We start from the raw sequence: 70,510 nt of genomic DNA, 5'->3' as shown, positions 1-70,510 counted from the left end.
AGTGATTCCATAGTCCTCTAACAGAGTGTACTCTGTTATTGCGACATGTAAGACAAGGACAATAGAATTTACTATTTCCAGAGCTCTCACTATTCTTTGTCGCAAGGGTTATAAATTCTTCAATACCGCTCGCATACTCATCGGTTAGTTTTCCCGATGTTGGATCAAGACGGGATTTATCCATCCATGATCGAAAATAATTATATGGGTTTGGGTTTGAAGAAGACATGTTCTTTCACCCTTGATTTGTATGTTGGGAATGAGAAAGAAGAGGTATTTATAGCAAAACCTGATTTCATTTCCGAGCGTATTCTGACCGATTTCTGACGAAACTTTAAAACGGCTAGAAACGGCTAGTTCAACGGATACAACAACGGCTAGATCTAATAATTCCGTCGGAAATCTGTCGGAAAAGTTGAAAATTTAAAAAGAATCGAATTCCGTCGGATATCCGTCGGAAATTGCCGACGGATTTCCTACGGAATTGTATTTTTTTTTTTTTGAATTTTTAACTTTTTTGAAATCCGTGGAAAATCTGTCGGGAAAGTTGAAAATTTAAAAAGAATCGGATTCCGTCGGATATCCGTCGGAAATTGCCGACGGATTACCCACGGAATTGTATTTTTTTTTTTTGAATTTTCAACTTTTTAGAAATCCGTGGAAAATCCGTCAGGAATTTACCGACGGATTTCCGACAAAACCTTAAAAAACGACCATTTCAATAATCCGTCGGAAATCAGTCGGGAATTACGACTGATTTTGCGTTTAACTTTTTCTCGTCGGTATTTTTTAGTTTTTCGTCGGGATCCCGTCGGTAGTTTCCGACGAAATATATTCCGTCGGAAATTTCGTCAGGAATCGTAGTGTTTTCTTGTAGTGGGAGTCCAATTTGATACAAACATCAAGCAGTCATCTACATGCCACAAACTTCTCTGAAGAACCCATTTACGAGTTGATTCATCAGGTATGTGAAACAAGAAAGAGGATTCTCCTAATTTACGGGTGAAGACCCCAAATCCTAGAGACTACAGCCGGAATTTGTCCATTTGACGGGGCAGAACAACGGTAAAACTGACCAACTATGAATTCCTTTTGATTTTCTAGACCACCAAGAAGAACATGGCTTGGAATACTTACCTTTGGGGTTCTGTCCTTCATATATTTGAACCAATAATTTGTTTTCCCCTAAATATTCTCACTTTCAAGCTCTGAATAATTTTATTCCTGTTTGATTTTTTTTTTCTTTTCTTCTGATCTTTCAATCTTGACGTATGACGTATCAGAATTTTTATGTAATGGGTGTGGCACCAGCTCTGAATTATTGTTGAATGTTTATTTTTTTTTTTCATTTCCGATGCTTTTTGCGATGCTAATGGCGATTATCATATACATATAGATATCGTTAATGATATTGGTTCAAATGTTCAATTGAGAGTTTGGGACTACACTTCCAATTAAAAAACGAAGACCTTAGATCAAATCATTAGCCAATCGACAACATTAGAGATTCACTTTTTCTTTTTTGGTTCAACAACATTAGAGATTCACTACATCTATATTTCTGGAGACCTCTAATCATTTTAATAGTTTAAATAATTTGATATTCTTATGGTTCCAATAGATTTTAGAATTTATAGACAATATATATCTCTCGGGAAAATATCAAACCACAAAAGATATTTTTTTAAAAAAAATTTGTATATATTGTACTTAGGGCTGAAATTATCCGGTATATGAGATCTGATCATTGATCCGCTCTGATCCAAATATTCGAGATGGTTTGATCCAGAACCGGATAGTAAAATCTCATAGTCGTCAAAACCAGATCCAGATTCGGATAGTTAAATTATAAAATCTAGATATCTGTATTTGAATCCCTAACCTCTAATTATATTTAAAATTAAATTTATTGATAATTTTGTAATATAATTGAAATATATATATATATATATATAAATAATGAAAATTAAATTAAAATATTTTTTCTTAAATAATTATATTAAAATATTTTCTCCACACATAGTAATTATTTAGAGGATTTTTGGTCCTCTGCAGAAGCAAGTCTCTTGTAAAACCAGAAAGCATGTGAAAGCTCAGAAAACACAATGGAATGTGTTTTCCGAAAGCTCTGACGCTCAAATCAGAAAACAATGAAAAAGTATTACGAAATGGCTAATCGAAAAGAGAAAAGAGTTCGGAAAACAAGAGAGGGAAAGTGGGCCGAACGTTTTCTTAGTTTTGGAGTGTGAATGCAATATCAATTAGTTTTGGAGTGATTGTGAAAGTATCTAAAAGATGAGGGAGGGTTTTAGATTATTTTTGGTTTCCTTCAGATTTGGTTATATGGCAATTGAATTGGGAAGACAACAGTTTATATAAAGTAGAATTGATTACTAATCTCGGTCAGATTCAAAGTTTCTTGGAGGATTCATAAGAACATAGGCAATGTTTGACACGTTTCATCGTTTTTTTCTGGTTTCTGGAAAAGAAGAACATGTGAATTTACATTACTTAGTGAGTCAATATCATATTTCATTTGTTATCGTTTAATAATTCACACGTCCAGTCTAGACTACCAAATTTGAACACAAAAATGTGACATGACGGATGATTTAATATGTTTAGTACTATGTCGTTTTTAATGGCTAATTTGTGAGCCACCAAATTATAATTATTATATTTCTTTTGTGAAACGTATGAGTTCTAGACTTTCGGTCCATAATTTTGATACCAGAAATTAGCTTTTAGATATTTAAATTTAAAAAGGTTTTGAACCCCTTGACAAACAAAAAAAGGTTTTGAACCTAGAACAAAAGAAAACCAACCCATTTGGTACTACCACTAGTGTATAATTACTACTGTCCATATCTTTAATTATAGTGATTTACTAGTGTCCATGTCTTTTTTTTTGTTTTGATCTACTTCTTTATTTTTCTCACATGCACTACAAATTTGGAAAAGCGGGTTTCTATATATTATTTATTCAAAAAAGAGATATTTTAGAATATCTCATATGGTTTATTGAGTCAGTTTTTTAAGAAGGGGGAAGCTGCACTATAATTAAGAGTCTTCATCAAAGTTAGTCTTTTGGTTTGTCCCACTTTCTCGTGCCTTGCTCTCAAGCTTCGAACCCGTCATACGTTGCACAATTTTGTGCCCTCGCTGACCAGTCGAGCTACAAGAGTTTGGCGCCATTTATTCAGCTTTAAGCTCTTTTATACAAGACACTGTTTTTTGGTCAAGTTGATCTGTTCGATAATTTTTTTTTTTGCTTCTAAGTTAGCCGCAATGTTCAAAGTTTATAGCAAATAATAAGATGACACGACGATTACTAAAGTTGCAAGTATAACATGCTATCTGGAACGGAGCCGGATATCCAAACTTTTCAAAGTATCCGGATCCGGCTCCGGATTTGACGGATAATCAATTTTATTATCCGAATCCGGATCCGAAAACTCTGGATATCCGGAGACCGAATATCCAGTTTGAACCGAAGATTTACGGATATCCGACCGGATATCCGGTTTCGTTGATTTAAAAAAAAACTTCAATTTTTAAAATTATAATAAGATAACATATATAATTAAAATGTATCATTATAGCAAAAATTACAAATACCAAAAATTTAAAAGCATTCAAATAGCATTCAAATAACACAAAGTTTAAAAATTTACATAGCAAAAGAGAAAATAGTAATAAAGAAGTTAATTTATCTTCGTATCCTTGTGTTATCTATTTTCATGGTCTTCTCTTACAATCTGAAATAAAAAATTATCATGCAATATAAATTTCAATCATGTGTAAAAGAGTTAAACCAAAAACAATTTTCAAACATAATTAAAACAAAAAATTAAATGCATATCCAAAGATTTCAAAATTTTCAAAATCTTAATAAACGGATAACGGATATCCGAGTTTAAAATTTTCTATTATCCGGATCCGTATCCGAAATAACCGAATACTTAATTTCACTATCCGGATCCGGATCCAAACTACACGAATATCCGGTTTTTACGGATCGGATAGGATCGGATACCGGATCGGATAGCGGATACCGGATAATAATTCCAGCCCTAATGCTACCAGTAAAAATATATATAATATATTAAATATAGCATGCTACTTTTAAATAATTGATTAAAATATATTTATTTGGTATTCACCGTAATGGGATTTTAACCAAATCTAGTGTTATGCATAATTAATATAAAACCTTAAAACTGATTACCTTGTTGTAATATTAAAACGATGTCTTTCTAAAGGAAGAAAGACGAATAAAATATCTAATTAAAATAAAACTTCATTCGGTAAAATAAATATCTATCTAGTATAGAAACATATCATCAAGGTCGTGCCTATGTGAAAAGAATTGAAACATTGGTCTACGGGCCTATTTTTTTAAAAAAAATTGAAAGATCCAATTTATACTAATTATTAATATTATTAATTATTAAAATTGAAAGATTTAGATTTAGTTTGAAAACAAAAATGCTTTTCTTTAATAAAATTAGCAACTAAATTAATAACACAATACAATACTAAGACAACATACATAGCCATCTAAATAGTTCAGTAAATTGATCTTTTTTTATATATAAAATTACATTTTCAACTCTTCATTTTTTTGTTGAATTTTTGAAAACTTCTTACTCCCTTTTTCTTCTTTATAAACAACCACATAATCAAAAACTTTTTGCCAATTGTTAAGTTTTTTAATTACAATTTTGTTTCATCTAATATTAGAATTAATTTAATTTGTGATTTGTTAGTCTGATTTTTTTTTTGTTTAGGATGATAATTGTTAATACTTATTTTATATGAATTTGAAATGATGATATTATTATTTCTTTTATATGAATTAGATTAGTTTTATATGAATACAACATGAAAATGGTTAATTAGAATTTTTTAACACAAAAAAAAAGATTATGGTCTTTTTTTAAACATCGCCTACGGACTCCGTATATCTGGGCACGGCTCTGCATATCATGATACTATATGATACAGGAAAAAACCCATGCATTATGCATAGATATAAATAAACCATCTTAAAACTTTATTTGATAACTAGATGTCTACATTGAGAAACAATACGCTATGAAAAAAATATATCCTTTCGTAATAGTTAAATGAAAGACAAAATTATCCAATATGCTAATAAAATGTTTTGTTTACTTAGACACAGAAAAATGCCTTATCATTTACTTAACTATATACTGTCATTGGGTGCAATTACTCATAATTCTGCATAGGATTTTGTTAATTGTGATATAAAATGATTCTTTCATTTTTAAAAATTATATCCGACCCAGTCGGTTTGTTATTTTTGATTTTTGGATCTTGAATGATCACATACAATTTTCTATAGTTAATATATCAGAAAAAAAACATTTACATAATAATGTATTTGTTCAATCCATATCCTCGAAATTATTTGATCAGTGTCCATGTCTACTCTTTTATTTGTCACATTATTAGTTAAAAGATTCTGAAAAAGAGATATTTAAGAATATGCTAATAATTTTTAATTTTTAAAAATGAAAGAATCATTATATTTCTCACATTATTAGTTAAAAGATTCTGAAAAAGAGATATTTAAAAATATGCTAATAAAATGTTTTGTTTACTTAGACACAGAAAAATGAAAGATCATTTACTTAACTATATACTGTCATTGGGTGCAATTACTCATAATTCTGCATAGGATTTTGTTAATTGTGATATAAAATGATTCTTTCATTTTTAAAAATTATATCCGACCCAGTCGGTTTGTTATTTTTGATTTTTGGATCTTGAATGATCACATACAATTTTCTATAATTAATGTATCGGAAAGAAACGTTTACATAATAATGTATTTGTTCAATCAATATCCTCGAAATTATTTGATCAGTGTCCATATCTACACTTTTATATCTCACATTATTGGTAAAAGATTCTGAAAAAGAGATATTTAAGAATACTTCAATTGTTTACACAAAGCTTGCTTCTGTTTCCTTAGTCACTCTCTCAGTCTCTCGCCAACTGCCTTGCTCGAGTTCGAACTCATCACACGTTGCACATCAATATGCCATCGTAGACAAGCGAACTACAAGATCAAGACGTTTAGATTGTAACGTATTTTTGTTAAAAAAACCAATTTAAAGATTGTTGTTATTTGTTTGCTGCCTAGCTTTGATTAAAGGGTCCTTGATTAAATTATTGTCCTGTTAAAGATTCGATGTCCTCGCATTAATTTGTTTCCCCCCCCCCCCTAAATATTCTCACTTTCAAGCTCTGAATTAATATCTGTTTGATTTTTTTTTTCCTTCTCTTCTAATCTTTCAATCTTGACGTATCGGAATTTTATGTACTGGGTGGCTCCATCTTCTCTATCCCAAAATATTTTTAAGTGTTTATTTTTGTTTTTCCATTCTGATGCTTTTTGCGATGCTAATGGTGATTATCACATACATATAGATATCATTAATGATATTGGTTCAAATGTTCAATTGAGAGTTTGGGACTACACTGCAAATAAAAAAACGAAGATTTTGGATCAAATCATTAGCCAATCGACATTACAGGACCGGCCTTGAGGGCAGGCGGGCGAGGGAAACGACCGCCACGGGTATCCACTATAAAAAGACATTTTTTTTGCGGAATCTATTATAAATAGACATATTTTTTGTTAAATTTTTTTTTATTAGGGATCAAGCTCTAGTTTCTTTCGAATCCAGGTTTGAACAGTTCTAAAACTATGAACAAATTTTTGGGATAGCTATAGTTCAAAAACTCGTCTACGACAGTTTAATGAACGATTTTGCACGGAAAAATGCAAAAAGATCAATATTTCAAAAATAAACTATATGTTTTATTGGATCTATTTCTTATTTTTACAAACAGTTTATGAAGTTTGATTATTTTATGAAGTTTTTATTTTATTTTTTATTATTTTAATTTTGAAAAAAAAATTATAAAGAATATATTTAAAAAAATTAGACTTCCAAATTGATCGGTCCAACAACTGTCAACAACATCAAATATTCACTACATCTAGATTTCTAGATACCTCTAATAATTTTAAATAGCTTGATATTCTTATGGTTCAAGAGATTTGTAAATTTTGTAGACAATTTATATCTCTCGGGAAAATATCAAACCACAAAAATCACTTTGTTTCTTTTTACTAAATTTGTATGCACTGTAGTAATTCTACACAACTATGTGTTTGGAGAAAAACAATCAAATTTTGTATATTTTGTATTGTTAAAATAATAGTGGAATTGTGTTTTAAAAAGTGTTTTCCACCAGTTTGCAACTTATCAATCGTAGCCATAATTTCATCGATCACTTAAAAAGTTAAATAAATTGCAATTTTCTTAAAGACACAGTATCAAATGGGTTAGTGATGGCCGTGAAATCTATTATATAATAGGAGAATTTTCTCTCCATCTAGGGTGTCCACATCAGCAAATTCAAATTTTAACAGTAAAGCATATTTAAATTAAGTATTTAATACATATATATATTATTAGTATATTTAGTATACATTAAATAAAATAAAACAAATTTTAGTGTAAATAAAATAAGTGGTAGTTAGATATTAATACTTAAAGAAAAGTATAATACTAACTGGATTAGAAATATATATTATTTAAAATGATATATTATTTAAACAGAAAAAGTTAGAAAAAATGACGATAATTAAAAAAAAATGATGAAAAAATAGGAGGAAGAAGAAAGATCAATATATATAAAAAGATGCAAATAAATGCGAAACAATATCAGAATAAAAAGATGAAGAAAAACTGAAAGAAAAAAAAAAGAAGAGAAATAAAAGTTAAGAACCAGAGAAAAATGAGAAAAAAAGAGAATGAAGAACACGAAACTAATGAAAAGAAATACGAAAACAAAGACGTTAAAGATAAGGAAAGAGAACAAAAGATAAAACTAACAAATTATATGAGAATATGAAGATGAAGAGTATAAAAATCCAAAAAAAAAAAGACAAATATGATGAATTAATTGTTTAACAATTTGTAATAATAACTGATTAAAAATAAAAGAGTTGCAGAGAGTATAAATTAAGAAAAAATAAAAATAACAAATTATATGAGAATATGAAGATGAAGAGTATAAAAATCCAAAAAAAAAAAAGACAAATATGATGAATTAATTGTTTAACAATTTGTAATAATAACTGATTAAAAATAAAAGAGTTGCAGAGAGTATAAATTAAGAAAAAATAAAAATAATTTAAATAATTATAATCACACAATAGTAACAGATAAAATATAAAAATACATGAAATAAAATTTATCGAAGTTAATAACATAATTAGGAAAAATATATTGTTATATAGACGTACCAATAAGGATAACTAATAGAACACAGGTATTGTTAACACAATGCAAACTTAAAAATAAAACTATTAAACTAAGGAAAAAAATTATCAACAAACTATTTCTTAAGAAATAACATATAAAACATATAATAACATGAACATAAACTAAAATCCGCGCGAAACGCGGTCTCAACCCTAGTATTTCTAAAAAAACGAGTAACCCGGTCTCCTAATTCAATTCTCAGTTAGGGCATCTCTAACCCTACCCCATTTATTCCTCCAAATACTATTTTGGAGAAATTTTTTTTCCAACCCTATTCCATTTTCACCTACAAAATGGAAGAATGCCATTTTTTCCTCCAAATATGGAGTAACCCAATTTTCAACTCCATTTTGCAAGTGGAATTTTTTATTTACAAGATAATCTTTTACTTTTTATTAATTCTTAAAAGTATATTTTTATTTATAATTTAATCTTTTATATTATATATATTTAATTTAAAATTAAAGATAGATAAATTTAAAATTTGAGAATAGAATTAAAATAGAAAAAGATTAATTGAAACTATAAATAACATAAAATTAAAAATATATAAGAAATACATAAAATTAAAACGTACTTTATTTTATTATTTTAAATGGTATGTAGTATTATTTGTATATTATAATAGTTGAATTTAAAATATTATTATAATTTATAAAAGTTTTAACCGAAAAAAATAAATGGATTCATTTATAATTTTTATAAATAAAATGCATTATTAGTAATTAACAATAAAATAAAAATGAAGAATATATTTAAAATATTTTTTTTAGAATTGAAAATAGAAGAATACATTAGAGAGAAATCAAATTCCAGTTTGCAGTTTCTCTATTTTGGAGATAAAAATGGAGAAATACATTGAAGATGCTCTTAGAAATGAAATACGGAAACATCATTAATTACTTTGGTCCAAAACTCTTCAATTTAGTTAATTATTACTCATAATAAACTACAATATGAAGCACACATAATTTATGTTTTTTTTTATCAGGTACAAGCTTCGAAATAATAGTGATCAGATCCCATGTCAACACTTTATTTCTCATGCTGAGATTTTTTTTTATTAAAAAAAGAGATATTTAAGAATACCTCATATGATTATACTTTATAGCTTCGCTCTTCTGCTTGCTGCTTCCCCAGTCTCTCTCTCTAATAATGCTTAGAACGAGTTTCGAACTGATCACACGTTGCACAGAGATGTGCCATCGCAGACCTGCGAACTACAAGAGTCAAGCGCCTCACCCACAACGTGCATTTTATTTAACCGTGTATGTTTGAATTAGGCCATTTTACACATTTTTGGTAAACTAAGTTTCTTTTTACTTTTTTTTTTCGCGCAACAATGAATCTAAGCTACTCTACTACCAGTTCTTCTTATATACAGAATTAAGGGGGAGTTTTGAGCAAAACGATTTTTGAAAATGTAAAAAAAAAAAACACATCACAGAGCCATTTTCATTGAAGGAGCAACATTTCATTACATTTAAATACTGAATATGAATACTTTGTAAGAAAATACTACACAATTTCCTGAATTTTTTTTTATCGACAAAATTTCCTGACTTCAAATAGCAAATCTATAAAAGATTTCTTCATCAATTTTTACATGTCTTTAATTTCATTTTTCACTAGACTTTACCTATTTTGGTAACTTGTTTGCTGCTTAGCTCTCGTTAAATTATTGTCTAATTAAGATCTTATCCAATATCCACACGTTTGTTTTTCCTTCTTTATTTTCTCACTTTCAAGCTTAGAATATTCCTGTTTGGTTTTTATTCTTTTCGGCGAAACATGATTTTTCGAAATTTCTTCTTCTAATCTTTCAATCTCGACGACGTTTTTTCCTTTTCGAGTGGCTGTGTACTATCTTATACTTCTTCTTCATCTTCTTCAATCATCTGTTTGTTTATCTGTTGATATTCATTTTTCCAGTTATCGCTTTTTCATTTAATAATTTTTCTTCTTGGGTTTCTCAAAATTTGTCGTTAATCGATGAATTTTATGTTTTTCACCATCACCCATCTCCGGAATTCACGAAATTCCACGGCTTTCCCGTGAATTTTCTGGTGGAAATTCATAAATTGCTTCTAAAAGTTCACAAATTGATTGGAGAAAATTAGGGTTAGACTCACGAGCTTCCTCGATTTCACACACAATGAGTCATCGGCGAGATTCCGGCGGAGATGTAGTACACGTGATACCCACGAACAATCCTCCGCCGGAGAATTGGTTCCCGAATCTCGGCGATAGCGCCGTATGGGCAACGGAAGATGACTACAATCGCGTCTGGGCTGTGAATCCCGATAACTCTTCCGGCGATAACGGTCCTCCGAACAAGAAATCGAGAGGCTCCCCGTCGCCTTCGTCCGCCACTACTTCCGCCTCCGCCGCGAGCAACCGGACCAAAGCGATCGGGAAAATGTTCTTCAAGACGAAGCTATGCTGCAAGTTCCGAGTCGGGACTTGTCCGTACATCACGAACTGCAACTTCGCTCACACCGTGGAGGAGCTTCGCCGTCCGCCGCCGAATTGGCAGGAGATCGTGGCGGCTCACGAGGAGGAGAGATCCGGTACGGGAACGCCTACTACGGTTGCTGCGGCTGAGCCTCGGGAAGAGTTTCAGATCCCGTCTTTGGTGTCGTCGACGGCTGAGAGTGGGAGATCTTTTAAAGGAAGACATTGCAAGAAGTTTTACACTGAAGAAGGATGTCCTTATGGAGAAAGCTGTACGTTTCTGCACGATGAGGCTTCGAGGAATAGAGAAAGCGTTGCGATTAGTTTAGGCCCTGGTGGCTACGGTGGTGGTGTTGGTGGTGGAATTGGAGGTGGCGGTGGTTCTGGTGGTGGTAGCAACGTAGTAGTGCTTGGTGGTGGTGGAAATGGAAGTGGAAATGGAAATGGAAGTGGAATTCATGTTGTGAAGCCTTCAAATTGGAAGACAAGGATTTGTAATAAGTGGGAGATTACTGGGTATTGTCCGTTTGGTGCTAAGTGTCATTTTGCTCATGGAGCTGCAGGTAAAGATTTATCCCAGCTTTTCTTCGATTTAGTTTGCTTTTTTCTTTGTTAGACTTGATGAATGGAATTGTTAAGCTTGTGCATAGGTCTCAAGGTCTCTTGTGATTAGCCAAGCTTTCCAGTTGTCCTTTTTTGTAGGTTGGGTTATCTTAGAATGTTATAGCTAGTTTGCTTTTTGTTAGTTAAGATATATAGAAGTAGAAGTTTTAGTCCATGGTGAAAATGGAATTTAGGCGCTATAGGAGACTAACGAATGGATACAACAAAACTATAAAGATAGCACAAAGCATACCGGTTTGATTTGTGTAGGACTTGTATCAGTTGGGGAACTGTTGAAGATGTAATGGACCTGATATTGTAAGTAAAGAGACGAGTTGATGCAAATTGATACTTTAGGCGCAGGGCTGAGCTATACATTGCTTGAAATCTCAAACACTTTGATAGTAAATCCGTCTTACATTTCTGAAAAGGGAAGCTTTGTGTGAATAATCTCTAATGGGAAACAGTCTTAGATTTGTTGAATTTTATGACCTTAGAAAGTTCCGAAGTTGTGTGGCTCTAAAGGTTGAGTCTTTATGATATGCAGAGTTGCATAGATTTGGTGGTGGACTCGTAGAAGAAGAAGGCAAAGACGGAGTATCTCCCAATCCGGACGTAAAGCAAACAGGACCGAGCACGAAAGTACAGTCAGAGACAACAACACTTGTATCTCCGGGAGTTTCTCATCATGCAGACGCTGTTTACAACAGTGGAGTCGCATTGCAACGAGCTTCTAGTGCGGTTACGCAGAAGCCAGGGATCAGAACTCATCAGAAATGGAAAGGACCGGCCAAAATCAGTCGGATATATGGTGATTGGATCGACGACATTGAATAATTTATCCCTTTTTTTCTTCTTACAGATCGGGTAGATAACTGGTTTGAAAATTACAATCTCTTTTTTCCGAGTTTAAACAATCCAGTGATGATGGTACAGTTTGTTTGTAGAGCTTTGTTGTATCTTTGTAATGCTTGTATCTTGTTTTGTTGTTGTTGCTGTTGTAGATTATGACTTGTTTAAAATAAAATTCATCTTTCTTTGATTGTATCCTTTCCATTTTTTTTGGCAATCCCAAAATGTAGTCTTTGTACAAGTTATAATTATGTTTTGAACTTGTAAAACGGCTAAGAGTAGAAAATAGGTGCGTAAATTTAATCACTAAATTATGTATGGTTTTTGAACATATTTGTTTGTAAGTTTTGGTTTACTCAATTTTTTTGGTTCTTTTCATTATTTATCTAGAAGATCGATCACATTGAAAAACACTTGGGTATCAAGAAAACTGTTATGCTCTTGAATGTATAATATTATCTGTTATGCTCTTGAAAGTATAACATTTTTAATACATTCTTTTTAAAAATTTTCGTCTAATGTAACACATTCTTTCACAACTTACTAATCTAGCAAAATAGAATTTTACGAATTATAAAAAAATCATAATGCGTAAGACTATTTTGACTAATCAAAATTTTCTTACGTTGAGTAATTTTATTTGATCAAATTTAGTTGACTTGTTTCTAATCGTAAAATTTTTGTTTTTTATTTAATTAGCCGTAAATAAAAACCTAGCTTTTCTCACCAAAGACTCGCTCAAATCTCTCCTAACACAAACCTTACCTTTCTCCTATTTTCTCTCTTCCCCACTGACAATTACCCTTCCCACACGCAACCATCACAACAAATCCTTTTCTTCCTCCTCAAGCAACCTAATGAAAACCAGTCACACTATTTCTAACCCGACCGTTTTCACTCCACGGTCTTCTTCAAAATGTCTATATCCACGACCGGAACAAACACTTTCAAACCAGTCCACACCCTCGTTTCCACACCGGTCACCATAGTTTTGACCGGTGGTCTTCTCTTCATCGTTTTGACCGGTTTCTTCTCCTTCTTCTTCTGTGGATCTTTCTTCAACAAAATCTTAACCATTTTCAACACCCACCGTAACCGAAACCGTCCAAGTAACCTAAATCAACCATCTATCCCACCCGAAAACGCCGGTCTCGATTCCAAGATCATTCAATCTTTCCCTGAGTTTCCTTATTCGGTTAAAGATCGTGGCACGGATCAATGCTCCATTTGCTTAACCGATTTCATGGACAATGACACAATGAGACTCATTTCTACATGTAACCACTTCTTTCACTCGATTTGCATTGATCTTTGGTTTGAATCACACAAGACATGCCCTGTATGTCGACGTGAGCTTGATGCAGACCAGACCTCGCAAGAAAAACCGCATGCTGTTCTTGAAACCGATCTTGTTAGATCTGAAAGCCATGAAGAGCCTTTGTCTCGTGACACGTTGACGATCATTGTTCACGAGGAGCATCCTAGTGCTACTACTATTGGTAGTTTAGAGCATACAGACGAAATTGAAAGCTATGAAAGACGAATGAGAGAATCAACGCGGTTTTGGAGGTCACATTCTACTGGACACTCTATTGTTGTTAAAAGCGAAAACGAACAAGAAGAAGATGAAGAGAAAGATGAGATTAAGATACGTATTGAGATTTCTGGAGAATGTCAATTTGAAGATCACAAGAGGACTTTACCAAACAAAAAGCTGTATTGTGTTAGAGGAACTTACTCAGTAGGATAGAGCCTGAGAATGTGTATGTGAACTTTTGTTTTGGCAGTCCAATTTTGTAATTCTTTTTTATACCATAGGTTATACAAATTGAAGATGTTGAAGATTGTAGTAATGTCTGTACTCAAATTCTCATTCTTCCATACATTATACTTTATTAGAGATGTTTATGATAGAAAACCACCGTTGATGTGATTTGGTTTTCATGTACCGAATTGTGTGAATCGCAATCCAATTCCGGTTTGATATGGAGTGTCTATTTGATAGTTAACAAAATATTGGGAGAATATTTTATCAATCGAAAATTAAAGGGGTGTGATGGGAAATTGTTTTATTTACAACGGGACACCTATATTTTCCCATTTGTTTCAAAAAGAGAAGTGTACGAGACCAAACTTGAAGAAAAATGGCGACGGCATCGGAAAATGCAAGAGGAATCGGCGGAGGTGATCGAACGGCGAAAGCAATCGTCGCCGATCAGATCTCACAAGCCGTTAATTCTACTGCTAAACTTCTTCATCTGATGCGTCAATCGTCGTCTTCTCAGGTTACACTCTTCGAAACCCTTTTTAATGCGTGATTGCATAGTAAAACGGTGAAGATCGTGCGATTCGTGAGTCGAATTTTTTTTGGATGAATTAAGGTTTAGGTTGGATAATTATAATTGTGGATAAAGTTTTAGTGATTGGTCTTTAGGAGAGATTATAATTATAATTGTAATTCTTGTTCACAACAATTTTGGTGATCAAATGCTGAAATTCGGGAACCTTTGATCCAATCTGCATTCTTCATGTGAAATTTTATGTATTAGCTGTTGAATTCACTTTCACTAGTGAAGTTGGAATGCGATTTCAATAACCAGCTTTGGAATTTGATCAACTTTTTTTGGTCTATGGATTGGGTTATATACTTTGAATCTAGTCTATACCATTTGCCTGAGTTTACTACAGTGTTAATATGATCAGATATAGCTATAGAATTCAGTATTTGTGTAAGATTATATGAAAAAAACAAAAAAAAACACAGACAGTGTTAACAATTCTGTAACAGTTTCGTTGTTGTTCGAAGCATAAGATGCCTTCTACTTCATTAGAGGCTACTTATATCATCCTGTTCATACTAATATGCATCTAAGAAGTTGTATTAGGATAAAATTTGTATTTCCCTGCTTTCCTCTAAAAGAAGAGATGTTTTGTCTCCAATGCAGGCTCAATTGGCAAAGCTCCCAAAGAATCTTTTGGCGAAAGCTTCCTTGACTAAGACAACTGGACAAGTATGTAAATTTCTGGTGTAGCATTTATAACATAAACAATGAATGGTTTCTTATGTGTTTTTCAATTTTTTTTTAAGGCGTTGGCCCAGCTTCCTCAAGTGATTTCATCTCTGGATGCCCATATAGAAAGCGGATTACACAGGTTTGGATCTCCTTTGACTTGCAAGAATTACTCGATCGTATTTTTAGCAGCATTCAGTTTTAGTCAACAGGACATGTATCTTGTTCCATTTATGGATGCATTTGGAGTTGAATTCTGAGAGATAGTTTCAAAACCAATGACTGAGAAATGTGATTAGAGAATTCTAACCCAATTTTCATTTCTCGATACAGCGGCGTTCATCTAAACACAGTAACACAATTACTTGAAAACATGGAAAGCACGCAGCTTCGTGCTCTTCGACAATCTAATATATCCCCTGTGGTATAAACGCAATCTCTTAGTTGCAATAATGGCTTTTTACTTCATTTGTTACTTTGGTCTAGCAAGCGGTTGAGATTATCATATCCGTTCTGTGTTTTTCTTCGGTTTCCTCGATAGGACAATCAATCTCCAGAGCCCAGTTGAACATTTCAGACAAGTTACAAGTTGTGATCACTACAAGATAAGTACATATGTTCAAATCCTTAAACTTCTTCATAAGTTCCAGTCTCTCTAATCAATATTCTCATCTTTCTGGTCCCAAAATTTACATTTACGACTTTAAATATTCTCAATTTGGCGTTCTTGACGTGTCAAAACTCAAAACAAGTTTTTAGGCAATCTCTATGTTGTTTCGTAGTGTTTTAGAAGTCTTTTGTAAGTTGAAACCTTTTTGATTTAGAAGAAGAATCACACTTCACTTTTGATTAATTGACTTGTTCTTTTAAAAATGTGCACTTTTCTATGTTTTCAATGGCCAGTATCTGATGGTGTGACCCAATCTACTTGTATAGCGGCCAAAAGGAACCCAAAAAAAACGAATGGTCTCCTTTTTTTCTTTATAAAGGTTTTTATATTAATGAATTTTCTGTCCAAAATTAAAGATGGCTTTAGGTGAATCCTAAAGTAGCATGAAAATTGCTTAGAAACAAGTGGCACTAAGAATCAGAAAAGTATGAGATTATTTAGAATTTGTATTTGGATTTTTCTCACTAGTCAGCAAGTCCGGTATAGGCTATGCACACCCAACTATAGTGTCTATCTGAATTGCGATATAAGCATTTAATTTGTGTTTGCATCTATATCCAAGAAAGAATGAGAATTTCTTCGATAGGTACCACTTTTGCTGTCGCCGTTTATAGAGTTAAAATAGTGACATTTTTTATATAACTATCTCCTTGTAGTTACCCCCAAAAAACTCTCTCTTTGTAGTAGATGTAAGACATTAATGTTTTATAGCATGCTTAGAAAGATTAATAAACGAAATTTCTGAGTTGGTAGATAAAATAGAATCTTTTGATCGTATCAAATTTGTAGTAAATATATTAAATCTAATTTCTACACTATTTTGTAGTAGATATATATGAAGATGCCATATTTATATCTACAAGAAAGTAAATAAAAAAAATCAAAATTTGTTTTCAAATTATAGAAGTTTTTCAAATATACAACTTGTAATTATTCGATTGGATTAAATTTAGTCAAATATATTTTCAAAAATATATACGGTAAAGAAATAAGACTCAATTGGACATTTAAGAAAAAATAAAAAACAATTTGTCTTTTGACTCCTTTAACGTTAAGTCCCCACCTGACACGTAAGCTTGAAAGCCACCCGCAGAGACCAGTAGGCCTCCACCAAAACGACACCGTTAGTAACATTGAACTTTCCAACAAATATTTATTATTTATTTTGTTTTTGTAATGTCGAGAAAGTGAGGAAAAACTTTCGCCGCACCGCCTGAGATTTGATAAAAAGAGAGACGAGTCCACATTCGAATTTTGGATTCCCGGAGAAGAACAAATTCGCCATTATTATAAGCTGCTTCTCCTTCTTCTTCGTTTTACACTCCCAATCCTGAATACACCTGATTTCAGTTCTCGTGTGTCTCGGAATTCTCTACGGCGAGAATCTGATAGTACGTCACTCAGAGATTCCCCGACGTATATTTTACATATGGCGTCACTGGCTCTGACTTCTCCTCCCGGCGTTAAGATTCCGTCGTACCTAGCCTCGTCGTCTTCGTCTCTCTTCCCTCGCTCCTCGATTTCATTCACGACCACTGAGTCTCGCTCCCGAATCTGCGTTTCCGGTGGCGCGGTGAGCAATTTCTCTCCGTCAATATATGATTCCAATACTTACATTATGTTTCTTGTATTTGTCTTGAAAATTCAAAAGTGTCTGGTTGAATCTATGCTGTGATCTGTGAGACTTTCTGGATTCAGTGGTTGCAATTAGCAGTGCGTTTATGAGCTGACTAATCATCTCTTTCGTGAGAATTTGTGTGTTGAGGGCTTTATGAGCATTGCCAAATCCAATCTTGTGAATTTGATTTCACAATTCCTTGCCATTTGCTTTTATTTGGTGTGTGCTAGATATGCAATTTGCCCAGGGCACTGAATGTTGGAAACGGGAACGCTCGTGTTCCGATTATCAATGAGACGACACTTCCTAAGTTCTTTGATTCTTCCCGGTTAGAGAAATCCGTCAATAGAACCAACACGAAGCTGAAGTTGTTCTCTGGTACTGCAAATCCAGCACTTTCTCAGGTAGGCTTTCTCGAGACAGTCTTTTTAACCAAGTTCTCTTCTGGTGAAAGAGTTCTTGATTCAAGAGTAAAAAATTTCATTTTGAAGGAAATTGCTTGGTATATGGGGTTGGAGCTTGGGAAGGTTAGCATAAAGAGGTTTGCTGATGGAGAGATCTATGTTCAGCTGAAAGAGAGTGTTAGAGGTTGCGACGTCTTTTTGGTGCAGCCTACCTGCACTCCAACGAATGAGAATCTCATGGAGCTTTTGATCATGGTTGATGCTTGCAGAAGAGCATCAGCTAAGAAAGTAACAGCTGTGATTCCCTATTTTGGATACGCAAGAGCTGATAGAAAGGTAAGGCAGCTCTCTCCTTGTGAATCGTTCTCTTAATACTCTTTATCAGGTTTCAAGCGAATTTTAAAAGCTTATGTGTCTATATTGTTCTAGACACAAGGGCGTGAATCCATTGCTGCCAAACTTGTTGCAAACCTTATAACCGAAGCCGGTGCGGATCGTGTTCTTGCATGTGATCTTCATTCAGGACAGTCCATGGGCTATTTTGACATACCCGTGGATCATGTCTATTGCCAGGTACCTCAATTTTCAACGTTTTTGAGAGGTTTCTATCTTCTTTTTTTTTAAAATCTTTAACCAAATAATGCGGTTAAATTGCAGCCTGTGATACTTGATTATCTTGCTAGCAAGTCAATTTCATCAGAGGATTTGGTAGTGGTTTCTCCTGATGTGGGAGGAGTAGCCAGGGCACGTGCATTTGCTAAGAAATTATCTGATGCGCCACTCGCCATTGTCGATAAAAGGCGTCATGGCCACAATGTTGCTGAGGTAAACTTAGCATTTTCTTTCTTTTCACAATACTCAGTTTCTTGCCTTCACGCAAGTACGCATGAGTTAATAATACTCTTCTTCCCCACAGGTCATGAACCTAATCGGTGATGTTAAAGGGAAAGTGGCAGTAATGGTCGATGACATGATTGATACCGCGGGTTAGTAAAAATTCCATTTTCTTTGATCATGTTTGTTACTGACAACAAAAGCAATCCTAACATGTTCTTTCCTACAACAATCTCTAAAAAACCGTTCTCATTTGCAAGCAAAAAAACTCTAATCCATAATCGAGATAGGATTTGCAGAGCAAAACAAAGTTACTAAGAACCAATTTTTTTTTAATGGTAGGAACTATTGTGAAAGGAGCAGCTCTTCTACATGAGGAGGGTGCTCGTGAGGTTTATGCTTGCTGCACACACGCGGTTTTCAGGTAAAACCCATTAAGCTCGATTTCGTCACATTTTCTTGCGTTTTTATGTTATATATGTGAGAATTAAAAACATTATCTGATGAGAGAGAGACTCGAATAAATCAAATGTGACACAGTCCGCCAGCGATAGAGCGGTTATCGAGCGGTTTGCTGCAAGAAGTGATAGTGACGAATACTTTACCGGTGGCGGAGAAGAATTACTTCCCGCAGCTAACTATTTTATCGGTGGCTAACCTTCTGGGTGAGACCATTTGGCGTGTCCATGATGATAGCTCCGTTAGTAGCATTTTCCTTTGATGTTGGTTTTTTGTTAATCGGTTTAAGGCTCGGTTTAGGATCGGTTTACGTTCTCTCTCTCGTTATTCACAGTTTCTATCCTAACCATGTTTTGGCTTCTCTTTTTCACCCAAACTTTGTTACTTATCTGAGTTCGACCTTTTCTTCATTTTTAGTTAGAGAGTTATCACTTATCAGTAATAAAATAAAAATTAATATTTGATTTGTTTAAAATAGTTGTACTTATTGAAAACATTATCATTTCTCATGATTTGTTAATAATATATAAATTCTCAAGATTTGATAACAATTTCCACACTTGAGACACAATGTATATTTGAAATCTTTTTTGGAATTATGGGTAGTAATTCATAAATAGTTGACAAAAAAGAAAATAAAAATATACTTTATATGAAAAAGGGAAAATAAATATTTTAAATAGCAAATGAACAATATTTTTTTCTTAAAAAAACCTAGGAGGTCGCATAAATTAGGGTTTCCTTTAAGCTCGTTTTTTATTTCCCGCATATATATATAGTCTTCACACCGAAACCTAAAACAGATAAGTGTTTTCTCGCCTCTCTTGTCTAATCGTTGTTTTATGGTTCTATATACAAAATTATTTTTGGGTTTTAGTTTGTTCAATTCGTTTTCTTCGGAATCTGTGTAGTAGTTGCTGTGATGAAAAAAACCGTGTCTAGAGATGAATTTAATTTCATCGCTGACGGTAAACACATCCCTCTAAGAAGTTCTGAGCTTCTACATCCTTTTTTTTGTTCTTCGTACACAATCAGAGTTTTTGAAATCTGGAATTTGGGTTTTGTTTTTGGGTCGAGGTGACGATAAAAATTTCACAGTCTGTCAATCCACTGACAACATTGAGTGATGTTATTGTGATATCTCGACAGGTTCTGATCGATCCAAAATCTTTTCCAATGATTTTTTTGATTAATTTATTATTATTTTATTTATGAAATACAAATCCGCTTCTCTTGTTTTCCCATTGGATCTGGGCAGATGATGAATCTCATAAAACAAATGGGTAATTTGCGACTGAAATTACATTGATGTGTTTTTCACCTTGGAGAACTGATGATCCAGATTCTATATCTTTTTTTTCTGTGTCTTCTTGTTTATTCGAGATTTTGTGTCAAAAAAAACCGGTTAACTATACGAGACTGAAATTATATTCACAAAAAATATTTTGCCTTTGAATCAAATGTTGTGTCCCAAGTCCCAACACAGACAAAAACTCTCTGTATATATGATTCCGAAATAAAAAGCAATAGAATCAACAATTTAGCCAAAATCTGACTCTATCTTTAATATCGTCCATACTGGTTTACTCGAATTAAAACCGCATCAATAACCAATTAATCACAAAACCCCTAAACCCTTTATGCCAAAGATGTTGTCAACATGTTTAAACAATAAATCCCGATTTTTTTTTTGAATGCCAACACGCCAAATGTGTGAGTATTCTTCACTTTGATGGAGTTAATGTAAGTTCAGAAGATAACATCCGTGCTTTGTTTTCGATCCATCGAAATGCTGGTAACACAATGGAAGCAAAATTGATTCCACTCTGTACTTGCTGGATTATTTGGAAGTCTAGTAACGAATTTATGTTCAAGAAAACGTAATACTCTCACAGAGCTGCATCTAATGGAGTTTCTTCAAGGGATGGTACGAGTTGAAGGATTGATTCTAATATCACAGATTTAGGTTGGATTGTAAGAGATTTTTCGAGGAAGCATATTTGTTCAGGCAGAAGCATTGAGTTTCTTGTTTGCACTATAAATGATATGGATCAAAGGATGGAGAAATGTGTGGTTTAAATGCGACAATAAAACCGTATCATTAACCAGTTAATCAATAAAGAACTCTGACAATGGTTGGCTATGATAGAGTCAATACAAGACTCGATCGATAGTAATAGTACACAGTGTTGTTAATTGAAATTAACTGTACTTGTTTCAATGCTTTGAAAACCACTTTGGCTTATCTCTGTGGCAATCGTGGTCTGAAAACTCTGATTAGTTCCAAGACACAAATACATCAAGTAATAAACTAAAATATTATAGGAGACGAAGAGAAACTAACATCTCTCTCATATGATTCCGTCATATTTGATGATTTTAACTGATTAAACTGAATAATAAACTTTGGATTTAGAGGAATTAGAATAGAAGAAAAAATGACGCGCCTTGTTTTTCACTGGTTTGGTAAAAAATGGAGTGACTAAATTTACCTTTCCGTTGACGATGAGCATATTTTTTTTTCTTGAGCTTTATGATAACCAGAAAGAACAAAACCGTTATAAACTTGTAAATCTGAAGTCACACACACATCCAAAATAGCTAGGCTCTGTCATAAATATTATGTAAACAACTCAGAATAAAAAATAAACTTGGAGCATTTTACACTTGTAAATAAAATAATCTATCATCTTGACGATCTTCGAGCTTTAGATGATTTTGATGATCTCTAAGGTTTATGCTTCTCTTCGGGAGGGCTTGTAGACGTTGCATCATATGTCGTCTTCACAACATCAAACTTGAGATCCTCTACATGGTCTACAAAGGCGTAAACTTCATTGTTCTTAATGTCTAACATATCTTCAAAGCCTTCAAGTTCAACACTTTGGAAAGTGTTCTTTTTTGGATTGATGAATAAAACACAAAACGGTACACGTATACGTCTCGTCGACACCACAATTTCACCTGTAGCTGTCACTCCAGCGACGTAAACATCATTGCGGTCAACGAATCTATTATCATGCCAAGTGTAAAAATAGTTGTGCCATTTTTGTGTCTCTGCATCCTCTAGAATCCATAGATGCAGCTCAATGGTAGTACTTATACCACCGTAAGCATAATAATTCCAATGAACCCCACCTAATTTACCTCTATAGTTTATCAATTTAGGCTCATGGCCTTTTGACTTAATGAGTTTGTATGTTTCAGACCTAACATCAAAGCAAACTATCGTCGAAGAGTCTTGAGCTAAGTAATACAAAACTCCGTTGATGCATATCGGTTCGGACTTAGGATCATGGGTTAAGGAACAATATCGGGTCTTCCTCCACTCCATATTTTCAGCTTTTAATGTCAGAATTTTATGATTGGACAGTACCTTGAATTGCTTGCCAATAGGATCAAACCCTAGAAAGCTTGTCGACTTATCGTCACTTGTCAGTCTAGGTAAGCTCACACGCTGTGCTGTGCTAGGGCATATCACATTCACTATACTCTTTTCATTGTCAGAGATCCACATATGATGTGTGAAACAGAACAAACCAGAGGCATAGCCACGAAACTCCAGCCGCGACAATTCTTTAGAAGACCTCAAACGAAAACCAGCGGAAACTACAAGAGATGACTTCTCACATGGATTATGAGGTTGAGGCGACGAGAAGAAGAGCCACTCACCGTTATGAGTTTCTTTGATGAGGAATAAGAGACGTGGACGTTTGGAGGATCTGGTCAGGAACAAGTCTTTGAAATATGGACTATGAAACATGGAACTCCATAGCTTCGATACGCAACAAAACCTCGTGATTGACTTTGCAGGCAATCTCGAGGATATCTCCATAATGAGATCGACCGGGATGGAATTAGAATACTTTCCTCTGCTCATGATTGTTTAAGTTGTGCTAATCGGACACAGAGAGATAGAGATATACGAAATCATCCCGAAGACTCTAATATAAATATAGGGTTTTTCCTTTTTAGGTTTTTAATTTTAAACCGAAGTGCTTAAGTTTTTTTTTGTTTCTCTAATATTTTTTAAGACCTAACCTATACAATAATGGAACGCACGTGAACTTGCGTTTACCTCCTCACGAGTCACGAAGCTCAGGAATCTGTTAGTGGATGTATGTTCTCGACTTCTCGTCCCTGTTAATCTCTCCAGAATTCTGTCTTGTCCAATCTAATTAGTATATATATGAATCTTGCTTTATCTGATGTTTTGATTGAGGATGTTCTAGAAATTAGAAACCCAAAAATGCGTTTTTCTTCCCCCAGAATTGAATTGATTCACTTCTGACGATTAAATAACCAAGCCAAACATGCCTTAATCTTCTTAACCGTTTTGTTGTCCAAGACATAATCCCCAAATTGCATTAGTCACTTGTACACATTGTTTTTTTTTTTTGTTGTCAATTAATTGATAACACCTTTGTTGATAACAAAGACAAGAGTTCGTGGCAGTGTAAATGCCCAAAAACTTTTGACATGGCAACCTTTAAATGGAAAAATCAGGGCCTTGTCCGTTGTATGACTACCATCTTCTCCTTACCTAGAATTCGAAAACCATAAGTTATATTCAGATATTGTGTACCTCAACCATGGGATTCATTCCCCCAAGCAACAACCACTCTTTTCAGTCTGCACAACAATAACCAATTAAAGAAGATATTGAGAATGCCAAGAAGATAGTGACTGCATAAGCAAGAACAGATTTGGTGAAAAAAAATCAGTACCTGATGTGCAATCCAATAATGTCTCTATCTCTCATCTCTGCATAAGCTCTTCTGGCTCCGTCTCATCCTTGCTTCTTCGTCTCCAATAGTGATCTACAACTAGCAATAAGTGTAAAACCACAGATCAAGAGAAAGTTAAGAAGCAGAGTCTGCAACAAAACCCATCTCCTTCATCTCCAGCTCACCACTCTCAAAGACAGAATTGGGTTTGATTAAACAGAGTCCAGAACTTGGTTTTATATCTCGTGGAACTGCTCATCATCAGAGCTGTGTCATAAAATCAATATACATGAACCTAAAGAAACAAAATAACTGGAGTACATTGCAAGAAACCCTTTTGGTGCTGAAAGTCTTTCCTCGTTACTGCTATACAGAGCAGACCAAGAATTTCCTTTCCAGCCAAGAAACCTCTTACCAAAGCCATTTTTTGTCTATTAAACGAAGTCTCTTCTGTTAGTACACCGTCGCTAATCATACCTTTTTCCTTTTATTATCTTTAGCAGTCCATATTAAATAAAAAATTGGATGCAGAAAGAAAGAAAAAAGCGTCTCATTTCTCATAGCAGAGAATATTAACATTACGGGGAAACAAATAGTTTTATGATAACCAGAAAGAAGAAATAACAAAATGCTAAGCCAAAGGAATGATAAAGCTTACACAAAATGTAAATAAGAAGTCACGCTTACATCAAATAAAATACCCAACATAAGAAGAAAAAAAATTAAATCTTTAGTTTCTCTTTGATATCTAGAGAGCATACAACTTGTATTAAATATGGCTTTTAACCGACTTGGGGAGCAAGGGATCGCAATCAGATTTCTGACACCTGCGAATTTATCAAATTTGTTAATGCTCTCAAACGTTCCTACTCTTGGACTTACGCTTCTGTTCTGGTGGGTGGGTTTGTGTTCATAATATTAAAGTTAAGAGTCTCCACATGGTCTACAAATGTGCAAATGCTATGTCTATTCATGTCAAACACTTCATGGTTACCTTGGATTTCAACACTGCAGAGAGTACTGTTGCTTCTGGGATTGAAGTAAAACACATCTAACGACGGTTTATATGTATATTTCTCCCACAAAACAATATCCCCTGAAGCTGTCATTCCAGCAACACCAAATCGATTGCACTTACACGGCAAAGTATAGACATATTTGGACCATTCTTGTTTTTCAACATCCTCTAGAACCCACATAAGAAACTCAAAGGTATCACTTTCACCAGAGTGAGTATAATGCCAACTAATCATACCTAATTTACCCTTATAGTTTATCAATTTCTTCACACCCCAATCATAACTAGATGCTGCGTCAATGAACTTGAATTTTTCAGACTTAACATCAAAGCAAACTATCACATGATGCGTTTCCAACGTTTCCCACATCAAAGCAAAGTAATACAAAACACCATCGATGCATATCTGTTGAGACGAGTCATCAGCAGGATGATGGATTAAGGGAGGTTTGATCTTCCTCCAGCCCATTTTTCCAGTTCCTAATGTCAAAATTCTTTGACCATAATTTAAATTTGGATTAGCCATGCACAATACCTTGAATTGCTTGTCAATTGGATCAAACCCTAAAAAGCTTCTTGAGAAGTCCTTCGTTCTCAGTTTAGGTAAGCTCATACACTGTCCTGTGCTAGGGTTACAGATCACATGAACTGTTTCATAGATCCACGTATGACGGCAGAAACAGATCAAACCAGAGGCATAGCCACAAAAGTGCAACCACGAGTTTTCATGACGCTTTAAATGAGAATCAGCCGCAAATACAAGAGACTCCTCCTTCTGATCATATGGATTATGAGGTTGAGGTGACGAGAAACAGAACCAATCACCAGTTACAACTCCTTGGATGGCGAATAAGAGACGTGGACGAGCTGAGGACCCGGTAAGAAACAACTTGTTGAAGTCTGGACGGTGAAGTATGGACCCCCATAGTTTCGATACACAATGAAACCTCCCGATAGACTTTGCAGGCAATCTTGAAAGTATCTCGGGAATGAGATCCACCGGGAAAAAATCTGAACCTTCTTCTCTATTCATGATCGTTGTATTTGCTGATAATAGGACGGAGAGAGAGACTAGAAACTTCGACTTTGATCCATTGACCTAATGGTCTTGTATTTATACATGTATATTATATATTAAAAGTTCCAAGAAAAAAAATTCTAAAGGAAATTTTTAGATTTATAAATATATCAATTCAGGGTCAGCTCTAACTTAAGGCCAAGAAGTATTGTGTTTTAAATTTAAACCATCCAAATATGTATTGGTTGTGCAACGACTTGATATCTCCTATTCATGGGCTTAATTCTCCTCCTAGTGTTATAATTCTTGAATAAACACGTTGAGGAAGCAGCGACTCTTGAACATAACACTAGAGGAAAAAACAGAAATAGGTTGATTCGAATGAGAAGAGAATCGGTGAATGCAGGAACGGTAAATAAACAGGAAACAAAGATATCAAAGGAGATGAAAAAAGCTCAAAGAGAGAAAAGATGCAATACTAGGAGGAGAAAATTAGTTTACATTTGAATATTAAACTTAGCTTCCGTAAATATTACATATGACAACCAGATAAATGAGCGTTCATAAACTATAGCCATAAACTTACATATTGACACATATAAAAAAAATTATTGTTTCTCTTGGTTCAATTTTTCAGAAGACAAGAGTATCTTTGCAAACCAAGATTAAATCAGGTGAAAGAAATTAATATATTCTGGTATTTTTCATAATGAAGTTTCTTTTTGTTTTATCATATATAATCTTGTCATAAACTTTTTCTTTCTTTCTTTCTTTAAGTGTTTACCTTCATAGTGGACGCAAACAAAACGGACAAGCTTTTAAATTTGATCATGCTTTATGTTCTATAAAAAAACTCATTCATTAAGCCGATAAAACTAAGAGAACTTCACTGCTACTTATTTTCTGGAAAAAAAGATAATTTAAAAGCAAGTATTTCAGCAACGATAAGAATACTATTACCTACTCATGATACTTAAGAGTGTGAGTGTTTTTCGAGATTTAAAGGCCAAACACATTCCAAGCACGTATTATTCTCCACGATGAAGATAGTGAGAAGTTCGTAAGCTGGAATTCTCTCTTGTATTCACAAGACCAAAAAGGTCGAACTTATATACACGTACAAAGTGATAAGTGCAAATCTAAGAGAATATACAATATACAAACTAAATGGAAATACTTCTATATTGTTAAGATATTGTCTTGATTGCCAAGTATTCCCTAATAGATAGAGCTCTGGGGCAGACAACCATCTCGGATGACTTAACCCCGAAAGAATAAGCTTCAACTCTGTCTCGTGACCGAAACTGAACTATGAGGGAGTTTGAGAAATTAAGACGCTATTGATTGCTGCAACAAGTATGTAGTATCTCCTCTCTTCACCAATATCAGACATTTCCGCCACTAGATTTATGTGATGTTTAGGCTTACGAGCGTATTACACATTCACTATTCAAGATTCTTAAGGAAGACTCTACAAGAAACAACTCGTTGAAGTCTGGACGGTGAAGTATGGACCCCCATTGCTTCGACACGCAACGAAAACTGGAGATTGACTTTGCAGGCAATCTCGAGGATATCTCCAGAACGATATCAATTGGAATATAATTCATTAGGGAGAGAGAGAAATATGAATACAAATTTTTACAGTACCATCACTAACTCAAAGATCGGTCAATTAGTTGACTAACTAATATATGTATAATAGAGTTTGGGGGGCCTAGGGTTTTATTTAGAACCGCACCAAATGGATGTCTGGTTACTTTGGTTCGATTTCAGTTTAAGGATATAAACCGATCAAAAATGCCTCATAAATCTTTGGTTTGTCGCCATGATTAATCAAGTATCTTTAGAATTTTCAAATTTAGACATTAATGCCTCAACTACAGCATAGTCATGTCATTAGGAGTTGGTTTAACTGATCAAACCATGTAACAAAGCATTGTACGTGAGAAGATAGAGTGAGATTAAACCTTTTGTATGTCCTTTTCTCTCTAATTAATCTCCTTTATAAATGTTTCTGCGGCTTCTCCATGAATCAACCGTGTTATATGTGTAAAACCACAGATCAAAAGAAAGTAGGAAACAGAGTCCAGAACGTGTTCATCATCAGAGTATGTGATAAATCAAGTTTCTGAAGTACATGAAGCTAAAGAAACAAATAGAAAAACAAAAATGGTTGGAGTACACTGCAAGAAACCTTTTTAGTGCTGAAGCGTCTTTCCTCGTTACTGCTACAGAGCAAACCAAGAATCTCCTTTGCAGCCAAGAAACCTCTTACACAAGCCATTTTTATCTATTGATACTAAGGTGTTGATTGGTTTACCCGTTATCACCCGCAAACGCAGCGTTTGCGGTTGGTAGCGGTTAGTGGCATTTTATTACAATCATAGAAATCGCTATAAACCGTTCCGTATCGTTTTATACCGCTGAAATCCAAAAGTTGCTTCTCGCCAGCGTTTACGGTTGCGGGCGGTAGCGGTTAGATAAAAAAAATTAAAAAAAATTAAAATCACGCTAAAAAAAATAGTAGATCACGTTAAAAACAATTATAAAACCAATCTTCTCCTATATATAAAAACCCTAATCTCTCACTTTTTCTATCAAATTCTAGTCTTTAATCATGACTTTTATATCAGTTGAAGTAAATTAAGATACAAGCATAAGTACCATAATACTTTGGTTTAATTTATTTATATTAATTGTTCTGTTTCCACTTTTAAAGTAAGAAATTATAAATATGTATTTTATTAATTACAAAATTAGTTTGTTATAATTCTTTTTTTTTGTTCTTCAGAAAGTTACATGATCAAATGAGATGACATGTGCATTACTTCAACGGATCATTGTGAAAAAACAAACTTAAGATAAATATCCTAGATTTTTAAGAGCACTCCAGAAGGAACGTATTTTAAAAAATACTAATGAGCAATTTGGAGTTGATTTAAGTTTGAGTCGTGCAAAAAATTGATTAGATCAATTGAAGAAATTTTATATCATGCATAAGACAAATCCAGAAGATCCACGTATTGGAGCTAATTTTTTCTAGTTTATTATATTACTAGATACAATTTTGAGTTATGTTCCGAAGAATTAAAATAAAACATATTATTTATAAAATTTATTAGTTTTTAAAATAATTATTTAGTGTTTATTTATAATTCTTATTAATTATTTTAAACTAGTGATTTTGATATTAATCATAATAGTATAGTTTTCTGTTTTTTTATAATTATATATGATGTTTATTTTGGTAATTTTATGTTTAACCGTTAAACAACCGCTGGTTTGCCAGTAAAAAATGTTCCGCAAACAGATCCGCCTTAAAAAGTTTAACCAGTTGTGCAAACCGCTGAATAACGCTCAAAACCGCAATCGTCCGCTTCCGCAAACTCCCGCAATCGCAACCGCAACCGCTGCGTTTAATCCAGTCAAGTCTAAGTCTCGACTTCTAATCTGAGTTTCTTTTACACTGTCGCTAATCAAAGTTTTTCCTTATATTATCATTAGCAGTCCATATAAAATATAAAAAAACTAGGTAATAACCCGCGCCTTGCGCGGAGTGAGATATCTATATTTTTTTAAAAAATATCCAAGTTTAAAATAAAACTATAGAGAATAAAAACTTAAAATTCAGAAACAAATATATTACATTGGTGTGAACTATATTGATATATAGAAATAAAACTATTTTCATAACAATATAGAGATAAAATTGTAATATACAATGTTATATAGTGCATTTTGCTATTAGAATAATTAAATGAACTTTAACAGTGATGAAAAGAAAACTATGTATGAATAAGATTTATGAAAAAATTTAGAGCTTAAGATTCTATGGTTATTGGTTTGTGGATTTTTACATTTTTTAATAGATTTCACTATTATTCGTAAACAGGTTATAACATTTTAAAAATACATGGTTATTGGTTTGATGATTTTTATAATCTAATCAAAATTCATTGTTATTCAAAAAGTTTGTATTTTAATGATTCTATAATTCTATTAAAATATAGTGTTATTGGGATAAAGATTCTGTACAATTTAACTCATAAATCATGATTTTCAAAATACTGCATAAATCCATTGGATTCTCAAAATTTGTTATAGTAAAAATATTTTGTAAATTGTTTGAATCCGCAAAACTCTCTGCAAAATTTAAAAATCAAATAAAACTCTTGAAGATTTGACTAATCTCATTACTTTTAAAATTAACCAAAATCTTTATAAATCCAACTCTCAATAACCCCTTTTAGCATAAATAACAGGAATGGTAAAACTAAATAAAACAAATAACTAACTTTTGAGTCGATTACAACACTCTCGATTGTTAGACTAACAACAACTTGATATTTTTTTGCAAAGTCTTATGATATTCACCTTTATTTTTCAAATATTTTTTAAAAGTTTTAAATCAAAGATCGAGTTGGAAACAAAATAATTATAATTAGGTCAAAATGCTATTTTTTATATAAAAAAATGATGAGTAACATGTTATAGAAAATATTTTTTTTAATATAGAGGCTGATCGTAGGGATTTTAAATTATGTTATATAGATTTTCAAAAACTTGATTAGTAGATAAAAAAATTTAGTGAATTATTTTGTTTTGTTTTTTTCAAAATTCAAATTATCGCATATACATAAAATATAAATTTGGTATATGTTTGATATGATAATTAAATCAGAAATGAAAAGTAAACAAAGAGAATAAAATAATTTAATGATTTAAAATAATTCATATTATATAATTGAATACAAAAATTAATTAATATGATATAATTAAATCTCAAATCTTTTTTATTCTATTTAATTGGATAATAAATATGTTTTGAAGTTACTAATTTTTGTGTGTCTAATTAAGGAAAGAACAATCATTTTTTGAACAATTATTTTTAATGATTAGAAAACAAATAACTAACTTTTGAGTCGATTACAACACTCTCGATTGTTAGACTAACAACAACTTGATATTTTTTTGCAAAGTCTTATGATATTTACCTTTAAATTTCAAATATTTTTTAAAAGTTTTAAATCAAAGATCGAGTTGGAAACAAAATAATTATAATTAGGTCAAAATGCTATTTTTTATATAAAAAAATGATGAGTAACATGTTATAGAAAATATTTTTTTTCATATAGAGGCTGATTGTAGGGATTTTAAATTATGTTATATAGATTTTCAAAAACTTGATTAGTAGATAAAAAATTTAGTGAATTATTTTGTTTTGTTTTTTTCAAAATTCAAATTATCGCATATACATAAAATATAAATTTGGTATATGTTTGATATGATAATTAAATCAGAAATGAAAAAGTAAACAAAGAGAATAAAATACTTTAATGATTTAAAATAATTCATATTATATAATTGAATATAAAAATTAATTATTATGATATAATTAAATCTTAAATCTTGTTTATTCTATTTAATTGGATAATAAATATGTTTTGAAGTTACTAATTTTTGTGTGTCTAATTAAGGAAAGAACAATCATTTTTTGAACAATTATTTTTAATAATTAGTTTAATAAGATATATTTGATTCTCTAACCAAATTAATATGAGTGGCATTGATTGTAATTGTTCTAATAACATAAACTTTTTTTCAAAAAACCTTTGAGAAGCTCTCTAGAGATGACACCTCAGCATGACACAATTGTAAATCACACATGACACAAATGTCCTTTTTAATGTGTCCTTGTAAAATAATAATAGAAGATGGATGCAGGAAGAATTGATGAAGCGTCTCATGCATATATCATAGCAGAGAATATTAACATTATAAATAAAAGAGTTTAATGATAACCACAAAGAAAGAACAAAAAAAAAAAACACTTGTAAATAAGAACGAGTCACACCTACAGCCAAAAAAGCTGACATGAACAAAAAACTTAATATGATAACTTTGATATATACAGAGAGAGAGAGATACTTGTATTGAACAAAGTTTTTAGCCAATTTGTTGGAGCAAGGGGATCGCACTCAGGTTTTTGCACCGCTAAATTAATCATCATCAACAAGATGCAGAGCATCAAACTGGTTAATGCTCTCAAAACGTATACCACGATCTTGTTCCATGTGAGCTCTAGATGATGTTGTCTCCAAAGCCTCTACATGGTCTACAAAGACGTAAACTTCATTGTTCCCAGCGTTAAACTCATCTCCAAAACCTTTGATTTCAACACCTTGGAGAGTGTTCCTTTTGGGATTGTAGTAGATAACATAAAATGGTTGAGATGTATCTTTCATCGACAACACAATTTCACCAGTAGCTGTCACTCCAGCGACGAAATATTCACTGGAGTCAACATAAAATTTATCATCATGCAAAGTGTAGTCATATGTAGAACATTCCAGTTTCTCAGCATCCTCTAGAATCCACACATGCAACTTAATGGTACCCCATCTACCACCAAAACGAATCCCACATAATTTACCCATATAGTTTATCAATTTAGCATAAGGACCCTCTGACTCAATGAATTTGTATGTCTCAGACCTAACATCAAAGCAAACTATCACTGAAGAAGAGTCTTCTTCAATATGAGCTAAGTAATACAAAACCCCATTGATGCATATCGCATCAGAGTAAGGATAATGACTGAAGGAACATTGGATCTTTCTCCAACTCTTATTCATAGTTCTTAGTGTCAGAATTCTATAATCAGCAGTGGATAGTACTTTGAATTCCTTGTCAATCGGATCAAACCCTAAAAAGCTTCTCGACTCTCTGTTAGTTCTCAGTTTAGGTAAGCTAGCACACTGTCCCGTGCTAGGGTTACATATCACATGCACTCTATCTTCCTTCTCTTCTGAGATCCACTTACGATTGCAACAACAGATCAAACCAGATGCATAGCCACAAAAGTGCAGCCATGACATGTCTTTAGAATGCTTCAAGTGAAAATCAGCGGCAACTACAAGAGACGCCTTATTCTCATACAGGTTATGAGGTTGAGGCGACGAGAAAAAGAACCAATCACTGTTTTGAACTTCTTGGATGGCGAATAAGAGACGTGGACGAGACGAAGACATGGTCAGGAACGACTCGGTGAAATCTGGACGGCAAAATATGGACTCCCATAGCTTCGACACGAAACGACACCTCGCGATTGACTTTGTTGGCAATCTCGAGCATATCTCGAGAACAATATCGATCGGAATGGAATCCATTAGAGAGAGATATGAATACAAATTTACAAAATCATCGCAGAGACTAACTAATATATATAGAGAGAGTTCGAATGCCCTAGCCCATAAGGCATTATATTTATTCCAGTCCTAACCAAATCAAGGTTTGGTTAACTTGGTTCGATTCCGGTTTAAAGGCATAAAATCTTGATACTTCTAATTTCCCCATCTTTAAAACTTTTTAAACAAGTTACCCTTTCCCGTGCACTCCAAGGATCACTGCGGCTCCGGCTTTGATGAACGGCTGCCTGATTTGTTGCCTTGGAGCAATAAACTCATCATCACTGTCATACTCTGCTGGTGAATTAGCTGCCACGTATTTTCCCTCCACAGTTTCTACTCTTCGATTTCTTAGTTGTAGTCTTTTAGTTCTACAATATTTGGGTATTTACACACTAGATGAAACCAACCTGAATTTACCTGATTCTTAGAAAACTGCAATGCAGCGAATTAAAATCTTTTGAGTAGATTATGTGGAGATATAAAAACCAATTGCTCCTTGTGATCCTATGGATCTTTCTCATTGCTTGAGTCACTGGATTTGCAAACACTTCACAGCCTTTTGTGTTTCTTAGCATTAGAGAATCTTTCAGGACATCTTATTATTGCCATGAAACTAGTTATCAAGTGAATTTTTAAAAATAAATGTAGTTTTGTAATTAAGTGGTATCTAGATTTATAAATGCAGGAAATTTATTTTTTTCCTGAGGAGCGTGTACAGTCTTCAGATGCCATTGTTGATATGAGTCTAGGAGACTGGTAAGGCTTTCATATATCAGAAACTCTAAGCTTGATTGAAAGATTTCTATGATGGTTCAGTTTCTGAATGGAACACACTTAAGAGTTGCAAAGACGCTCAGGTCAGAACGTCTTCCATCTACACATCACAACAATATGCCAGAAGAGTGTTCTCACAAAGTCCACACTTAATTCAAAAACTCTCCTTGATTTTCTTGGCTTTTTTAAATTTTTCTTCCTTGCACAATACGTTACTCATAATGTTGTTAAAATTCGACTAAATTTATCCTATTCCTTCTCTGTGAAATTCAACATTGATAACAAACCTAAATACTCTTTCTAGCAGAAAGTTTTATTAGTTTTATACCCATTTTTCATCGTAGATTTCCACATTTACTTATTCTGTAGGAAATATTGTATAATCTCATTCCGTAATTTGCCGTTTGGATTATCAAGAGAGGTTTCTACTTTTTATGTAATCGATTACTTGGAACCGACACAATAAATCCAAGAACTCTGATGCATCACAATCAAAACATCAACTGCTGCTGCAAAAAAAAAGTAAACATGTACTACAGAAACTATTTAAAAGGTTCCAATCACAGTATCATCAGAGAAAATAATATGCAGAACATTTCTGACCAGAAAGAGAGAAGCTTCCATGTGATGATCTCTGAGCAGAGCAAAACCTTATGTCGTAATGTATCTTCATATCCAAATTTTACACATTTGACTTTACATTTTGTAAGAAAGAACGTGTAAACAATTCACGGCTCAAAATTCAGATGACATCAGAACCAAGACGAAGACTTCCTGAGTTTTAGAAAACCCTTACAAACGACTACACACACACAACAAAAGGAGTTTTAGAAAACGTGACTAGGTGATCCACATCAAAATCCGGCTTGTATTGATCTCAGAGAATACAAACTGAGTCACAATAATAAACATATATATATATATATATATACTAATCAACTAATTAAAAATAAGTATTATGAAGAACAATTTCAGCCGACATAGATAAAAAAAACTCAAATAATTTATTCGATAACTTTGATGTTGTTTAGTATTCGCACAGGAGGTTGATTTGGTAAATATATCTAGGTGGAGCTCAGAGATTCTTGTTAGATAGAGGTGAGGTCGATATGATTTCTTCGAAGTCTTTTAGCGATGTCAGCTAAGCGAGGTAAGAGTTAGTGATCTCAAGTTTCGAGTATTTTAGTCTTTGTTTCAGATTACGGATCCCGTAATAAATGAAGTTACAGGGCTATTTATAGTGTTCAAATTAGGTTACATCTCGGTCAGAGTAGCTTGGGCGGCCGGGTAGATAGACCTGACTGACTGTTTATCGGAATGTCGTGCTGGCGAGCTGTTTCATCTACGTCGATGTGGCGAGCTGTTTCACCTACGTCGACGTGGCGAGCTGCTCCTTTGATACGGGGGGCTTATCTCTTACAACGACCTCGTTTTGGCTTTGCGAATGGGCTTGTCCATCTTCGATCTTGTTGGGCCTCTTCAATTCGCTAACGGGCCTGGTCGAAGTTACGGAAAAGGGGCTGTGCTCAGCCCACCTACAACAATTGTCCCCCCCAGTCTGTTGATGGAGATGTTGCATCGATATTCAACGCCTCGAGCTATGAGTTCTTCAGATTTTAGAGCCTCGACATCAATTGTAGGATCTTCGGGACGAGGTGATACTTGGGAGTTAAGATGTTGCGGATGACCGTTATCAAGACCAACAAAGAGTCGCGAGTGATGATCGGGTTTCTCGAGAAAACGCATGGAATCCGTCTTTAATTTAATCGTTGGGACGCGTCCGTGTCATCATTGCGTTTCTCGGTAACCGCTACTTTTCCCTTTATATATTATGCTCTTCTTCTCTTCTTCTCATTTTCTTCTTCGTTGGCAAAAGGTAACTTTGCTCTCCCTTCTCTCTAGCATTTTTCTTCTCTCTCTAGACCTCATCTTTCCTGCCGTTCCCGTCTTTCTTTTTGCGGTTTGATTTCTCCGATCATCACGCTTTCCGACTATATTTTGACATCATCGACGATGGTGTTGGGGAGACAACGGATTGAATTGAGCTTGGAATCTGGCTCTGAGTCGGACCAAGGGGTTTCTGTGAACAATAGCTCCTCTCCTGAGGCACACTCGAGGTCCGAAAGTCGATCGGATCGAGAAGAATCGCCGCTTACTGAATTGGCTGATCGAATTCGACCTGATGGTGCCTCCTCACAACGCGAGGCTTTGAGCCCTCAAGTAGTCGATGTTGATGAAGATTCTCGTGAAGGAGATGCTGTGGAGCAAGCTGAGGATGAGGTCGACGAGGAAGACAACGAGGAGGAAGGCAAACAAACCAAACCTCGAAGGAAGGGTTCCAAACGAAAGGGGAACATCAAAAATCGATTAGTGGATATTCGATCTCGGATGACACCGGAGCACCTTGAAGAGATGCGGGCGCTCTACGGTTTTCGCTGCGAGCTTAGATCGCCAGGTCCTGACGACCGTCCATGGCGAGCTCCGGTCGGCTGGGTCACGCTGTACGAGGCCTAGTTCAGCATGTGTCATCTCTGGGTGCCGTTGCCGAGGCTATTGACGGACTACGCAGACCGGCGAGGCATCGCTCTCTCGCAGATTCTTCCGGCGGGGATTCGATATATGGTCGCGGCTCTCCTTTTTGGGAGTGAAGTCGGAGTTAACATCGACTGGCGCTTCTTCGAAGAGATGACCACTGTCCAGAGGAATAACTCGATCCCGGGTACCTACACCATTAAAGCCGGGAAGAATTGCTCTCTTATTTACCCCGTGAATAGGACATCGATTTGGGAGGCATCTTTTTTTACGCCAAGGTCGACGAGTCGTTAGTCGTTGATACGGCTAGAAATTTAAGAAGCGAATGGAGCCAGAGAATTGGTAGATTGCTAGTTTGATCGACTGTCGATTTTTTTTCTCTATATCTTACTTACATCTCGATTTTTCTTTGCAGATCGAAACATTAACCTCGACGCCTATCCGGAAGAATCTCCAGAAGCTCAGATCCGTTGGCATTCAGAGGTGGCCTGACATTCATCGTCGGAGAGTCGAGGCTGCCATCAATCGCATCACAAACGGTAGGTTCGATGTCATCGGTATTGTTTTTATTGTTAACATCGTCTAACGCGTCAATTTGTTTCAGCTAGTTGGAAAAGAGAAAATAATCAAAGGGAGAGATCGATCACGATGGCCCCAATTCAGGTGAACGCGCCCAGCCTCGCTGCACGCCTCAAGGCTAAGAAGGGCGAGAAGAAGGATCAACAGGCTTCTGCCTCTCGATCTGAGCATTCAGATCGAGTGCAGATGGTTCAGAGGGATGCCAAAGTCGTTCCTCAACACGATGCAAACTTCGTTTCTGCTGTTGAGGGCGAGGTCGAGACTCAAGTTGCTGATCACGACCCTGGACTCGATGTCCAAAATCGAGAGGAGAGCCGTCAGGAAGACGAGTCGGACGAAGCCGCTAGATCGGCGAAGAAGGCGGACAAGAAACTGAAGAAGAAGAAGGACAAGAAGAGGAAGGAGAGGATGGAAGAAGCTGAAGCCGCTCGTCTGGCTCATCAACAGGAGAAGGAAGAGGTCACCAAGGATAAGGCGAGTGGAAAAAGGAAGGAGCCTTCTGAGAGGGATGGAGGTCGAGCCAGTGGTGAGGAGGCAAAAAAACGAGCGAAGGTCGCTCCGTCTCGCGGCGATAAAGTCAAGGAAGTCGATTGGCGTTTCTCTTTTGAGTATCCCGAATCGAGCAAACCATTTGTCAACGACACTGACAAGTGTGCCGAGCTCTTCGGGAAGAGAAGGGGATCTACTACCGAGGTTCCCACTGGCTCCGATGCAGCTTACAAGGAAATGGCGAGTTTCGCCTTCAAGGTACGTGATGCGCAGATCGCTTTTGACGTTTATGTTTGCGATTTGGGTTCGACTCTCATGGTTTCCTTGTTCTTTTTGTTCAGTTTATCGCGAGCTGCAATTGCACGAGGGGCCAATACCTGCGTATGCTCCAGAACGCCGCGACCAAGCTGAAGAATGCCCAGACTGCTGGTCAGAGGGCAGTGGACGAACGCGATACCGCCATCGCTCAGCGCAGGCTTGCCGAGGCCAACTGGCAAGCCATGAAGAGAAAACGGAGCCGCTGGATGTCGGGGTGAAGGAGTTGACCGAGAAGGTCAAGACGATGAGGCTGGAGAACTTGGACTTGGTCAAGAATCTTCAGCTGGTCAACGAGGCTAAAATCGAAGCTGAGAAGTCGATTGCTACCGAGGTCGTTCCCGCGCAGCGTCGCGCCGAAGAGAAGATTGAGACAGAGACCACTCGAATCTGGGCGGACGCTGAAGCCAAGTACTCGGGTCGCATTGACCGGCTGAGGACTCGTATTGCCGAGCAAGAGGCGATTGAGCAGGTGAAACTTGACCTCGTTCAAGCTCGAGGTACTCTGGAGTGCCTCGATCTTTTGAAGGAACAAGAAATGTCAGAGGCAGAGCTGAAAGCCGAGCTTGAAGCAACGAGGCACGACTGCGAGCTGAAGCTGGAAAATCTTAGCCTCACCGATCTCGAGGAGGGCGACTTGCCTCCGCCTTACCCCGAAACTCAAGATGGCGGTTCAGACCACGACGATGCCGAGGATCGCGAAGATCGCGAGGACGGTACTCAGCCCGAAGAATAGATCTCGTCTTCCTTTTCTCTCTGTTATTGCTTCTTTTCTTTTTACTTTGTAATGACTCGACCATGATTATCGTTTTTCCTCGTTTGTAATGACTCGACCTGTTTTCATTAATGGATCGTAAAAAGACAATAGAATCGAGATATGCTTAAGCAAAGCAAAACGACTAAAACGAGGTGTAAATTTGTTCTTGAAGCAATACCTCGCAATTTAAATCGTAAACAATAATGGATACGAGATATAACTACTGAGATGAGCTGAAAATTTGTGTAACAAAACAACTGTGACGAGGCGAAAATTTGCTTAACAGGATAACTGATGCGAGGTAAAAATTCTAGAAGAACAATAGGAGCGAGGTATGACTCGGCTTATTAGACAATAGGTGCGAGGTATGACTCGGCTTACCCTGTTTTATTTCATTAATCGTGTCCGAATAGTGAGGATGACCTCGACGTAATTATTCGGGTGATTTAAGAAAGGATGCAGGACTGGTCCCTCGTAAGAGGTTGCCTACGTACCCAACAAACTGGGATCAAGCCGATCGTAGTTCACATTCGAGATCTAGCTCGACCGAATATAGCTCGGTGAGTGTCCCTTTTTTTTTTTTAGTAGTAATACCGCTTAATGTTCATCGAGTTCCATGATCGAGGTATCATTTCGCCGTCCATCGTCATTAGCTCGTAAACGTCAGGTTTTACAACGTTGGTGATTTGGTAGGGGCCTTCCCTCTTTGCGCATAGCTTTCCGGCGCGGTATTCTTCGGTGTTCTCGAACACTTTGCGAAGAACGAGGTCGCCAGTTTCGAAGTGCCTACCTTTCACTCGTTTGTTGTAGTAACGTGCGATCTGCTGCTGATAGTTTTGCATGCGTAATAAAGCGCGATTTCGCTCCTCCTCGAGCATGTCGAGGCTATCCTTTATCATTCTTCCGTTCCTTTTGCTGTCTTGTGTCAGCATTGTTCTGCGTATGCTCGGTAAACCGACCTCGGCAGGAGCTAAGGCTTTCATGCCGTGAGACAATGAGAAGGGAGTTTTGTTCGTCGATCGTCGTGGTGTAGTTCGATGTGACCGTAGAACTCCGTCTAACTCGTCTGCCCATAAACCTTTCTTAGCTTCGAGTCTTTTCTTGATGCCGTCGAGGATAGTCTTGTTGGTTGCCTCGGCTTGTCCGTTTCCTTGTAGGTATCGCGGTGTAGACTTGCTTAGCCGTATTTTCCATTTGGCGCAGAAGTCTTCGAATACGTCGGAGATAAACTGAGGACCATTATCAGTGACGATTTCGTAGGGTAGTCCGTGGCGGCAGATGATGTTTTTCCAGATGAATTTCTTCACATCGATCGCTTGGATTTTGGCATAAGATTCGGCCTCGACCCATTTTGTAAAGTAATCGGTGATGATAAGTATGAATCGTTTTTGTCGAGATCGAGGGATAAGGCGGCGAGGAAGCGGCCAGGAGTTCGGCTGGTGCGTGGATCATTGGCGCATGTCGTTGGCATTGCTCGCAGCGAGCTACGAATTGATCACAATCTGTTAGCATTGTCGGCCAAAAATGGCCGTGGTTCTTGATTTTTAGAGCGAGAGCTCGACCGTTGGAGTGATTTCCACACGCTCCTTCGTGTGTTTCTCGCATGACATCGAGTGTCTCCTCGCCGTGCAGACAGTTGAGCAGGGCGCTTGTTGAGCTCCAACGGTAGAGGTCGCCGTGTGACTAAACGTATTTGGCGCTTCGAGCTTTCAAACGCCTTGCTGCCCATCGGTCGGGTGGGACTTGGCCATCTGTAATATAGAGCATGATTTCGATCCTCCAGTCGTCGGTTGTTGGCTCTTGTTCAGCAGGCTCATCGACGACATCGGAAAGGGGTAATTCGATGGCGTCCATGCTGCTTGCATCGAGCTCTCGAACAGCACATACTCCTCGAGGTAGGACGATGCTGGGGGAATCGATGCTTTTGACCGGGATAACTCGCCTTTGATGTGATTCGGACGTCGAAGCGAGAGCGGCCAGTGTGTCTGCGGACGTGTTGTCGCTTCTCGGGATTCTGGTGAGGGGAAAAGATTCGAAGCGATCAGTGAGGTGCTTGACGGCTTTAAGATACAAGTCCATCCGGTCATTCCTGGTATCGTAGTCGCCGCTGTATTGGCTAGCAACGAGCTGTGAGTCACAGAAAGCTTCGATTTTCTTAACTCTGATCCCTTGGGCTAGACGAAGTCCCGCAAGTAGGGCCTCGTACTCTGCTTCATTATTGGAGGCTGGAAATTCGAGTCGAAACGATTGCTCCAGTATTTCTTTCGTCGGGGACTCTAGTCGGATGCCGATACCCGCGCCTTGGGACGAGGAAGATCCGTCGACGTACAAGGACCACTTCTCGTCGGGGAGGTCGGTCTGGATTAGTTCCGGGGGAAGCTCCACCAGAAAATCTGCGAGGACCTGCGATTTTGCGCTTGTCTTATTGTGATATTCGATGTCATACTCTGTTAGCTGGACAGCCCACTTCGCCATGCGACCTGACAGGCTTGGGCTGTGTAGTATCGTTCGAAGTGGTTGATTCGTAAGGACGACGATTGAATGGGATTGGAAGTAAGGTCTTAACTTTCTGGCGGACATGATGACCGCAAGTGCGAGTTTCACCAAGGTTGGGTATCGTTTTTCTGCGTCGTCCAGAGTTTTACTAACGTAGAAAATTAGTTTTTGCTCGTCTCGATCTTCCTTGACTAAGACGCCGCTCACCGCCGAGCTCGATACGGCGATGTAAAGGTAAAGGGTTTCGCCCGTTTCAGGTTTCGCTAAAATTGGTGGACTCGCGAGGTATTCCTTCAATTGTTGGAAATCTTCTTCACACTTGATATCCCATTCGAAACGCTTATTGCCTCGGAGGAGCTGATAGAACGAAAGACACTTATCTGTCGAGCGAGAGATGAATCGGTTAAGCCCTGCGATCCGGCTAGTGATACATTGAACCTCGCGAGTGTTGCGAGGTGATGGGAGATTGATTAGGGCATCGATCTGCTTTGGGTTTGCTTCGATTCCCCGTTTAGTGACGATGTAGCCAAAGAATTCTCCGGACGTAACTCCGAAGGTAAACTTCGTCGGATTGAGCTTCATCTGATATCGGTTCAGGACGGTGAAGCAAGCCTATACATGACCGATGTGATCATCGGCGGTGAGTGATTTTACTAGCATATCATCGATGTAGACCTCCATTGTTCGTCCATACTGCTCGGCGAACATGTGGTTGACTAGTCGTTGATACGTCGCACCCGCATTCTTTAAGCCAAAAGGCATTACCTTGTAACAGTAGGTCCCCCGATCGGTGATGAAGGACGTCTTTTCACGATCTTCGGGATGCATCGTGATTTGATTATAGCCAGAGAAGGCGTCCATGAATGACAAGAGTTCGTTTCCTGCAGTTGCCTCGACGATTCGATCGATATGTGGCAAGGGGAAACAATCCTTGGGGCACGCCTTGTTGAGATCGGTGAAGTCCACACAGATTCGCCATTTGCCATTCTTCTTTTTGACGACGACTGGGTTTGCCAACCACTCCGGATATTTGACCTCGACGATCGAGCCAGCCTTCGACCAACACTCGACTTCATCATTGACGGCTTGTGCCTTTTCCGGTTTTTGACCAACACTCGACTTCATCAACCGTTTTTGCTTGATCGGTTTACACGTAGGGTCAATGTTGAGCTCGTGACTCGTTATTGAGGGATCGATCCCAGGCATATCGCGTACCGACCAGGCAAATGTCGATGCATTTTGGCGAAGAAGTCGTACGAGCTCAACCTTAATCTCCTCCTTTAGGTCAGCCCCGATTCCTACACATCGTTCGGGGTCGCTTTCGTCGATGTTTACTTGGACGACGAGTCCTGCTTGGGTCTTTCCTGAGATGGTAAATCGGCTTGAGTTATGGGTAAAATCATAAGGCACGTCTTGGCTGGGACTATGGATTTGAATCAAAGCTTGTGTTCGGCGGCGAAGCAGTCTCAATATCTCTTGAGAGCCTCGAATAGTTTTTACCCCGAACGCGGTTGGGAACTTGAGGCATTGATGATAGGTTGATGGCACCGCCTTCATGAATTGTAGCCTGGGCGTTCCCAGAATTACGTTATAGATGGCTGGTTTGTCGATGACGACAAATTTGACGAGGCGGGTCGTCTTTGCTGCGTAGACCGAGAGTCTGATCGTTCCGATTGAGTAGACCGTATCGCCATTGAACCCTGTGAGTGGCTTAACCGAGGACTTGAGGTGATGGTTCGCCAGATCCATTTTATCAAGCGTTTCTTTGAAAATCAGGTCCACTGAGCTCCCTGTATCGACCAATATCCGCGATACCTCGCAATCTGCAACCCACAGCTCGATCACAAGCGGGTCGTTATGTGGCATGTCGACTCCCTCCGTGTCGGCCTCAGTGAATGTGATCGCATCACTTTCAGCAGTCTTGGGGCTTTTGACCTGCCATTTTTGCGCAAGCATGACTTGGCGGCCGTACTTTTTTATCGATCTAACGGAGTCGTTGTATGTCGATAGGCCTCCCATAATAAAAAACACCTTTTTTGAGATGCCGGAGGAGTGTCACCTCGAGGTTGGTTACCTCGATCTCTCTTCACGAGGTCGTCGTTGGGTCGCTCGTTCGTTGGGGGAGGAGGTCGAGCTTCGTTGTTACGCGGCGCGGTGTTTTGGGGCTGGTTTGCTAATGCGATCTCTCCCTTGCGATATTTGGCGAGCAAATAAGCCTGTAGCTCGCGACACATCGCAGTCGAGTGACCGTACTTGTTGTGATAGTCGCAGAAAGATCGTGTCTCCCCGCGGTCTCCTCGTTGCCAAGTATTTGATTGGTTTTGGTACTGGCGATTCTGTTGCTGTTGAGTGTTAATGTTGTATGTCGCTCCTTGGCGATTGTCACCTCGATAGTTACTGTCGAGGTGTTGTCAAGGTTCTTGATAATCTTGTTTGGGGATTTCTTTGTGAGGCTGCTGCCTTGGCGTCGCTTTTGCTGGCGAGGCAATCTCTTTTTCTTCCTCGTCCTCGATGTATAAGGTGGCACGGTGAAGCGCGTCTTCTAGAGTTCGGGGTTTACTGAACTTGAGGCTGTCTCGAAACTTCGTATCAATTCGTAGGGCATTCCGAAGGGCCGATAGTGATGCTTTGTCGGTCACGATAATACGAGAAACGATCGCATTGAACCTGCCGATGAAAGATCGAAGAGATTCTTTGTCACCCTGTTTGATCAGGAAGAGATCGGCACTGGAAACTGCGCCTTGGACGTACATCATGTATCTCTTGAGGAAGGCAGTCGACAATGCTTGGTAGCTGTCAATCGAGTTCGCTTTTAACTTGGAGAACCAAACGAGAGCTGCACCACTGAGATTTTCGACGAACAGCTGACAAACCAGCATCTTTCTCCTTGGGGGTGAATCGTGCTCGACCCATTTGAATGCTGAACGCAGTCATAAATTGGCTTGGGTCCGAGTTGCCCGTATATGTCGGAAGATTGAACTTCACTTGAGTTCGTATCGGGAAGTCGGTGATTCGGGTCGTAAATGGTGTGCTTTGGCTTTCTTTCAGCACACGATCGATCTCAGGTGCGGAGCTAGTAGCTTGATGTACCAGCGAGGTCATGGCTCGCAATTTGGCCCTCATTTCGCTCATTTCTTCGTCTTGTTGTGGGTTTCTTATTTGAAGTCGACGCGTTTCGTGTTCGGGAGCTCCGATGTTCACCTCGTCACAATTCGAGGTTAGGTGATTTTCTGTTGTCGGTGGTGCGGGAGAGTCTCCGAATAAGAAGCGCTGTACACGTTGAATTTCTTGTGCTCGTCTCTCCGGGGCTTGGGTCTCTGACGAGTGCAATATGTTGACTTGGTCTTGACAAGAAAGTTGTGCCGCAGCTAGCTCGTTCAGGCGAGCACTTGTCTGATGATTCAACTCTTCCATTCGAGCCATCATTGTTGCAAATAATGTTGCGACGTCGGCAGGAGCTGGTGTGCTTCGGTTTACATCTTGTGCTTCTGGGTGTAAGGTCGTGTTTTCTACGGGATTCATCGTCGGTGGTCGCCTATTCGAGGTCTCTGGATTATTAGCTGGTGACACGTTAAGTCCCTCTTCGGCAATAGTCGATGTGGGCGGATTGGTCGTCTCATTGGTTTGAATTCCTGACATTATCGAGCCCCTCTTTGCGTAGAAAGAAATCTCTTAGCCCCACGGTGTGCGCCAATTGTTGTTTAGTATTCGCACACGAGGTTGATTTGGTAAATATTTCTAGGTGGAGCTCGGAGATTCTTGTTAGATAGAGGTGAGGTCGATATGATTTCTTCGAAGTCTTTTAGCGAGGTCAGCTAAGCGAGGTAAGAGTTAGTGATCTCAAGTTTCGAGTATTTTAGTCTTTGTTTCAGATTACGGATCCCGTAATAAATGAAGTTACAAAGCTATTTATAGTGTTCAAATTAGGTTACATCTCGGTCAGAGTAGCTTGGGCGGCCGGATAGATAGACCTGACCGACCGTCTATCGGAATGTCGTGCTGGCGAGCTGTTCATCTACGTCGACGTGGCGAGCTGCTTCACCTACGTCGACGTGGCGAGCTGCTCCTTTGATAGGGGGGCTTATCTCTTACAACGACCTCGTTTTAACTTTGCGAATGGGCTTGTCCATCTTCGATCTTGTTGGGCCTTTTCAATTCGCTAACGGGCCTGGTCGAAGTTACGGAAAAAGGGCTATGCTCAACCCACCTACATCATTTGATGCTTACAGAGAGAATACAACTTGTATTAAATAGAGCAAGGTATCACAATCAGGTTTTGACACCTGTAAAATCAATCATCATCTGAAAGACACAATGCACCAAACTTGTTAATGCTCCCAAACGCATCAAGACCTGTTATGGGGGGCTTGTAGATGTTGCAGCAATATGTTGTCTTCGTAATATCAAACCTAAGATCCTCTACATGGTCTACAAAGGTGTAAATCTCATTGTTCCAAGCGTAAAACTCAGCTCCAAAACCTTTGATTTTAATACTTTGGAGAGTGTCCTTTTCGGGATTGAAGTAGAAAACACGAAACGGTTTACGTATTCGTCTCATCCGTCTCACCGAGAACACAATTGCACCAGTAGCTGTGACTCCAGCGACCGAAACTTCATTGTAGCGATCAAAATATTTATCATCCTCCAAAGTGTAGACATATTTTGAAGTTCTCTGTTTTTCCGTATCCTCTAGAATCAGCATATACAGCTCCATAGTTCCATTGTCTCCATATTTCCAAAGAATCACACTTAATTCACCCTTATAATTTATCAGTTTCCCCTCAAAATAAAATAATTCTACATCAATGAGTTTGTAATTCTCAGATTTAATATCAAAGCAAACTATCCTATAAGTTCCATCAAATTGAGCAAAGTAATACAAAACCCCATTGATGCATATCCCTTGAGAAAAACAACGAGATAAAGATAAAGGACAACATTGTATCTTCCTCCAACTCATTTCTCCAATCCCTAGTGTCAGAATTTTATGACCATCATCAGCCACTGACAATACCTTGAATTGCTTGTCAATTGGATCAAATCCTAAATAGCTTCTCGAGTTTCTGTATATTTTCAATGAAGGTAAGCTTGCATACTGACCTGTACTAGGGTTACATATCACATGCACTCTACGCTCATCCCCTTTTGCGATCCACACATCATGAGTGAAACAGATCAAACCAGAGACATAGCCACAAAAGTCCAGCCACGTGTCTTCAGGACACTTCAAATGAGAATATGAGGCAGCTAGAAGAGACGCCTTGCCATACGGGTTAGGAGGTTGAGTCGACGAGAAGAAGAGCCACTCACTGTTTCGATCTATAGGGACATCTCTTTTGAGGGCGAATAAGAGACGTGGATGAGCAGAGGACCTGGTTAGGAACAACTCAGTGAAATATGAACGGTGAAACGTGGAACTCCATAGCTTCGACACGCAACGAAACCTAGCGATTGACTTTGCAGGCAATCTCGAGGATATCTGGATAATGAGATCAATCGGGATATAATTCATGTGAGAGATATGTGAAAACAAGATTGCAAAATCATCGCAGGGACTAACTAATATACTGTATATATATATAGAGTTCGAATGCCCTAGCCCCTAGGGCACTTATTCCAGTCTGAACCAATTCAAGGTTTGGTTAATTTGGTTCGATTCCGGTTTAGGGATATAAACCGATAAAAAATAGATGTTACTTATTTTGTCTGTAACATTTTAATGTCTTGTCTATCTGTTGTTTCCCTGAGGCTTTAAGATCTGTTGAATTTTGGAGCAAATTTTAAAATGAGTGCATTGAAGTAGGATAATACTAAGAACCAAAGCAACACAACCTGTGAACAAGACCACGGAATTTTTTTTTTCTTTTTACATCTTAGTTTACTTAGTTTAAGCAGAGATCACACAAATCTTGTTTACTTAGCTTATTAGTTTTACCCATTTTTCATCGTAGATTTCTACTTTTACTTATCCTGTAGGGAATAGTGTATCATTTCATCTTGTAATTTTCCAATTGGACTATCAAAAGCGGTTTCTATTTTTTATGTAATCGATTACTTGGAATTCACACAATAAATCCAAGAACTCTGATGCATCGCAGTCAAAAAATCAAGAGTCTACTGCAAAAAAAAAAAAAAACAAAGAAAATGCAAAACTGAAACATGTACTAACAGAAACGATTTGAAAGGTTCCAATCACAGTTTCATAAGGGATGGGGACATTTGAGAAAATAAAATACAGAACTGGAAGAGGAAGCGAAAATTTCTAACAAGGACGAGAAAAAGCTTCTTCCATGTGAGGATCTCTGAGCAAAACAAACCTTATGTTATGTCGTAATTTATCTTCATACCCAAGTTTCACAAATTGGATGATGTTACAGTTTCAAACATACGACCTATTCTACCTTTTTTTGTTATGGTATTATAATATAAAGTTTTCGAAAAAATAATTTCAACTTAAAACCCTTATCAATCGTATTTTGATATGAATTCCCAAGTTTTTTTTTTTCTTCTGAACCACCTCGATTTTCAGGAGAGGAAGAACTTAAAACATATATTCCTGAAAACTACAAGAAATCTAGGAAAAGAAAACACATTAATCAGAACCACAGCTGCAAACTTATAAAACAAAATTAAAAAAAAACTGATTAATACGAACTGAAACTTCTCTTCTCTGTTGATACTATCACTCACCATTCTTCTTCTTCTATTAATCTCAAGCTGTTGATTTTGTCGATTTTGGGTTTTGAAAACAAAATGACTGTATTTCTGGTCGTCAAATTGGATGTCCAATGCATAACGTATGTAACAATTAACGTCTCAAAATTTTAGATGACATGATAAATTTTATAAATGATAAGAATCATTGGACCGAATCAGATGAACTGTTGGTGTTGGATTTAGATCAAATCCGGCCCATACTTCGGACAAGTCATCGCACAAGCTTCGATGGGCTTTGAAGCCCATCGACTCGAGAAAAGAGGATTTTGGAAGGATATTCGGCAGGATGCAGCAAGCTACGAGAATGAGGAGGAGTGGATGAGAGAAGATCCCGAAGATTTCGGAGAGGTAGAGATCGAAGTATCCCGGAAGTCTCGCAGTAGTTAGTATCGACCTACTGAGTATAAAAAAGATCTCGATTCCATGTATAAGATCATCTAATTTTCAGCTAGAAACACACTGGTAAACTTATAATATCATTAATACAAATCCAATTCATCGATCTTAGTCTTCTGTTTCACATCGATCTCTATCAGAATTCTTGCCCACTTTCTTCTTCTACTAAACCAAACACTAAATCCTTGAGTGTGGATTTTAGGATCCACATTTTGGCGCCGTCTGTGGGGAAGAAACAAAGAAATTCTTACACCTGAGACCGATCTCAAAGACAAGTAAGAACAAAATGGATCCCAAAAACACCGAGACATCTGGTCCAAGGACAAGCTATGGCCCGCGCTAAACCCTAGCACATCGACTCTCCGATCTGGAGATGTCGAAATCACTGGAGCGCAGAGCTCATCCGGCCAGAAACAAACAGGTGAATCGAGCGTCGTAAACCCGACACCCAGCTCGACTCACGCTGCTACCACAAGCGTGACACGTACTGTCGGAACAACCGCGGCGTCTCGTTCGGATCCCAGACCACCTCCGCTACACACGTACTCGCGGACCTGGACAAGATCTGGAATTTCACAGGCCGGATCCACCAATTCGGACCAAACCAAACCAGCTCGGGCTGGACCGTCCCAAACAGTAACCGGTGACGACCTGGCGGAATTCCGAAGGATGTTAGCCTTACTAGCAGAGAAAGCCCGCGAACAACGAGCTATCCTCGCGCAAAACGAGAAGGAAATAGCCAACATCCGAAAAGAGCGGGCACAGCCAGCTCCAACTGACGATGAGGATCCAGACGATCTATCCGAAGAGGAAGATCTGAATCCGACGCCAAGTCCGCTCCCAACAACTCGCTTGGAGTTCGAACATCTCACACGTGGCGACCCGTCCACGCAGTTCGTTACTCCACCGCAGAACAACAACGCTCCTTTGTTTAGCGAAGTGACCAACCATCTGCCTGTGTTCAGATCCGGACAAGCGGAGCGCGAAACCCCGGCAGCTGACGATCGTCACGATCCGCTATTAACACCCCCGCTCTTCCGCGGATCACAAGGTCGTAGTACGAATCGTACTAACCCGCCTACTGACAGACGATCTAACGAAGAACGGACTGCTGACAACACTTTCCAAACCGGAAGTCAGCAACAAGGAAACGCGCGCAATAAAAAGCGCGCGGAAGATCCTCCAAAGATCATAGATCCGCGATCTATAAACGACTTCGATGCGCTCCAGTGATACATCGAAGCAAACAACGCCGAGCTGAAACGTATGTACGCCGCAGTACATAAAGCAACGAGCGCGGCTCTTGATATAGATCGCGTGCCGGACGAAACTAGAAGGACTCCCTTCACAGATCGCATAGCTAATGCTAAGATCAAGGACACTGGGAAAATGCGGTTTCCAGAAGGCCACGGAGGCCGACCTCTGGACAGGCAGACAGAACCACCAGGAACCCTTGCGGGCTTACTTGGCCAGGTTCAAAGAAATTAAGTCCAGGATAGCCGATTTGAATGAGGGAGTAGCACTCTCTGTGCTCAAACAAGGGCTATGGTTCGACTCGCCCTTCCGACAAGAACTTTCAGTTCGTTGTCCGGAAACAATAGACGACGCTCTCCATAGAGCCGCGAGCTTTGCCCAGTACGAGGAGGAACAGAATATCCTCCGAGAACAGTACGAGGCAGGTTTATTAGTGCCTAGTCCCGCCACTACCAAAAAGGCAACCAAAAAGGAGGCCGGCGGCAAAGGTATACATGCTTTCACAATAGGTAGCTCATCGAAAAAAGAGTCAAAGAAGGATAAGAAATCGACCTATGATGCGAGCAAATTCTGCACTCATCATAATAAGAAGGGACATTCTACAGAAGAATGCCGCACAGTCTTAGCCGAAAAGGCTAAACTTGCCGCGAAGGCCGCAGAACAAGAGGGGGAGCCCACAGGAAAAAACGAGGAACCGAAAAACTCAAAAACTTCAAATAAGAAGAGAGATCGAGCTCCCACGGATGAAAATCCGAGCTCTCCCCCTCCGGGCCCGAAAAAGAGAATAGACCTCATATTTAGGGGAATAACTCGGTGTGGAGGATCTATGAAGTCGGTGATCTCACCTCCACCCGCCCCCAAAAAGGATGCAAAGCCGCAAACTAGCAATCAGCTAGTGGAAGTTCGTAAGTCCGCAAAACCGGAACTTCCCAAATTCTAGAGAATCCTGCAACTCTTCGAGCGACCCAAGCCTAAGCGAATAAATTTCATATCCAGAGGCTCTAAATACTGCCGAAATTCAGTAAACTCGATAAAAGCCTACCAGAGAAGGGTTGAGACCGATATGCGGGAGCGTGCTCCCTTACTGGGTCCCAACCACAAAGTAGTTTTCCTGGAAAGCGAAACACTCGATTTAGACAAACCACACGACGATGCTCTAGTAGTTCGTCTCGATGTAGGGGGGTGTGAGCTATCCAGGATTATGATCGACACCGGGAGCTTGGTTGATGTGTTGTTCTATAACACATACAAGCAAATGGACTTCGGTGACGACATACTCTGCGACACCAGATCGCCGCTAACCGGCTTCGCAGGCGAAACCACCTATTCGATGGGTACTATCACGCTCCCGGTAGTAGCCGGCGGAGTCCAACAACTAACAGTATTCGAGGTTGTAGATCGCTCCGCCCCCTACAATGCCATACTAGGGAGGCCATGGCTCTATAATATGAGAGCAGTACCTTACACATACCATCAATGCGTGAAATTCCCAACCGCTGAAGGAGTCAAGACAGTCCGCGGAAGCCAACGAGCTTCCAGAATGTGCTACATGACAGGACACAAGCAAATCGATCAATCCCCTTTGTAGCAACTACATAAACAAGAAGAGCTCGCCGAATAGCGGGAAAAACGGGGAAACGACCCCACGACTCGCGGTCCACGCAAGGACCTGGTCGTTCCAGTCCGTATTGACGAAAAGCACCCCGACTAAGTAGTCAACATCGAATCAGAACTCTCGAGCTCTGTCCGTGACGAACTCGTAAAGTTCCTCAAAGTGAATATTGCAACCTTCGCATGGTCTACAGAGGACATGCCTGGAATAGACTTGCAAATAACTTCCCACGAACTGAACGTCAACCCGACCTTCAAACCCGTCAAACAAAAACGCCGCAAGCTCGACCCAGACCGAGCCAAAGCAGTGAATGACGAGGTGGACCGACTACTCAAAGTCGGTTCAATTAGGAAGTTAAGTACCCAGATTGGCTAGCCAACCCGGTTGTTGTCAAAAAGAAAAATGGGAAGTGGAGAGTCTGTGTAGACTTCACCGACCTAAACAAAGCATGCCCGAAAGATAGCTTCCCACTCCCTCACATAGATCGATTGGTAGAAGGTACAGCGGGACATGAGCTATTGTCTTTCATGGACGCTTCTCAGGGTACAACCAAATACTCATGAACCCTGAAGACCAGGAAAAGACCGCGTTCATAACAGACCGCGGCACATACTGCTACAAAGTAATGCCGTTCGGCCTAAAGAACGCGGGAGCTACTTACCAGCGCCTAGTCAACAAAATGTTTGCTAAACAGCTCGGAAAGACCATGGAAGTCTATATCGACGACATGCTCGTTAAATCTTCAAAAGAAGAGGACCATGTCGCGCAGCTTAAAGAATGCTTCGCTATATTAAATCAGTATGGAATGAAACTCAATCCGACTAAATGCTCATTCGGAGTACCGTCCGGAGAATTCCTCGGTTACATGGTGACCGAAAGAGGGATAGAAGCAAATCCTAAACAGATCGCAACCTTTCTCGAAATGCGGTCCCCTAAAACTACTAGGGAGATCCAAAGGTTAACAGAGCGAATAGCAGCCCTTAACCATTTCATTTCGAGATCGACTGACAAATGTTTACCCTTCTACCAACTCCTGAAAAGAAACAAAAAGTTCCAATGGAACGATGAGTGCGAAACGGCGTTCAGACAACTCAAGGCATACTTGAGTGAACCGCCCATACTAGCCAAACCAGTCGAGGGAGAACCTTTGTACCTCTGCGTAGCTGTATCTCCCGCCGCAATAAGCGGTGTGCTTGTTCGCGAAGAACAGAACGAGCAGAAACCAATCTACTATGTGAGCAAAACACTAGTAGACGCCGAAACTAGATATCCTGGTATGGAGAAGCTCGTCCTAGCGGTCGTAATGTCTGCCAGAAAGTTGCGACCATACTTTCAATCACACTCCATAATAGTAATGACCTCCCAACCCCTTCGCACTATATTGCACAGTCTGAGTCAATCTGGACGGCTCGCAAAGTGGGCTATCGAACTAAGCGAGTACGATATAGAATACAAGATCCGAACCTGTGCAAAAGCCCAAGTCTTAGCGGACTTTGTCATCGAGCTTACCCCAGATCCCGAAGATGCATCACCATCCAGCCAAAAGTAAACACTCCACGTGGATGGCGCGTCATCAAAACAAGGTTCAGGAGTCCAACAATCTTTCCGACTAGGATTCCAGGCCTCCAACAACGAGGCCGAATATGAAGCCCTCATAGCCGGTCTCAGGCTAGCTATTGGGATCGGAGTCCGAGAAATCAGCGCATTCAGCGACTCACAGCTCGTAACCAGCAAATTTCATGGCGACTACGTAGCAAAAGAAGAACGAATGGAAGCATACTTAAACGTCGTCCGTCAAATAGCAAATCAGTTTAGCTCGTTCGAGCTAACCAGAATTCCCCGGGGGGAGAATACCTCCGCCGATGCCCTGGCAGCCCTAACATCTACCTCCGACCCAATGGTCAAAAGTGTGATTCCTGTAGAAGGAATCGAAAAACCAAGCATCGATCTATCTCCCAAGGCAGTCAACGTAGTAACAACCTCCAACGAGGCCGGACCATCCAACAGACCCGGACCAGGAGTAACGACCAGCCAGCCAGATAACCCAATCAATGCACCGCCTAATCCCGAGAACCAGTCTGCTCATCCAGAGCCCGAGACCGAGCTGGATGACTGCAAAGAGTTCTTAGATAGACCGGACTGGAGAACTCCAATCACGGAGTATATTCAGGACGGTATAGCTCCCACTGACAAATGGGCAGCGAGAAAGTTAAAAGCTCAAAGTGCTCGATACTGCATAATGGAAGGGAAACTCTACAAGCGTAGCTTGATAGAACCCTACCTCCTGTGCGTACACGGTATCGAGGCCCTAACAATTATGGCCGAAATACACGAAGGAATGTGGGGAAGCCATTCCGGAGGACGAGCTATGGCAGTCCGCATCAAAAGACTAGGCTATTTTTGGCCCACTATCATTGCAGACTGCGAAAACTATGCCACGAAGTGCGACAAGTGCCAAAGACATGCACCAATGATCCATCAACCAGCTGAAAAGCTATCTTCAATATCCACACCCTACCCATTCATGAGATGGTCAATGGACGTAGTAGGACCACTGGTGGTCACAGGACGCGCTAGAGTCCGCTTCCTACTCGTCCTAACTGACTATTTCACCAAATGGATAGAGGCCTGAGCTTACCAACAAATCACCGGATCGAAAGTCGAAAATTTCGTCTGGTAAAACATTGTCTGCAGACACGGCCTCCCTTACGAGATCGTAACGGACAACGGGACGAACTTAACATCAAGAAAGTTCACAAGGTTCTGTAATACTTGGAAAATCAAGCTCATATCTTCCACACTCCGATACCCACAAGGTAACGGACAGGCGGAAACCGCTAACAAAACTGTCTTAAGCAACCTCCAAGAAAGGTTGGATTCAATGAAATCCCGGTGGAGCGACGAGCTACCCGGGGTACTTTGGGCGTGTAGGACTACTCCCTATCGAGCTACGGGAGAAACACATTTCTCTCTAGCCTATGGCATGGAAGCTGTTATCCCGGCCGAAGCATCGGTACCGAGCATCCGTCGGACCTTTTGTCCGGATAACGGAGAACTCAATGAAGAAATGCTAAGAGATCGGCTAGATATTATCGAAGAACAACGAGATCGAGCCCTAGTCCGCATCCAGAATTACCAGCAGGCCGCAGCTCGCTATTACAATTCCGGAGTCAAACACCGGAGCTTCAGTATCGGAGACCTCGTGCTACGCAAGGTATTCGACAACACTAAGGAGCGAGGCGCCGGCAAGCTAGGCACAAACTGGGAAGGCCCGTATAGAGTCACCGAAGTAGTGCGCAGCGGCGTGTATAAGCTCGCAAACAATAAAACCGGAGTGCCAGAGGCAAGACCATGGAACGTTATGAATCTCAAGTGTTACCATCTCTGAGCATTGACAATAATCGTACTACGTTCAGGCTTGATCCCTTGACGGGGTACGTAGGCAGCTCGACATTGAGTCCAGCGACTATCTTTACATACTCAAATACTTTGTAAAAATATATGTGATCAAAAGTTTTGTGAATAAAAACCCTTGTTTCAAAACACTCTCTTTCGATCTCTTCAAACGATCTCACAGCTCGAGGCTCATAGCCCGCTAAGCATCGATTGAGCCGAACAATCTCAGCTTAGCTCGCTGCTAACTTTAGGTAGCTTCCAAACGACCCCCCAAAAAACGGTCTCATAACTTATAGATTACGGTTCGCTAACAAACATTAAAACAAAAGAACAGCAACTCCGTTATTCGCAGTAAAGTTATCAAAAAACATCTGTTCAAACGATCGCAAAGCTCGTAGCTCGCTGAGTAACTTAGCGCTTACAAAATAAAGTTATTATCACAGTTAGTTACTCGCAACTTAATACTATGACGCGATCTCCACAAACGATCACATAGTATTCACTTCGGCACTATCTAAACAAAAAGTCTTTTCGAAATCTTTTTCTAAAGTCTTAAAAGACAATCAAGCAAATTGATAACTTAGACGAAATCGAAAAGTGAAAACAAATTCATAAGCAAAGTAGCCTCCTCCAGGCAAAAACAACCAAGTACGGATTAAAACCCTCCCAGGTAACAAAAGTACTGAAAGCAAGAAAAAACACAACGAAAAGCCTCATAGGCAACTAAGTTCACGAAAAAGTAAAAAGAAAGGAGGGGCTAAAGAAAAAAGGAGGATTACTCCTTAGGCTCGTTCTCGCCATCATCTTTCTCCATCGGGATCGCCGAATCACCCACAAGCTCGTCTCCACCTCCAGCAGCGGCGTTACTCCCAAACTGATTAAGCCCGAGCGGAACTTGCGTCCTTGGATCAACCTCCATCGGCCTCACCGACGCCTCCGAGATCTGCGGGAAATCGAGCTTGGCGAGAGAGAAATCAGACACTTCAGCATCAGCATGCTTTTGAACAAGCTCAGGAATCTTCTCTTCGAGGCGAGCTTTCTCGTCCGGAGCTGTGAGAGCTCCGCTGATCAGATCCTTGATGAGATCCAAGTTGGATTCCATCTCCTGGAGCTCGGCCTCACATGCAGCCTCGATCTTCTTCTTCTCCCATTTGTCTTTTAGGGAGTGGAAGATGGCCAGGTACTTCTCAGCGAACTCCCGCTTCGCCTCCCTGACAGCCCGCCTGACCCTTGTGTCGACCTCTTCCTTAAGACCACACACATGATCAGCCAGATCGTCAGCGCGCCGGCTCGCAGAATCCGCCACCGTCTTCGCAGATCAAAGCTGGACTTCCAAACGTTTCTCCTTGTCCTCCGCGTTTTTGACCTTCGACGAAAGGTCAAACACAGTCTTCTTCATTTCCTCGAGCTCGTCGGAGGTGGGCATGGTCAGGTATTTGTCCTCAAGTATGGCAGAATACTCGTTGACAGCCTCGAGAGCTTGACCAAAAGAATGCCCGTTATTACGAGCACATACCAAAAATAAAAATAGGCCAACAAGTAAAAACATGTACCCGGCCGTGAGCAGCCATCATCTTCACGTAGGCGGGATGCTCCGCCATATCCCAAACTAGGGGCAGCACGCAACCAGGAGGCTTGAAGTGCCGGAAAATGAAAGCTACCCCCTCCGGATCATCAGCGATCGGACACCCTTTAGTATGGTTGAAAGTCCAACCATACGGGATCGATCCACCTGACCCGTTTGAGGAGTTCGACCTCCTGTCAGGAGCCGGATCCTCCACCCTTTGCTTTTTGGGACGCGAAATCCTCTCAGAATCTCACGAACTAAGCGAGATAGCCCTCGATGTTGGGTCGGCGGGAAGAACTCCGGCCGGAGTCTTGTAAGCCCCAGAGGCTTGTTCAAGCGCGTCGCTCACAGCGCGACAGATCTGACCAGTACGGACAGCTCCGAAGCTCCCAGCTTGAGCCCTGTTCTTCCTTGCCTTTTCGGCTTCACGAGCTGATGGTCTCCTAGTCATTTTTCCTTTAGATGGCTTGCGGATCAAAGGCTGACGTGAGCTGCTCGAAGAGGTTGCGTCTGGAACTTCCCGACAACTATTACGTGGAAACGAAAAATAGCAAATTATGTAATAGCTCGTCAGATCGAATGCGTAGTTTGAGCAAAATGAAACGTTCGGACTAACCAATTGGGATCTGATGAAAATTAGCAGGTCGATTGATAGACGGCGGGTTCAACGGGTCGATCTCGGGTTCTGGAGCAACAGCGGGCTGCGGGCTATCCGTTCCAAGCGCGCGACGGATCCTCTCCCTTGTAAAGTTGGGCCACGAACAATCACCGTCCTTCAGAGCAGCAATCATCGGTTTGTCTAAGCCAGTGTTCGTCGGAACAACTGTGGAACAAAGAAAAGCAAATAGTTAGCAACGAGCTATTAACATAATGAAAAAAAATCAATCAATCATCCTAATGCTAACCAACTCTCGGAGCCCAAATGGTGGGCAGCCGATTAAAGTCGAAAGATCCGACGGAGTACGCGTTAACCCGGAAGAAAAAGAATTTCTCTTTCCAACGGTCATCACGAGCCGGGATGTCTTCGAAAACACTGCAAGTTTTTCGAGGGGAGAGGTAAAAGGACCCTGGAAAGGAGGAATTGCTCTTAATAGAGCACATCCTGTGGAGTTGCTCGATTCCGAAGGGGATTCTCGATACGGCTGCCCTAACCAGTAACGCCAAAGTATGGCGAACAAAGTTAGGGTTCATTTGGGGAAACGCCAGTCCCAAATCCGCCAAGATCGTGAGAAGACTCGGAGGAATCGGGAAGGAAAGCCCGCATGCATCGAAGAACGGAGTATAAGCGACGCTGAAACCAGCACGAACCGTCTTCGGCGTCTCTCCCCTGTCCGGGACTATGAGCTCGATCGAAGAAGGGATGTCATGAACTCGCCGGAGACGAGCAAGATCTTTTGGCGAGACGATCGAAACTGTCGGAATATCGGGATGCTCCATCGCTGAGTTTTGGTGAAGGGGAGTTTTCTCGGAAGTTTGAAACAAGATCGGAATGATACTTCTCGGATAAAGAAAGAAGCTTAAAATAAAAGGAACAGTTAATAAAAACAGAAGGGGAGAAGTTACCTTGAAGCAGAGTGGGAAGCGTGTAGTTATGATGAAAAGACGTGGGAAGTTGATCTTTATAAAGTAGCACTTATGACCGCAATCGAGATTGACGAAATTCTCGCGAATACCAAATCTGGACCGTTCATCTCTATCTGCGAACAAGATTTCATCAAGATTTCATCATATCAGTAAGATTCAAATACATCGAATCAAGGAAAATCTTAGCCTTGGCGGCTAAGTAAATCTCGACCCTCTATCTACGGGAAATTCGATCTAGACCGTGCGAACGAAATCTCAAGGGAAGAGGAAAATTTGAAGCATTTCCATAACAGTCCGCCCCTTTTAGTTCGCATCTCACTAAATGGGCTGGGGGGAAAATGTTGGTGTTGGATTTAGATCAAATCCGGCCCATACTTCGGACAAGTCATCGCACAAGCTTCGATGGGCTTTGAAGCCCATCGACTCGAGAAAACAGGGTCTTGCAAGGATATTCGGCAGGATGCAGCAAGCTACGAGAATGAGAGGAGTGGATGAGAGAAGATCCCGAAGATCTCGGAGAGGTAGAGATCGAAGTATCCCGGAAGTCTCGCAGTAGTTAGTATCGACCTACTGTGTATAAAAAGGATCTCGATTCCATGTATGAGATCATCTAATTTTCAGCTAGAAACATACTTGTAAACTTATAATATCATTAATACAAATCTAATTCGTCGATCTTAGTCTTCTGTTTCACATTGATCTCTATCAGAATTCTTGCCCACTTTCTTCTTCTACTAAACCAAACACTAAATCCTTGAGTGTGGATTTTAGGATCCACATGAACCAAGATGAATTATTCATGATCGTAAATCCTGACAAAAGACTACACAGACACAACACAAAGATTTTTAGAAAACGTGACTCGGTTGACTAGAGATCACCATCATGGCATCATCAATCCATAAAATAACCTCTAATTTCACTGAAACTCTTGATTGTTATTCGCAGAAAAGAAAACAAGACTATATAATAAACTGAACTTTTAGAGAATAGAGCTTTTAGCCGACTTGGAAAGGAACAAGAGATCGCAGGTTTTGAGACCGGTAAATTAATCATCATTTAAAAGACGCAGAGCATCAAACTTGTTAATGCTCTCAAACGTACCAATATCTTGTTGCATGTGAGCTTTAGATGATGTTGAAGTGCTCGTGGATTTACGCTTCTCTTCTAGAGGGCTTGTAGACGTTGCATCATATATCGTCTTCATAATATCAAATTTGAGATTCTCTACATGGTCTAGAAAGGTGTAAACATTATTGTTAGAAATGCAAAACGCATCTCCAAAACCCTCGCTCTGGATTTCAACACATTTGAGAGTGTTACTTTCTGGATTGAAGTAGTAAACATAAAATGGTCTACATGGATATCTCATCGACAACAAAATATCACCTGTTGCTGTCGCTCCAACCACAGAAATATTATAACGACAGTCAACAAATATATCATTCGGCAAAGAGTAGACATATTTTGACTTCGGTTTCGATTTGATTAAGGTTTGGTTAATATGTTTCGGTTTCGGTTTCGATTTGAAAGGCATAAACCGGCCGAGTCTTGGATGAATTCAAAACGTGATTCTTTTGTGTCTTGGATTGCTCTCTCTTTGTATCTTAATTTTTTCCATTTCTTAGAGTGTTGTGTAACTAATTGATTCCTCTTCTCTGCTATCAATATTTCAGCGGCTTCTATCTTCTTCTCCATGAATAGTGTAGTAGGAAACAGATTACGGAACCAAACCCATCACGTTCATCTTCCTCACCTCACTCGGAGACAGCACTGGGACTTGTAGAGTGTCCAAATCTGGTTGAGATTTTGTATCTTCATCATTATCCACCACTCGTCTCCAGTCTCCACCCATGCATGGGCCTCGAGTCACAGTCTTTCTGAGATTTTCTTCCACCGGCACCGATACTGTCGTTTAGTACCTCGCAATCTTTTTGTTCAAAAACAATTTAAAAATCTTTAATAACGTTTGTTTGATAACGAAACTTTTGAAAATTTGAGAATTATGTTGTTGTTTGAGAGAGAAACTCTTGAACATGTTTTATAAGTTTATTAAATTAAAAGGCTTCATTTTTTGCTTAACTTTGTTGTGAATCTAGAAGAAAGCAAATAAGCCCTTCAAATTCTTAATTTCACTTGATAAAGAAAAATCTAAATCAAGCTCAAAAAAAAAAACTGTATTGTGGCCCTCCAAACTCCCAAGTGAATCTGCGTATGGTTATGACTCTAAAAAGCCCACTAGGCTCAACTAGAACTTGCCGGTCTTCGGCCATTTGCATTCCTCAACTCGTTTTAACTATTGTTACAAAAAAATAACAAATTTGAACAAAAAAAACCTGCTTTATTTGTAGAGAGTGGTCAAGTTGATATGCAGATGTTAAAACTTGGAGCTGCTCTAGATGGAAAGTTAAGAAGCAATGGAGTTTTTGTTTCTACTGTTTCAAAAGTTTGATAAAGCTTAAAAACGTCCGAAATTAAGAAGCATTCGGCCTTAACTCGGATGTTTTTGGGATCTTGATGGTTTTGTTTGCAGAAAAAGCACAACCATAAAGTCATCAATCAAAAGGGAAAAGTCAATGACATGAGGAAATCTTTGGGTCCATCATATGGAGGAGAAGGTTCCGGAATCAATACCAACATAAGCTCAGAAGAAAGGGGTTTTTGGAATTGTCTGCGAATGGTAGAGGCTTTTCCATGTGGAAACAACTTCTCAAGTTGAGCTCAATTGCTGATAAATTCCTTTCATGTGAAATTGGTGATGGCAGGGATTGCTCGTTTTGGTACGACCGTTGGACACCGTTTTCGACAACTGTCTACTTATTTGGGAGCAAACGGTAATAGGCTATTGGGTCTTCCATCAGACTTCAAAGTAGCGCAGGCAAGAACTGAGGATGGCTGGATTTTTAGAGGAGCTCGAAGTGATATTGAAGAACGGTTGATGTGCTTCCTCTCATCTATGCAGTCTCCTACTCAAACACCGGATATATTTTTATGGTTGCGTAGTTCTGGTGAGGCTAAGGACTCTTTCCTGTTCTGTGACACATGTAATCAGGCTGGAAGAGGAAGGTTCCGTGTGATGATCTCTGAGCAAAGCAACCCTTATGTCGTAATGTATCTTCATACCCAAGTTTCACACATGGGATGATGTTACAGTTTCAAACATAGAAACTAATCTACCGTATTTTTGGTTATGGTTTTATAATATAGTATAGTGTTTGGGGTAAAATATGTGATTCGTTTAACAAGCCTACGGAATGCGCAAAGAGAAAATAGATCAAGCAATCGAAGATCTTTTATTAGTATGTTTTGTTTACAACAGCTAAGAGAATGAGCGGTCAAGATCTTAGAGGTCTAGGGTTTAAGGACGTTGGTCGCTGCTGCTAGGGTTCTCGCTTTGAATTGCTGGAACTTCTCTCTGTTGTAAACTTTTTCAATGTCCCTGTTGGGTTCTTCCTCCCCGTTATTTATAGGGTTCGCGTTTAGGTTTTCCTATTCCTCCTTCGTGTAGGAATTAGCATCCATATCCTTTTCCTCTTAGGAATATTCTCTTTTTTGTTGAATGTTATCGCTGCGTGCGATTTTTACGACCAGCCCTCGATGCGTATCTCGCAGACCGTCTTAGTTATTTCTTGATTTTAATCATATTGGGCAAAGCCCAAATGACTAGATTTTTCCCAACAACTTGCCCCCTCCACTCTCTAATTTTGATTAATATAAACTAGAGAGTAGCAACACATAATCATTCGAGTCGGGATAACCACGTACCTCGGCATTCTCGTGAACTTTTTATAGGAATGAAGTTCAATTTAACCCCATTAATATTATTTCTAAATGTTATGACTTTTTGTGAGCTAAGCGCATGATGAACGCTCTTGCTAGTAAACTCCACTCATGATTGGCCCGTGACTTTATCGGAGATGTTATTTTTTGTCGTTATTCTGAATTTGTCGGGGACGTTCTTGGCATGTTGTGGTTACTTCTCTTATTATTGCCATTATTTCCACCTTTGCCATTAGCTTTAGATGAGGTAATTCATGTTGTTTTACCATGACGATCATGAATTGCATTGATGGTTCATTTCTCATGCTGTTTTAGCTTTCCGCGTGGAGCCCATGGACTCACTGCTTGATTTGCATGCAAGCCAGAGTTTAACATCCTGTCAAGTCACTCATGCATCTTTAACCAATTGCCGTTTCACACTGCAGTTAGCATCCTACACGCCTTTCGAACGTGGTGTTTTCTGCTGCATTCAACATAGAAAGATCAACGCACCTTTTTATCCTTGTATGGATGCTTGAGTAATTCGCGAGATCTTCTTCTTGTGGTTTACCCCGAACAACTAGTGGAATTAAGTTTCGCATGGCCGTTTTGATACCTCACGTAACTAATTGTTACATGAAAGATGTACATCAGCTGCTGTACGCAGTCCGAAAAAATCCGCATACTCAAGCAGTCTAAAAATTAGCATGCGTTTTAGCAATCAGAAAAAATAACATGCTGCTTGAGCAGTTCGTAAAACCAACATGCTTTATAAGCAATCCGAACAATTAATTAGATGCTTAACCTGTCTGAAACATTAGCATACCGTTCAAGCAGCCTACGAAATTAGCGTGCAGTCTTTTAAAATTGTACGCTGCTTTTTGCAGCCTAGTTAATTGTCATGCTGCTTTTGCAGTCTATTTTATCTTGGGTTTGATACGGTCTATTAATTTACCGTAGCAGTTTGAAATTTTGCGCAGCTGTTTGGCAGCCTATAAAATTTTGTATACTGCTATGTTGCAGTCTATTAAATTGATGTGTTGCCGTAGCAATCTGAAATTAAAATTTTGCGCAGCTGTTTGGCAGCCTGCAAAATTTCTAGGTGCTGCTTTTTGCATTTTATTGGATTGATATGCTGCTATAGCAGTCTGGAATTGAAATTTGCGCAGCTATTTGGCAGCCTGCAAAATTTATGGATGCTGTTTTCTACAGCTTATTGGATCGATATGCTGTTATAACAGTCTGAGATTTTAACTTTGCGTAGCTGTTTGGCAGCCTGCAAAATTTCTATTTCATCATGATTTTCTTTGAAAATCACCTTTATTAAAACATTCTGCGTAATCATGCGGAAAAGCCAAAAAGACAATAGAAAACCAAACTAAAACTTTGGACTGCGCATAGAAACCATAAAGTCCTAATTGAATGCCTATCAAAACTCTAAAGCCTAACCAAAGAAAAATAACATATAAAAGTAATAGGTTTTTAGATGCAGTGCATTCCAGCTGTTAGGGGGGATCTTGTCCTCCCTATCTTGCAGCTTATATGTTCCTGATTCACGTACCTCTACGATTTGATATGGTCCTTAGATGTCCTTTCGTTTCTCATCACGCGCGAGTCAGAACGAGGTGAGTGTCGGTTATCGTAGGCAGGATCTTCTTCCCACCTAATTTGTGCCCACGCTCTACATAGCACGTCCTCCATTGTTCTGCATTGGTACTTCGTTAGTTCCTTGTACAGATCGCCATTTTGTAGCAAGCCTCTTTTGAAAGCTGAGATTGCCGTAGACGTCACACACGATGGTATAGACACTTTTTCCTTATTGAATCGTCCCACATAACTGCGCAACAACTCTCCTTTTCTCTGTATGACTTCGTAAAGATCATCAGCCGTTTTTTCCAGATTTCTGCTGCTTGCAAACTGCTCAACGAAGCGGTCTGTTAGTGACGCAAAGGAGTCGATCGAAGCATATGGTAAGTTTGTAAACCATTGAAAAGCTGCTCCCGTGAGACTCGAACCGAATTCTTTGCACATGGTAGCTTCACGAAGTTCTTTTGCAATGGCTGTTGTAAACATTCTCTGCTTGTATTGTGCTATGTGGTTATCCGGATCTATGGTTCTATCGTACATCTTCATTGTGGGAAGTGTAAACTTCCTTGGCATCTCCACCAGCGCGATTGCGTCAGTGAACGGTGTATCAGCGTAAGAGTTAGAAGCACTTTTCGTGATTGGGGGAGCTACTCCTGGAAGCCGTCCAATTAAGGCTTCCATAGCTTCAAGTCGCTTCGAAATCATGTGATTTAGCTGGACGTCTTCTGTTGGATGACCTCCATCAGTTTCTTGCATGCTGTTTTCATGTTGCTGTATGGATCTGTTATCCGTTATTCGAACAGTGCCATCCAATGGTAACATTGGAGGAACTCGTGTCCGAAACCTGGCGCGAGGATCTACGTCGGTGTCACCATTCAAGGCGGCATTCGCTTCTTTCAATGAAGCGTTTGCTGCTTCAAGTTGTGCAATCGTTCTTCATTATACCTCATTTGGGCGGTGAGTGCCTCCAGTTGAGCAGCGTAATTAGCAGGGATGCTGTCAGTAGAATTTGCTTGGTTACCTTCGTCGGTCATGTCTCACGTAGTTAAAACTTGTTCCCCTCCTTCTAGCGCCAAACTGTTTGGAGTAAAATATGTGATTCGTTTAACAAGCCTACAGAATGCACAAAGAGAAAGTAGACCAAGCAATCGAAGATCTTATACTTTACAACAGCTAAGAGAATGAGCGGTCAAGATCTTAGAGGACGTTGGTCGCTGCTGCTAGGGTTCTCGCTTTGAATTGTTGGAACTTCTCTCTGTTGTAAACTCTTTCAATGTCCCTGTTGGGTTCTTCCTCCCCGTTATTTATAGGATTCGCGTTTAAGTTTTCCTATTCCTCCTTGTAGGAATTAGCATCTTTATCCTTTTCCTCTTAAGAATATTCTCTTTTAAGGTTATCGCTGCGTGTGATTTTTACGGCCAGCCCTCGATGCGTATCTCGCAGATCGTCTTAGCTATTTCTGGACTTTAATCATATTGGTCCAAGCCCAAATAACTAGATTTTTCCCAACATATAGGAATAAGAAAAATCGTGGAACAATTCACGTGTTAAAATTTAGATGACATGAAGGAGATGAATTTTATATAAAGTAAGATAATAGGAACGAATCTGACAACCTTTTGAGTAGATTATATGGAGAAATAAAAACCAAATTGCTCGTTGTGATGCTATGAATATTTCTCAATGGAGTCACTTGAGGTGCAAACACTTCACAGCTTTTTGCTGTTTCTTAGAATTAAAGAATAATCTTTCAGCACACATTAATATTGTGATGGAACTAGTTAGGATAGACACGTGAAACTCTAAGCTTGATAGAAAGATTTTAACTTTGGTAGCGGACTAACGGTATATTTATTTTTTTCTGAGTGACCAAGCTGAAAGCTCACACAAAACCTGTAAAAACACAAGTCACACACAAAAAAAAATAGCTAGACACTATGTTATCATTTGTGAACATCATGTAGACAACTTCAACCGATATGAATAACAAAAACTTAAGAATTTGTTTATCTAACTTTGAAGTTTACAGAGCGAATACAACTTTTATTAAATATAGCTTTTAGCTGACTTCGGGTAGCAAGATATCGCAATCAGGTTTTGACACCAGTACATTAATCGTCATCTAAAAGACGCAGAGCATCAAACTTGTTAATACTCTCAATCATACCACGATCTTGTTGAAGATGAGCTTTGAATGATATTGATGTGCTCGTGGATTCAGGATTCTGTTCAGGGGGCTTGTAGATGTTGCAGCATATGTTGTCTTCATAATACTAAATTTAAGATCCTCTACATGGTCGACAAAGGTATACACTTTATAAAATATATCTCCAAAAGCCTCTTTCAGGATTTCAAAACGCTGGAGAGTGTTCCTTTCAGGATTGAAGTAGAAAACATAAAACCCTAAAAAGCTATACGACACTCCGTCAGCTTTCAGTTTAGGTAAGCTTGCACACTGTCCTTTGCTAGGGTTACAGATCACATGAACTGTTTCATAACCATTCTTTCCTGAGATCCACATATGACGGCGGCAAAAGATCAAACCACAGGCATAGCCACCAAACTCCTGACACATGCCTTTAGGACGCTTCAAATGATCATCAGCTGCAACTACAAGAGACGCCTTATTCTCATATGGGTTATGAGGTTGAGATGACGAGAAGAAGCGAAAGTCATGGTTTTCATAAATTTCATCGATGGCGAATAAGAGACGTGGACGAGCCAAAGACATCGTCAGGAACGACTTGGTGAAATCTGGACGGCAAAATATGGACTCCCATAGCTTCGACACGAAACGACACCTTGGGATTGACTTTGTAGGCAATCTCGAGCATATCTCGAGAACAATATCGATCGGGAGTGAATTCTTAGAGAGAAATATGAATACGAACCTCTATAAAATAATACTCCATAAATTAATAATCATTATAAATTAATAAATTTTTTTGGTTTTGAGTTGGGCCAGTGTAAAAATCTATCAAATTCGATAAGATAATAAGATAACAATTTTTAAAAAAATCCTATGTAAATATATGGTCCCAACATAAACATAAATTAATAATTATAAAAATTTATGTATATATAGGTAAGATATATTATACTAAAATATGATTAATGTGTTGTTTGTTTTTATTTAAGTTTGAAATTTTATTGAAAATCATCTCTTTAATTATATCAATAACTTTTAATGTTTTTTTTAACTCTATTCAAAATTTGTGAAAAAAAATTTAGATGTGATAATTAATTTTCTTACGCGTAATTGTTTTAAAATATATCATGATATATCATGGTATTGTCTTCAATTTCAACACTAATATTAAGGATAGTAGCCGTATTTTTTTCTAAATTTTATACTAGTGAACATTTATACTTTTACATAGATAATCCACAATTAACAAATATAAATAACTATTTTATTGCGATTGCTATGATTACTAATCATTATTTTAAGTTTGTGTATACCATTTTATAAGATATGAGTTTAGGTTCTTAAATATAACATCATTTGAAAGAAATTTTAAAAAGAAGATGTACAAAAAATAATTTTTTTTCTATAAATTAATATCACGATAAATTAATAAAATACTATAATTCCGATATTATTATTTCATAGAAATTTTACTGTACAATTTTTTTTACAAAATCATCCCAGAGACTAACTGATCCATATAGAGAGAGTTCGGTGCCCTAGGGCATTTACTCTAAACCGAACCAAGTTAAGGTTTGGTTAATAAGTTTCGATGCCTTTAAACCGATGAAGCCTTGGATGAATCAAAAACGTAATTCTTTTGTCTATTGAATTGGATTTCTCTCTCTTTGTATCTCCTTTTTTTTATTATACCCATTTTTTTTTTCAACAAACAATTTTATTTATATAATTACGGTTACAAAATGTTGGGTCGGTTTTCACCCCAAGCAGATAAAACCATGTCAGAATGACTAAATATAAAAGAAAGACAAAGTAGCCGATACCGTCCACCAAACAGGGGCCGAGCCGTGCTCACCAAGACAAGTGAGAGAGCCGTGGTCACTAAGACAAGTGGGAGAGCCGTGGTCACCAAGACCAATAGGAAGAGCCGTGAAGAAAAATAGATGGGCCGAGCCGTATCATGAGAAATGGGCCGAGCCGTATCATGAGAAATGGGCCGAGCTGCACTTCAACATGCTTGGGCCGAGCCGCGCCTCGGTGAGGTGGACCAAATCACGTCTCGACTCAAATGGCAAGCGGGCCGAGCCGTGGAGAAGTTCAGATGGGCCGAACCAAGGCCTTGAGAGACGAAGCCCATAGAAACCCTAGGCGAAATACAAAGGCGGTGAGCCGCACGAGGCGATAAGGAAATATTCCGAAAATCTCTCCCGAGATTCTCGGCTAGGCGGTTCAGAGAATTAGTATAAATAGACGATGTATACAATTCATTCTGTAACTTTGGCAACCCTAAGCAATAAAGACTAAACACTTTCGCAGCAAGAAAAACTTTTTTTCGATCTTACCATTCTTGACGATAAACCCTAGAAGTTTCCGATCCCTTAGTTTTCCTTAAACAAATTTCTGGTTGTGCGAGTTTTGGCTCACACAATTTGGCGCCGTCGGTGGGGAATCGAAACTTTCTTACTCTAAATCGACAAGACTTTAAGATCCGAAGAACATGGCGAGCAACACCCTCGACGATAACAACAACAACGATAACGGTGCGGAGAAGGACGCTCCAGCATCAGGTACAACGACGGCGACGACCGAAACCCAAGAGGAGATACGAAACATGATGGCTGCATTGATGAAGAAAATCGACGAGCAAGACAAAAGAAACGAGGCGATTACGGAGAGGCTTGACGCGATGGCGGCTGAGCGACTACGCCCAACTTGGAGAGCAGGAATTCCCGACCCGATGGATGGAATCCGGAGACGCTTCGATTTCTCAACACCTGCAGAAGCCTTAGGGAGCGGCGCAAGAAACCCCTCGGCTCCTCCAATGTTTCGTCCCCTCGATGAACAGACTCCCGCGGCGACCCGATTCAACATGACCGAGCCGCCCCCTCTCCGCCGGAACTCAAGGCGACGAGCCGGTAAAGAAGAAAACGATGCGATCGACGTGGACGCCCAGCAGAACGACGGAACCACGAATCCACAACAAACCGGCTCGGCTCGGCGAATAAGTCAAGAAGAGCTCGCCTCGGCACTAAACGGCATTCGAACTGACGAGGTCTCTGATCCGACTCGCGACGATAACCCAACCGAGGAGGAAGAAAACCTCCAGTGGATCGAGCAGGCAGAGCGCGAAGACGAGCCGAGGAGAGAGGAGCGAGAGCGACCCCCCTAATCAAAGGGAATGATCACGCACAAACTCTCGAACTCAAAGAGCTGCGAGCCTCGATGGCTCGGACAATAGCTGAAATACGCGCCATGAAGTCCCAAGTGCACAACGCAACAAGCGCCGCACCCGAAATCGACCGAATGCTTGAAGAAACTCAGAGAACTCCATTCACGGCAAGAATCATGGAGGCAAGGATTCCTGAGCCCGGGAAAGTGAGAGTCCTGTTCTACGAAGGAACAACCGACCCGAAAGCACACATCACAGCGTTTCGGATAGCAATGGGACGGGCCTTCACAAAGAACGCCGCTAAACTGACCGAACGGGAAGTAGATGCCGGATACTGCCTGCTCTTCGTGGAGCATCTTAAGGGCGCCGCGCTCGAGTGGTTTTCAAGACAGGAACGCAATTCAATCGATTCAACAGCTCTCCGCCTTGTTCCTTAAACAATACTCGATGTTTATGGACAGAGGAACATCCGATGCCGACTTGTGGACACTATCCCAAGGACCGAACGAATCGCTTCAGGATTACATGGCAAGATTCAAAGCAGTCGTATCCAAAATAGAAGGGATAAGCGACAAGGCTCGCTCGAGGCTCTGAAACGATCATTATGGTACAAATCCGAGTTCCGACGGGAGATGGCTCTCAACACGCCGCAAACAATTCAAGACGCTTTGCACCGGTCATCAGACTTCATCGTAAACGAGGAGGAAATGAAAAACTTGGACGAGCAGTACGAAGCAACAAAAGCAACAATCCGAAGCTCAATTTTGCCGCGCCCCGCGAAGAAGGGCAACCCATCGAACAACACAACAACGCAGAGTTCGGATGAACCTAGAGGCGGAGGTGCCCATAACTATCAGGTAGGCACCGGACGCGGAAAAGGAGAGCCGCGCAACAATACTTGGGTGAGAAAGTCCGCCAACTACGACGAGTAGGCTTTCTGTGAGTATCACCAGACCTACGGGCACTCAACGACACAATGCCGAACTCTATGAGCAAAACTCGCGGCTAAGATGGTAGCGGGAGAGCTCCAAAACGCGGTCAACCTCAAAGACCTCATCCCTAATGAACCACAAGAAAGAGCCGAGCCGAGCGGCGCGGCGGAACCCGCGAATCCTCCCCGACGAGGCGATAACTCCAAGCGCGACAGGAGAGGCGAACCCGAAGAGCGACCCGAGCCAAGGCAAAGGATCAATATGATCATGGGTGGATCTCAATACTACCAAGATACCGTGTCCTCCATCAAAGCCTATCAGCGCCGAGTCGAAGCAAAGAAGAATTGGACAGAACCAACCGACATCCCAAACACAGTGATCTCCTTCGCCGAGGAGGAAACGGCAGGAATTGATCGACTTCACAATGATCCGTTGGTGATTGAGTTAACGATCAGGGATCATGACGTAGCAAGGGTGCTCATCGATACTGGAAGCTCAGTGAACGTCATCTTCAGGGAAACACTCAGAAGAATGGAAATCGACCTCTCCGAGGTGGAAGCAATCCTCAAACCTTTAACCGGATTTTCAGGAGAAACAACGATGACTATGGGAATGATCAGGCTTCATGTGGTAGATGGCGGAGTCACTAAGATCGTTGAATTCTGCGTCACTGATCACCCAACAATCTACAATGTGATCATGGGAACTCCATGGATCAACGGGATGAGGGCGGTACCTTCCACCTATCATCTCTGCCTCAAATTCCCAACTCCGGCGAGTGTCAAAACGATATGGGGGAATCAGAAGGAGTCACGAATGTGCTGCCTGGCCGAACACAAGCTGAGGAACCCCGTCACCGACGCACGAGCAGACATATACTGCAAAAAGATGAAGACAGACCGAGAGCCCGCGAATGAGCTCTCGAAACTCTTATAGCAATTACAGATCGCGGAGAGCCGCGAAACACGCGCCGAGCCGGTATGTGATGCAGTGGACTCGGTGTGCATAAACGAAGCGCGTCCAGAGCGATGCGTCGAAATTGGAACAAAACTAGAAAAGCCTCTGAGAAGCGAACTCCTTTCCCTCCTCAAGGAGAACATCAACACTTTTGCCTGGACAGCGGAAGATATGCCAGGCATAAGCATCGACGTAACCTGTCACGAGCTGAATGTGGATCCGACCTTTAAGCCAGTCAAGCAGAAAAGAAGGAAGCTCG

General features: G+C 39.3%; 10 protein-coding genes and 3 non-coding genes across 13 annotated transcripts; 7 read left to right on the top strand and 6 right to left on the bottom strand.

Moving 5' to 3' along the window:
- Positions 1–10,135: 10,135 nt before the first annotated feature.
- Positions 10,136–12,468, top strand: LOC18991820 (zinc finger CCCH domain-containing protein 12). Its single transcript, XM_006415146.2, has 2 exons — positions 10,136–11,386; positions 11,974–12,468. The coding sequence occupies exons 1-2, from the start codon at positions 10,525–10,527 to the stop codon at positions 12,261–12,263; spliced, it is 1,152 nt and encodes a 383-aa protein (XP_006415209.1). The 5' UTR covers positions 10,136–10,524; the 3' UTR covers positions 12,264–12,468.
- Positions 12,469–13,041: 573 nt separating this feature from the next.
- LOC18991819 (RING-H2 finger protein ATL81) lies at positions 13,042–14,028 on the top strand. The gene has a single exon (XM_006415145.2). It carries the CDS (start codon positions 13,195–13,197, stop codon positions 14,026–14,028), a length of 834 nt encoding a protein of 277 aa, XP_006415208.1. The 5' UTR covers positions 13,042–13,194.
- A 353-nt stretch (positions 14,029–14,381) lies between these two features.
- LOC18991818 (tobamovirus multiplication protein 2B) lies at positions 14,382–16,162 on the top strand. Its single transcript, XM_006415144.2, has 5 exons — positions 14,382–14,563; positions 15,224–15,289; positions 15,367–15,431; positions 15,623–15,713; positions 15,831–16,162. The coding sequence occupies exons 1-5, from the start codon at positions 14,423–14,425 to the stop codon at positions 15,855–15,857; spliced, it is 390 nt and encodes a 129-aa protein (XP_006415207.1). The 5' UTR covers positions 14,382–14,422; the 3' UTR covers positions 15,858–16,162.
- Positions 16,163–16,612: 450 nt separating this feature from the next.
- Positions 16,613–19,741, top strand: LOC18991817 (ribose-phosphate pyrophosphokinase 2, chloroplastic). The gene is made up of 8 exons (XM_006415143.2): positions 16,613–17,532; positions 17,808–17,981; positions 18,069–18,317; positions 18,411–18,554; positions 18,639–18,806; positions 18,898–18,967; positions 19,158–19,239; positions 19,356–19,741. Exons 1-8 carry the CDS (start codon positions 17,389–17,391, stop codon positions 19,534–19,536), a joined length of 1,212 nt encoding a protein of 403 aa, XP_006415206.1. The 5' UTR covers positions 16,613–17,388; the 3' UTR covers positions 19,537–19,741.
- A 447-nt stretch (positions 19,742–20,188) lies between these two features.
- LOC112084192 lies at positions 20,189–20,274 on the top strand. The gene has a single exon (XR_002898150.1). It is a non-coding gene; the product is annotated as a small nucleolar RNA U61 (small nucleolar RNA).
- Positions 20,275–20,346: 72 nt separating this feature from the next.
- Positions 20,347–20,434, top strand: LOC112084197. The gene has a single exon (XR_002898155.1). It is a non-coding gene; the product is annotated as a small nucleolar RNA snoR14 (small nucleolar RNA).
- Positions 20,435–20,523: 89 nt separating this feature from the next.
- LOC112084259 lies at positions 20,524–20,617 on the top strand. The gene has a single exon (XR_002898215.1). It is a non-coding gene; the product is annotated as a small nucleolar RNA Z101 (small nucleolar RNA).
- A 1,385-nt stretch (positions 20,618–22,002) lies between these two features.
- LOC18991816 (putative F-box protein At1g31090) lies at positions 22,003–23,154 on the bottom strand. Its single transcript, XM_006415142.2, has one exon. It carries the CDS (start codon positions 23,152–23,154, stop codon positions 22,003–22,005), a length of 1,152 nt encoding a protein of 383 aa, XP_006415205.2.
- Positions 23,155–24,879: 1,725 nt separating this feature from the next.
- LOC18991815 (putative F-box protein At1g30925) lies at positions 24,880–26,052 on the bottom strand. The gene has a single exon (XM_006415141.1). The coding sequence runs from the start codon at positions 26,050–26,052 to the stop codon at positions 24,880–24,882; it is 1,173 nt and encodes a 390-aa protein (XP_006415204.1).
- A 5,987-nt stretch (positions 26,053–32,039) lies between these two features.
- On the bottom strand, positions 32,040–33,209 carry LOC18991814 (F-box protein At1g31080). The gene has a single exon (XM_006415140.1). The coding sequence runs from the start codon at positions 33,207–33,209 to the stop codon at positions 32,040–32,042; it is 1,170 nt and encodes a 389-aa protein (XP_006415203.1).
- A 6,048-nt stretch (positions 33,210–39,257) lies between these two features.
- On the bottom strand, positions 39,258–41,754 carry LOC112083931. Its single transcript, XM_024152154.1, has 2 exons — positions 40,366–41,754; positions 39,258–40,016 (listed from the first exon to the last, which is right to left on the bottom strand). Exons 1-2 carry the CDS (start codon positions 41,752–41,754, stop codon positions 39,258–39,260), a joined length of 2,148 nt encoding a protein of 715 aa, XP_024007922.1.
- Positions 41,755–41,784: 30 nt separating this feature from the next.
- Positions 41,785–43,191, bottom strand: LOC112083930. The gene has a single exon (XM_024152153.1). The coding sequence runs from the start codon at positions 43,189–43,191 to the stop codon at positions 41,785–41,787; it is 1,407 nt and encodes a 468-aa protein (XP_024007921.1).
- A 2,272-nt stretch (positions 43,192–45,463) lies between these two features.
- LOC18991813 (F-box protein At3g57590) lies at positions 45,464–46,684 on the bottom strand. The gene has a single exon (XM_024152152.1). The coding sequence runs from the start codon at positions 46,682–46,684 to the stop codon at positions 45,464–45,466; it is 1,221 nt and encodes a 406-aa protein (XP_024007920.1).
- Between the last annotated feature and the right edge of the window lie 23,826 nt (positions 46,685–70,510).

Source organism: Eutrema salsugineum, unplaced genomic scaffold, assembly GCF_000478725.1.
Source record: "Eutrema salsugineum unplaced genomic scaffold, Eutsalg1_0 scaffold_5, whole genome shotgun sequence".
NCBI classification, from domain to species: domain Eukaryota; kingdom Viridiplantae; phylum Streptophyta; class Magnoliopsida; order Brassicales; family Brassicaceae; genus Eutrema; species Eutrema salsugineum.
Note: the sequence above shows the minus strand (reverse complement) of the source record. Positions and strands in the feature narration are given on the sequence as shown.

Bases quoted from the DNA above. Each gene is read 5' to 3' on its own strand.
- LOC112083930 (XM_024152153.1), bottom strand. From the start codon at position 43,191: ATGGGAGGCCTATCGACATACAACGACTCCGTTAGATCGATAAAAAAG.
- LOC18991818 (XM_006415144.2), top strand. From the start codon at position 14,423: ATGGCGACGGCATCGGAAAATGCAAGAGGAATCGGCGGAGGTGATCGA. The intron at 14,564-15,223 runs GTTACACTCTTC...TCTCCAATGCAG, and splicing joins GTCAATCGTCGTCTTCTCAG to GCTCAATTGGCAAAGCTCCC. The intron at 15,714-15,830 runs GTATAAACGCAA...TTTCCTCGATAG, and splicing joins AATCTAATATATCCCCTGTG to GACAATCAATCTCCAGAGCC.
- LOC18991813 (XM_024152152.1), bottom strand. From the start codon at position 46,684: ATGAATTATATCCCGATTGATCTCATTATCCAGATATCCTCGAGATTG.
- LOC18991814 (XM_006415140.1), bottom strand. From the start codon at position 33,209: ATGGATTCCATTCCGATCGATATTGTTCTCGAGATATGCTCGAGATTG.
- LOC18991815 (XM_006415141.1), bottom strand. From the start codon at position 26,052: ATGAATAGAGAAGAAGGTTCAGATTTTTTCCCGGTGGATCTCATTCCC.
- LOC112083931 (XM_024152154.1), bottom strand. From the start codon at position 41,754: ATGAAGCTCAATCCGACGAAGTTTACCTTCGGAGTTACGTCCGGAGAA. The intron at 40,017-40,365 runs GTTTAGTCACAC...AAATGGGTCGAG, and splicing joins AAGCTCGAAGCGCCAAATAC to GCCGAATCTTATGCCAAAAT.
- LOC18991820 (XM_006415146.2), top strand. From the start codon at position 10,525: ATGAGTCATCGGCGAGATTCCGGCGGAGATGTAGTACACGTGATACCC. The intron at 11,387-11,973 runs GTAAAGATTTAT...TATGATATGCAG, and splicing joins TTTTGCTCATGGAGCTGCAG to AGTTGCATAGATTTGGTGGT.
- LOC18991817 (XM_006415143.2), top strand. From the start codon at position 17,389: ATGGCGTCACTGGCTCTGACTTCTCCTCCCGGCGTTAAGATTCCGTCG. The intron at 17,982-18,068 runs GTAGGCTTTCTC...TTCATTTTGAAG, and splicing joins CAAATCCAGCACTTTCTCAG to GAAATTGCTTGGTATATGGG. The intron at 18,807-18,897 runs GTAAACTTAGCA...TCTTCCCCACAG, and splicing joins ATGGCCACAATGTTGCTGAG to GTCATGAACCTAATCGGTGA.
- LOC18991816 (XM_006415142.2), bottom strand. From the start codon at position 23,154: ATGAGCAGAGGAAAGTATTCTAATTCCATCCCGGTCGATCTCATTATG.
- LOC18991819 (XM_006415145.2), top strand. From the start codon at position 13,195: ATGTCTATATCCACGACCGGAACAAACACTTTCAAACCAGTCCACACC.